Source organism: Rosa chinensis, chromosome 1, assembly GCF_002994745.2.
Source record: "Rosa chinensis cultivar Old Blush chromosome 1, RchiOBHm-V2, whole genome shotgun sequence".
NCBI lineage: Eukaryota > Viridiplantae > Streptophyta > Magnoliopsida > Rosales > Rosaceae > Rosa > Rosa chinensis.
Window position 1 is genome coordinate 15,478,008 of NC_037088.1, and position 72,089 is coordinate 15,550,096.

Consider the following 72,089-nt stretch of genomic DNA (forward strand, 5'->3'; position numbering starts at 1 on the left):
CCTTGGTTGACTGAGACGTTCGACTGACCATGACTAAGTCATTAGTTTAGACATCTTGGCCCACTTGTCCCCTCTGAATGCTTCAGTCAAAAGTTTCAAATGTTGATTTTCTAAGCCAAGCTCACAAGTGGTGGACAGTTTGATAAACATGCATGGCTGAGTCTCGCACTATTAAATTCACGACGCCTCGGTCAAATTTCGAAGTACCATGGAACATGACCGATTAGTAAGTCTTGGCCGAGTAGTAAACATGAACCGAGTAATATGTCATGGCCAAGTGATTTTTGTTACCCTAAACAACCTGACCAAGCTTCAAACTTGGGGTATATAGGCCAAGTCATTCAAGTTTTGCATGTCAAGGCCGAGTTGTGAGAGTTTAAGTTGCACAACCAGATCGAAGTATCACGACCAGGTATGTTTTGAGATATTCCATTTTTATTTAAGTCTCATAACCACTTGGCTTGAGAACCAATGCTTATAAGATTGGGGAGAGAGGGGGAGGGCAATGTTTGGACCTAAATTTCGCCACTCTTGTATATGACCATGTTGAGAAGGAACGGGGCTGAGTTGGCACCCATTCAAGATAAATAGTTTGTGAACTCATACGACTGAGGAAAATGTGTCGTTCAGTCACCTAACTTGGTTTGAGGTTTTAGGAACAGACGACCCAAAAATCAGACAGTTGGACCATGCGGCCATATGTTCGGTTTAGTCCAAGTTCAAAAGGGTGGTTACTCATGTGGGCCGAAATGAAAATTAATGTTCAGCCAAGTTTAGGCAACAATATCAGATGAAGAGTCCTCACAAGGAAGGAGTTCAAGTCAATATGTGATTTTAATTGTGAAGATTTCGGATATCAGCCAAGTCAGAGTTTTACGAAACAAATAAATCCTAAAAGGAAGGGGAATCCTACTTAAATTCCACGTCTTGTAGAACAAGTTAGCTAGGGTTTCTGATTTGTATATATAGCACCTTGTAACTCATTGTAAGAGGTCCTACACCACACAAACAAATCAATATATATATATATATATACACACACATACAACTTTTACACAAACTTCTCTCTTACTATCTCATAGGTACTTTGCCTTCGATTCAACTTTTATAACTTGTTTTCATTTCTAGTTTCTTATTTCAATTCAGTACTTTACATTCAAGCACCTTACTTTCTTGTTCACTTATTTTATATGCATTTTACTTTTCGCACTTAGAAATAGTTCGTAACGTAGAATCATCGTCCATTGATCTTTTTTGACCAGTCCAGATTGGATCGATGCGATTCGCTGTTCACACACATATCATCTCACAACGCTTTAACAACCGAGTCCACTTCACCTTCGTTTTCACCGTGATTTGCAAGTCCCTTCACCCGATAGATATCTCGCTTGTCACCTGAACCTCTGAGTTTACCCAAGAGGTGAACGTGATACAAGATCCCGGTCAGGATTGACGCCCAACCGAAGTCCTTGCAACAGAGGCCTTAGAACCTAACAGTCAAGAGGGTTCTTTCTTCACCCTAGAATCACTTGAAAGTAGTCAGATACAAGCACAAATCAGATTTGAACCTCAGTCAGCCATTCGGCCGTGAGTTGGCACGCCCGAGCTATTTCAGAAGGACGATTCAACCATAGGTCCCTCGGCTCTCATTTAGGCTGAGACGATTTTGAGGCAAACACCTAATTTTGAGGTTGACCTAGCGGCGTGTCCGGCTACTCTTTGTGCTTCTGTTTCCTCCGTTATCATCTACTCGTCGATGCAAGCATTTTAATATATGATTTGTAGCATTTGGAGATCGTATGAGCATGTTAGGGTTTTTAGTGGTTTCAATTATCTCGGTTTTCTATCTGTGAGGATACGGCCGTTGGATCGTCCTTTTGTTCAGGCGATCTTACCCAAGGAGTGTTCTGGAGACTTTGGGCAGTCTTGGAGAATGATTCGTCTCGGTTGACATAGTATTCGGGCTTTAGTTGTCATGTTTCAAACTTATAAGCTTTTGTATCTTAAGTGGTATTAAAATGTGACCTTGATGTGACTAGGTATATGACGAAGTTGTTTTGAATGGATTGTTGTGATTGTGTTATCCCGACTGTGAGAGAAGATGTAGCGGATTTAGAGGTTAGTAAATCTAACGAGGTTCATTTATGAACTGAGTTACTTCATTATTCGAAATTATTTGTTAAATTGTGAAATCATTTTAGGAAATAAATATTTGTTTTAAATTATATGAACTTTGATTGTCTACGGTTGATGGGTAAGTTAAAAAAGAAGTTTTATTATAAAAATGATTTTTCATGGGTTTTGCTAATTATGAACTATAGTTGGTATTAGTAGCATTCCTGAGTGGATGACTACGTGTGTGTGTGTGTAGGATTAAATTCAGTTTACTCCCCAGAACTTTGGGCCTAAAATCATATTGGTCAATCTTTCTGAAAATCGATTACGATGGTCCCTATACTCTCAAATGACATCACCCGAGTCCAAAATTTGAATTTGGCTCAAAACATGACGTCAGCTACAGAGTTGGAGTCGACATGGGGCCCACTTTTCAGTTTTTTTCAACCCACAAGAAGGGCAAAACAGACATTTTCACAATAAAATGATTAAAAAAAAAAGGATGCCTTCGTCTTTTTCCGAACCTCCAATTCCATTTCCTCCTCCTCCTCCTCCTCCTTCTTCTTCTTCTGAACCCATCAAAAACCAACCATCCTCAAAGAAGTCTTATCAATTCCCATAACTGTATCACTCAATTTCCACATCTAAACACAACATGGATATCATATTACAAAGAAAAGCAAATGTCACAGAGTGATCACCTGCCTAGCAGCATTACAAACCCACCGACACCCAATTGCGTATGCCACAACAAAATTACCTGTAACAATCCATATAAGCTCAAATGCACATCTTTAAACACAAATTGAAGTTCAAAACACATAATCACAATTCGCAACATTTAGTCAGTACCTGATTTCTAGAAGCTCAATATATGCCTTTGAATTTCTTCCACTGTACCCCAACCACAATTCAAGCTCTCAATTTGAAGATACACACCAGCAATTCGAGGATCATATGTTGCTTTCACAAAATTCTCACAAATTTGAGGCAGCGATAATCCACAAGAGAATCGACTCTTTAACTGATTAGTTATCTGGAAAACCAAAAACCACAGCTCTTTCAAATTCAACATTGAACATTGTAAATACACAAAATCAAAAGCAAAATGTGAGAATGGATTAAAACCTTGCCGCGCAATGTCATGGTCAATACGCTTCCCTTCTTGACCCGTTCCCAAGGATAAGCAAAGAGCAAAGAGCATCTGAAGCTTAACGACGAAGCTCTTCTAGAGGCTCACCTCCTGAAACTGAAACTTGCCTCTCAGATAGTCCTTGTCCATCGTAGCTTTGCATTCTCGGCATCGATTTTAGCCTCGGGGGCCGAAACGCTGTCGTTTTCAATCTATTCATCTAGTTTGGTCGCAAACGACGAGTCGTCGAAGCAGTGGACGGAGAGGCGGCAGTGGAGAGAGAGAGGGAGGAGGAGAGTGAGAGAAGACAAAGGAATTTCTTGAAGGGTTCTTAGAAGATGGAGGTGTCGGTGAAGGGCATGGCGGACATGGAGGTGTCGGGGGAGACGACTTCGTTGCTGTTGGAAGAATTGATGGGTCTGGGTCTTTTCCGATCTGACTCGGAGCTAGTGAGGAAGTTGTTGATGACCCGACCCGAGTGGGTGCGGTGGAGCAGGATCTAGGATTGGCTACTAGTGCGGATGCCCAGAGGTCAATTGGAAGCTCTATTTCCTTCCATGGCAGCTTCACAGCGCGAGAGAGAGAGAGAGAGAGAGAGAGAGAGAGAGAGAGAGAGAGAGAGAGAGAGAGAGAGAGAGAGAGAGCTTATAGAGAAAAAAATTAGAAATGTCCATTTTGCCCTCCTTGTAGGCCTCCATATCGGCTCAAACTCAGCAACTGACGTCATGTTTGTTTTGAGCCAAATTCAAATTTTGGACTCCCGTGATGTCATTTGAGAGTATAGGGAGCATCGTAATTGATTTTCAAAAAGAGGGACCAATCTGATTTTAGTCCCAAAGTTCAGGGGAGTAAACTGAATTTAATCCATAAATATATATATATATATATATACATTTATTTATGTGAGATATATATCTTGATGCGGTTGTGTAGTGAGGTAAAAAATAGTTTGTTTTGTGATTATGATCATGCTATGGTTTGTGATTTGATTTTCTGAGGAAATAAATGAGTTGTGAATGAAATATTTGTTTTATTGACTTGTTATATATGAGTTATGTGTGTCAATTTGTGCTGGGTATTAAGGTATATATGAAAACAATATTATGAAATTTATTTCTATATTGTTTTTGAGATTCGATTTGAGTTATGAAAACAATATTTTATGGTAATCAATGTTATTGTTTTGATTTGGTTTTAATTGTAAAACCGATTATTGTAAAGAGTACAATTTTGTTATGGCTTCCATTGATGGTTTTGTGACCTGATTTTTTAGGGAAAACAATATACTTTGAGAATGTTGACTCATATTATTTTGAAAGGTACTTGGAGTTGTGGTGAAACATTTTGGGTAACAATATACTTTAAATGTTTTGGTCTTCGTACCAAGAGAATCTTTTATAGAGATTGGTGTAACTACAGATCAGGATCAGATCTGGAAGGGAGGTCCATGGGGTTATAATCACGCTCCAATTTCCCTAGCTTACTACAATGGTGTGGCTGACATTGAATCGATCTCCCTTCACCATGTCGTCGTACTAGATCACTTTGCAAGGCATCCCCCCTGCGTTATGTTCCGAGAGGGTGATGACCATGATCAACTTTACTCTTGGTGATTTTAAGGAAATTGACAAACAAGCCAAGAAGGTTGGAAAGCTTCGAATTAGGGTGGAGATTCCGTTTAACCGGCCACTGTCCTTCCAATGATGGTATTGGATGGAGGATGAAGTAGAGTTTCTCTGCAAGTTTAAGTTTGACAAACTCTTTGGTCGATGCTCGGTTTGTGGTTTGGTTACTCACGTAGGCCTCCCATGCTCGGGGCCTCCTTTGGAAGAGAATGATGAGTCAGAACGCACGGTCCTGGGTGCGTCACAGGCGAGTAACTTTGCTGCACCGGAGATGCTTCTTGCTGGGCACCTTATCTAGGCCTCGGGCTCGGCTTCGACTAGCACAGTGAATGCAGGAGTTCGGGCTAGGGTTTCTTTGGGAGACAAGGATGTTGTTTTCCGTATTGTGCTTCCCAACTCTATGCCTGAGCGACTGCTCCATAATCCTGCATTGCTGATGCACTGACCTCGGAGTCAAGCTCAGATACGAAAACTACCTAAGATGATGGCTGTACCTGACAACATCATAGGAAAGAGGAGACTGAGGGAGGATGATATAATCACTATCTCTCCTAAGAAGCTCAAACTGAGCCTTGCCGTTGGAAAAAGAAATTTGAATATGGAACCAGAACATCTAGGTTGGTATCGGTGCTGCAAACTGAGGAACAGCCCCTCCAGGTGAAGAGAAAGAGGGGGAGACCTACAGGTAGTAAGAACAAATTATCCTACGGGGAAAAGAAGAAAGCCAAGCAGGAGGACGAGACTAGGGTAAAGAAAAAGCTTCTCCCCAAGCTTGACAAGGCATGTGGCGGATCAGGCCCCAATTTGAAAGGGAAGGAGCTAGCTCTTTTCTAATTGCAACTTTATTTCCTTCAAGTCTATGTGAAGGTGGTGAAGCTTCTATATGTCTTCTATGACGTTTCTAATCAGAGTTTGTACCACAATTGCGTGCCAGGCAAGCAAGGGTTAGTTGAATATTTCTTCCGTAGAAGGCGAGATTTGATCACTTTTGTATAGGCTTGCAAATTTGTGAGCGCATCAGAGACTCTAGTAGTTTGCTATTGCTTGGATAGGGTAGTCATTTTATTTCTGTTCTGGCTTTCTTATGTAAGCTATGTGGACTATAGTCTTTTGGCTGTTGATCTATTGATATTCAACTTCTATTAAAAAAAAAAAAATACAACAATTTTGATTTTAACCTATTGCACAACAATGAGCTCAATTTCAGGCGCAGCACTTAAAATGCGGCGTGGATCAGTGAGTGTGCCTGATGCAGAAGTACAAGTGTCGTCATCTGTTCCACTATTTTGACTGAAATTTAGTTGCGGAGATTGCAAATGTTCAAAGGGCAAGGCGGTGGAGTAATTTCTCTATGCCCCTCCAACATTTGCACTACATTGCTCATGAGAGGTCTCGCTTCTGGTGAATGCTGAATGCACCACAAAGCTACCAGTAACATCCTCTCAGCTTTTCCCCTATCTCTCTCCTCGATCCCACAGCGCAATAATAGTGCTGCTAAGTTATTTTTCTCAAACATGTTCCATGTCCACTTAGGTAGCCAGTCCCGGGACTCGCTCACATTATTTTCGTAGTGTCTTCTTCTTCCAACAATCTCAAAGAGAAGAATACCAAAACTGTAAACATCACATTTGTGAGTCACAGGATAAGGCTTCCACATCTCTGGGGCTGCATATCCGACTGTTCCTCTGACATTGGTTAGGAGCATTTCACTATTCCCTCTATTGCAAAGCTTGGCGAGTCCAAAATCAGCAACCTTGGGATTAAGGTTCTCATCAAGAAGCACGTTTTCGGGTTTAATATCATAGTGAATGATTTTTTGTTCACACTCCTCATGCAAATAAGCCAAACCTTTTGCAGTTTGGACTGCAATTTCATGAAGCTTCTCTAAATCTGCTTCTCCATTGTCACCGAACAATAACTTGTCAAGAGAACCATTCTCCATGTACTCGTAGACAAGCGCTTTCATTTCAGAGGCGAAGCAGAAGCCGTAGAGTCTAACCAGATTGACATGGTAAGTTCTTCCCAAGGTTCCAACTTCTGCCATAAACTGCTCTTCAACTATTTTATCTCTATGGTTGTTGGTAAGAACCTTGACAGCCACTTGTACTCCATTTTCAAGAAGCCCTCTATATACTATTCCAAAAGCACCTGAACCTAAAATGTTGGAGTGGCTATAGTCATGTGTGAATTCTGCAATTTGCTTTGCTGAGTAAGTTATAGGCTTCTCTCTTGCCATGTTGCTAAGGAACTCTTTGATTGTCGGAAACTCAGCCTGGGAACCAAAAGCTACTGGAAATTGATCACTTCTTAAGTCCACTTCTACGCTGTTGGAATCGTTGTCGGTATCATTAGTACTTGTTACCCGGGCATATTTTGCAATAGGATTTCCATAATTTTTCAAGCAGTTAATAATGGCATATACAATGGCTGTAACAGCAATGATCATCACCACAGAAGAAACTGAAACAGGAAAATGGAAAAATAATTGATCAAATATGTTTGTCCAAAAAACATTATCAAATATGTCTCTACTTTTTTGTAACAAAGTCCAGTTTCGAAAAATAATTGAATGAAAAACAAATGCAGCAAAAACGGGCTTCTTCTGAAAAATGGACCATAATTTTATTGCAAATAAAATAAAAACTTACCAACAGAAGCAACAACAGCCGTTTTGAATACGGAATTGAAATCTTTGACACTGTTATTGAAGAAGTCATCTTCGGTGCTCATATTTTCTTGTTAAGGATATTAGATGAACGTTCAAGGAAACGGAAATGCTGAGAAATGAACACAGCGAGGAAATATGAAGAGTCCAAATGAGCTTTTGATTATTTGCGTGAATGAAGTGAATAGCACCCTTAATGCTTCTAACTACTCTTTGCCGGGAAATTTCGTGCCACTCGTTTGCGCGTCTCTGACCAATTCTTGGTGTGGAAATGTCTTCCCACAGATTTAAGCTTTTGAATGCTAAGAGTCCAACTGAGCGCTGCATGGAAACTTCCATCTATTCCCCCTGCTAGCTCTCTTAGATCTCTGTGTTACACTCGATTTTATACGGGCTCAAAACCGACATCGATCGACACCCAAAGTCATAAAGGTACATCATTTTAATTGTGCGAGTTCATCATTTGCAAGTGACAGCTACTGGCCGGCTACTAATGTCGTAGGGAGCTCATCGTTGGATGATTATATGAAGGGTGATGATGCAGTTGACGACATTTCAATCCATTTAGGCGTCCTTCTCCAGTCCCGGCTTTATTTGTGGTGAGACTTTTCCTCTCCAAACTTTAATGGCGGCACGTTTGTTCAAGAATATCTCGTTTTTCATCTATTGGACCATTTCCATGCGACCCTTTCATATGGAGGTGGAATATTACAATGCGTACAAGTTACAACCATGTAATCTTAAAGCTGCAAGACTATTAAGACTACTCTTCTTATCCTATTTTTCAAGGTCTACGATGACTTTCGGATCACCTATAAATATAATGTGAAAACACTTGTCTCCAATGTCATTGCTCAGTGGTAGCAGGCGGTGAGGAGAGGAGAGACCTAGTGCCTAACAGCTTAGGCGGATAATTAGGCAGAATGGCAGATGTTCATTTTAATTTTATTTTTGGGTCCTTGACCCAAAGCCCCAAAATGAGCCAAAGTTATCCCACTTACCCCAGCAACAAATTTTTATTCCCCACTACCCAATTTAAATTAAAAAGACAATTTTACCCTCAATCAAATTAATAAATTACACCATATGCCATCGAGCTCTCTCTCCTCTCTCCCCTTCGATCTGACTCTCTCCCTCTTCGATCTGATTCTCTCTCTCTCTCTCTCTCTCTCTCTCTCTCTCTCTCTCTCTCTCTCTCTCTCTCTCTCTCTCTCTCTCTCTCTCATCCGGCAATAGTCGTGCAGCCCAGAAGCCGGAGCTCGTGCAGTTGGTGAAGAGTTTATGCAGCCCAGAAGACGGCGGCGAGTTCGTGCAGCCGGCGCCATCGATCGTACAGCCGGCGGCGAGTTCGTGCAGCGAGCTCGGAGTTCCTTTACGTCACCTCCGTGCAGCTAGGTCGGAGTTCCGGTTCGTGCAGCGAGCTCGGAGTTCGCGCCATCCATTGCCGGCGGCGAGTTCGTGCTAAACACTGAAGTCACCGGTTGCTTGGCTTCGCCGATCACGAAATCAAAACCGCAACTCATCTCCGGCGGGAATTGGCGCTCGAGCTCGACCTCTGGTGCTCGACCCAGGCTCTCCGGCCTCGACACAGGCCAGTGGCAGAGGAGAACATGGATCTGGTATGCCGGTGGTGGAGGAGAACCACGATTTGGTGCCCAGAGCTTTTCTCTGGGTGCCCAAATCAAATTTTTTTTTTTTTTTTTTTGCTGTAAATTGGTTCAGAAGCCCAAAATGAAAAGAAAGAAAGAAAAGGAAAAAAAAAGGTTCTATTGGGGCAATAGAGGCCTCTTAAAGATCTATTGGGAGGCAATAGACGTCTATTGGAGGGCAGTAGACGTTTTGAATTGATGTAATCTCCCCAATAGAAGTCCTATTGGGGGGTAATAGACGTCTATTGGGGGGCAATACATGGCTGATGGTCGTCTATTGGGGGGCAATACATGGCTGATAGTCGTCTATTGGGGGGCAATACATGGTTGATAGTCATCTGCTGATAGTCGTCTATTGGGGGGCAATACATGGCTGATAGTCGTCTATTGGGGGGCAATACATGGCTGATAGTCGTCTATTGGGGGGCAATACATGGTTGATAGTCGTCTATTGGGGGCAATAGATGTCTATTGGGGGCATAAAAACTTTTCAGTGAGATTTTCAGCAAATTCCGGTGGGCGGCAGCCGGTGACCGGATTCCGGCAGCCGGTGACCGGATTCCGGCGAAAGTTGGCCGGATTCCGGCGAAAGTTGGCCGGATTCCGGCGAAAGTTGGCCGGATTCCGGCGACCGGTGACCGGATTCCGGCGGCCGGAACCGGGCTCCGGCGAAGTTTCCCATGGTTTCTCTCTCTTCTATTTTCTCTCTCTCTCTAAGTAACAAAGGGGTAAGGGTAAAATGGTATTAAAAAAAAATTAAAAACAAAAAAAATGGTATTAGGGAAGACTCCCTTAGAGTGTATTGGGTAAGAGAGAATTAAAAAAACTTAATGGGGTAAGTGGGAAAAAAATCCCTAAAAATGGGGTAAATGGACAAAATCCCTTTATTATTATATAACATATATATAGATAAGTGCAATTAAAATAAAAAATTATAATTGATTGAAAATGTAGTAAAAGAATTAAGGATATAATGAGTACTATTTAAGTAAATTCAAATTGTATCTGGCCCAAACTCTAGATTACTTGACCTAGTGGTAATAGGGTTTTTAATTAGAGATAATCTCGGAGAATATTTTAGAGATATTTATTCATTGTATGATTACCTTTTCTTGTACAATTCATATTCTATGCATTGTAATCCTCTATATAAAGAGGCCTCTATTATTAATGAGAACACAAAATTCTCTCTCAAATGTCGTTTCCCTAAAACACGTTATCAGCACGAAGCCCTAACCCTGAAACCCTAAATTCGTAGTCTTCTAACCCTAGCAACCACTGCCTAATATATCAAAGCCCTCAATCCCAGGATTCCAGAACCGACGGCGAAACCACCAGAACTGGCCAAAAAACCACTGAACCGGCCACCGGAAGTATCGAACCAGCCCCCCCCCCCCCCAAGAAGAAAAAAATGGATCCCTGCACCGGTTCAACATCTTCCGGACCTCCGATTGCTACCAAATTGTGCCACCAGCAGCGCCTCGATTCCAGGATCCAGGAACGAGAAATAGAACTCGAAAAAATGGTCTAAAAGTTGCTAAACTGGCCTGCGGAAAAACCGGTAGAAGAAAGAAAAAAACAGAAGGAAAAGAATGTAGCCCAGAGGCCCACTGCCACATCATCACCGGGACCATTGCCACGTCATCAGGGGACCCGCTGTCACGTCAGCAACCGAACCGCACCGCCACTTCAGCAATCAGACCCCACCGCCACGTCAGCACCTGTCAACGCCGGTTGACAGTTTCTGGTCAACTTTCCTACGACTTTTCCGGTCAAATTTTCTGACGACCTAATTCAAGGTATTTTTTTCTAAAAGTTCCCTTTTTTTTAGAGTTTTTTAATTCAATTTCTCTTCTTTTTCTCGGGGACTTGCAACATTCCTTCTTCTACCCCCCTTTCTTCATGATAGGGGAGACCTAATTAAGCCGAATTGTGGGGGTTCGTGCTCACTCTAGCTCACTCCAAGCTTGGAGCTTGTTGAGATCTCCAAACTTAGAGTTCGTAGAGAATTTATGATCGACCACTTACTTCATTGTTTCGATCTAATCCAATACCTCTTGGAATTGAATTTCTTGGAAGCGATTACGCTAAGAAAATCTTAATTTCTTGGAAGCGATTACGCTAAGAAATTTTATATGTTTTCGTGGTAGCTTTTTCCGCTCCGAAACTAACTTTTTTTCTTGTTCTCTTTCAGGATGAGTAACCTGAACAAATTGGATTTTGTTCCATTGGGAACAACTAGCTCTGGATATCATAGGTGGGTTAGTGATGATCGCTAGCATTTAAGGCCGATGGAATCCTGGATACGATTCTCAAGCCTAGCCAGGACGTGCTAACTGTTGAGCAAGCTCAAGCTTTGGAAGCAAACAGAGCAGCCTTAGAGGCAAATAAGGCAAAAGTCATCATCCTAATGACTCGTCATATGAATGATTCGCTCCAGTACGAGTGTATGAATGAAGAAGACCCCAGAAGACTGTGGGTCTCACTCGAAGAAAGATTTGGCAACGTCCATGACTCCCTGCTTCCTGACCTAGAAGTGAGATGGCATAACCTCCACTTCTGTGATTTCAAGTCAGTTCTTGACTACAACTCGAAAGCACTTCGCATTAAATCGTTAGTGGAATTCTATGGTAAAGAGATCACAAATGTGATGTTGATTGAGAAGACTCTCTCTACCTTCCCTATCTCTGCATTGATGGTTGCTAAGAATTATCGAATCGATGTTACTACAGGACGGATCACAAGGTTTCATGAGCTTATTGGAGCTATGAATGTTGCTGAAAAGCATGACAACATCCTTGTGAAGAACTATAATTTGAGATCCGTAGAAACAGAGCTTATTCCGGAATCCAATTATAGTCGCGCCCCTAAGAGAGGGCGCCAAGAGCGAAACCCTAATCTTAGGGATACTTCTGGACGTTCTGGTCCTTATAATCGCTCTACTTGGGAAGGTAACTGCCAAAATAGGCGAACAAGGAACCGAAGAGATCAACGTGAAAAGAGAGAAGAAGGCAATGCCTCTGGCCATGTTGCTGGCGCCACCAACACTAGGAGCCATCTAAATGACGCTTTCAAAGCGCCTCAATCAATGGAGTCTGAGCGAAGAGATGTATGTTCTCGATGTGGAGTATCCGGTCATTGGGCACACATTTGTAGAGCTCGTGAAGAAATTGTCACCGCCTACAAAGCATATTGTGAAGCAAGAGAAGCTCACTATGAGAAACAAGATGATCTAGAGTGAAGGGTTGAAGACTACAAATCTGGCTGGGATTGATAAATCGCCAATTCTGTTTAAGTCTTTATTTTTCCAAGAGATGTAATAGACAATTGCCATATACTTTGTAGTAAATGTCATTGGTTTAGTTTTTCTTCACATAGGCTCATCCAAAATAAGTATGATGTCTAGGAAGGTTTTGAGATAAGTGGTACTTAAGCGAGCTTTGCTCCACCAACATCTCTCTACTCACCTGGTCATATTTATTTTGGAGTTACCGAAATAAGTTAAACGACTACCTTTGTTTTGCATTAGCTAGCATTTGGATTAGATTCTCCTAATGGTTAACAGACAATGATGTACTATGTTGGCTTATAAATAAAATTTCGAGTTCTTTTCATTATGATTCCATTTTGATTCTGAGCATATTATTTTTGTGACTACAATGGCTGGGCCATCAGTATTAATTCAAGGACATGGAATCGCCCAAATTCCCCCTGCCAAATGGCACCTTGATTACTATCACAGAAACTCTGTACGCTTCTAGGGCAAATCGCACCTATGAATAGCCAACGGATTCCATGCGAAAACGCATGTACAGAACGGAAATGAGTTCCTTTGCAATACCTCTAGTGATTGAGAACAAATGCGCATCTTAAAGAAGTTTATGTGTCCCTCTAGTGGACTCTATGTCACTATTCAAGCTATTAAATCCAATAAAGTTATGAGAGAAGATCTCTTAGATTTAGACACATATTGACTTTGTAACGACATGATAGGTCATCCTAGTCATGATATGATGATCCGTCTACTAAAGACTTCACTTAGACATCCTTTCTCTCGAGCGAAACAAAGCATGAATCAAAAATTGATTCCTGGACTAAGTGTGACCGCCGCCTCTGCCTCCAGAGCCGCCGCCGTCCACCACCAGCCTAGGGCTGGCATAGTCCTTGTGTAGTCCTTATCCATGACGCCATGGATAGCGTACATCATGGTGATGATGCCCCAGGTGATGTTGCAATCACCAACTTTGCTTCAAATAGCGTTTCAGACACTTAGGCCCAACCAAAATCTTCATTGGTTGATTCTAAGGCCTCTCGCTCGTTTTACAAAGCCCAGTCCTATGCAAAGGATATGAAAATACTCATTTTGTTCTTACATAGAATCCGTAGGGATTCTGTGGACTAGTTCAACCAACTTGCGGACGTTTAAATATCTCATGATGTTGGTTGACAAGCAAACACGCTGGTCACGTGTTTTGCCACTATCCACTTGTAAATGCTGCTTATACTACACTCCTAGCACATACCATATAACAACGAGCTCACTCCCCGGATCATCCTATTCAGTCAATTGGACTTGAAATACTAGAGAGTTTACATCGAAGACTTTCGATGGTTATTACAATGGGACTTATGTTGGACAACATATTCCCATGTACAAACCCAAATGGTCTCGTGGAAACGACTACGATGGTCGTCAGGACATTGGTAATGCGCACCAATCTCCTTATATCCACTTGGGGTGATGCAATATCATATGCAGTTATGCTATTTCGTCTACGATCTACCGCCACTCAATGTATCTTTGCATTACAGCTAGTGACTAGGTACAAGTATTGTCATGCCCCGTACCGAAACTTACCTATTTACCAGTCATTTTGACGGTAAATGATTTAAGAATTGTACTTTTATCTTTATTTCGATCATTTAAGAGGACTAAAAGTTGACTTGTTAATTAATTCAGTTTTCGAGGAAACTCCCTTGACAAAGTCGTAGAGCACGTTACTCCGAGTTTGTGGACACGTGGCATGCCTAATTCGAATTTGGTATGAAAGAGTTACGATCTACGGAAGTTTAGTTATAGGCCGGAGCTTTTTGAGAATCAGTGAAGGGTAAAATCGACTTTTCACAAAGTCAACTATATATGAGGAAAAACCCTAGCCACTTGCTTTTTTTTTTTTTTCCCTCCTCCTTCTCTCTCTTTCTCCTCGGCAGCACGACCTTGTCATTTTCTCTCTCTTGTCGCTCTCTGCAACGCCGAAATTCATGGCGTCTGGCCACCTTTTAGCTACACCACCACCACCAATCGACTCTAGACCCAAGCCCGACCGAAACCCAAGAGAAATTATAGCCAAGTATCAACCCCAACCTTCACATCTGATTTCTAAAATTTTGAACCTCTGTTCATCATTTCCTCTTGAGTTCCGGCCATTTCTTCAGCTCGCTGCCGCCTCACACGAACTCAGAGCAAGCTGGTATCAACACTGCAAGCCCGTCACCCACCGATACCGGAATACCCCAGATGCACCCTCACCGGAGTCGTCGGCTCTGGGTTTATTCAATCTCCAAGTTCTAGTTTAAATTGGGCAAGACCACCTCCAAGGATGGAATTAGCTCGTTCTTGTCCACCAAAACCCCATGGTTTCAACCTTCGGTTCTGGCCAAAACCACCCTTTGCGCCTCATGCACCGCCGCTGGTGCCTGGATCACCGCAGCTCCGCCGCTGGATTTCTACGCTGCTCAAGTAGGTAATTTTGTACCAATTCCTTGGTGAAGTCTCCAACTCGTTTTGGACCAGGGACCCTAACCTATTGTTGTTTAAATTGGCTTTTGAGGTTTGTGGAATTTTGAGAGTTGGGAGTTTCGGACAAGGAGAGGATGATTGGGTCAGTTTTGACAGAAACTGACCATGGTAAGGAGTTGCTTAGATTCTGTTTTGACTTCAAATATTATTAAGAGTTGGATTATTGAACTTGTCATACTTCACAGGACATTGGGTGACCGATGGTGGAGGAATGCTGTTTTGGCTAATCGAGTCTTAGTTTGGAAAAGAAGAATGGTAAAAAATCTCGGGGTTGGATATGTTTTGCTTTGTGTTAGTGTACTAGTGAAGATATAATTTTGGGAATTATTGAATTGGAATTAGTTGTGTTGCTTGAATTATATTGGAACTTTGGCATGGTAGTGGAAAGGGGGATTGTTAATGGTTAAAAGAAGGGAAAAGAGTAGTGATGGTGATATGGTGCCATGGTTAACCAACTGGTGGTTTGGTTTAATAATGGTGATATAGTCCTAAGGAAATCGCCCGCTATTTATCTTTTGGTTTCTGTTAAGGGAAATGTAATCAAATTTAATTAATAAGGAATTTGTACGGAATTTGCATTTGGAACGATTTAAAGGACTCGGTAATGAAAGTGGTATATTTTATTAGTCAAACTTAAGTAAGATTTTCAATGAAGGTCAAAGGAGAAATTATAACTGGGTAGTTTTGTGCTACCATATTCCAGATTTACTGAGCGAGCGGAATTATCCAAAGATGGTAAAAGTGGATTAATTACTTAAAGAAGAAATGCTAAATAAAAGGTCGAGTTGGTTGACCCAAATTAGAATATGGGAAGTAGTGCGATCTTTGTTTTCTCGAAGATCTTATACTACGCTAGTCGAATTATTTGAGAATAGCTTTCATTAATTATCGACTTAAGATTAAATGAAGGACTTTTAAAGAATTTGAGCATTGGAATTATTAATCGATTTCTTATCGGTTTTAATGCTCATTAAAGGAACTAACTGGAGTACTCGGAGCTGTAAGATGATTAGATCCCAAAATACGAGGATTCCACTAGACGGCGGCTTAGCCAATTCACTGTGAGTGGACTTTTGATTTTAATTGATGCATGCAAATTAAATTCCGCAAGTTTTGAGTTTATTGATTTATCAACTTAATTATCGAGCATTTTATTTTGGTTTGGATTATTGATTGATTTATTGGTTTGAACTTTTGAATTAAGTTTCATTATGCTCGATTTGAGGATTTTGATTTATGCGGATTCAGAATTTATACTATTTATTTTATATTTATATTCGGCTAATTGAGCTTATTATGAGATTCACGAAATAAGAATTCGAGGAAGAAAAACCTTATACTTATTTATACCCTATTTATATTGGAACTTGAGATGATCTTGGCGTGCGGGGTCACGTCTTTATACACTTGGATTCTTATTTCGTGAGATATGTGGGGAAACTATACAGATTTATTGGATTTCGACGATCTTCTTCCTCACCATACGCGGGTCATGTGATTAGGTCTCCTCCTCACCGACTTTGTGTTGGTGAGTGGCAGTTGAGGTAGCTTATTCTCCTCCTCACCTACTTTGTGTTGGTGAGTGGCAGTAGAGGTGACGTATTCTCCTCCTCACGTGGGTGGTAGTCGAGGTCATATTCTCCTCCTCGCACAATCTATGTGTGAGTGGCAGTCGAGGGTAGGTAGAGCCTGAGGTGCTCCATTCCCGTATGGTGAACTCTCTTCCCCGTATCCTTTTTTGTTGTTGTTTTTGACTAGCGGGGCTAGTCCGTTTTACGTTAACCAGTGGGGCTGGTCCTATTTCTCGAGCATCGGAATTTAAATTCTTCTTTGTGGTTATTTGTGACTAGCCCATTTCTTGTGAGGGGCTTCTCGTGATTTGTTTTCTAAATCGTTGCATGCATCGAGAGTTTTAAGGAAATAAATGTGGGAAAGTATAAAATCCATTTGGTTTAAAATTGTTTATTTTTGTCCACTCACGCTAACGTTTTCATATACTTTTCCCCTGGGCCCTTCAGTTTAAAATGCCCAGTTTGCAGGCTAGATCAGTCGAGGTCGGGCGTACATGGAGTTGAGGCAAAGTTATCACCGCTTCCGCATTGTAGGATTTATCGATCCTTTATCCTCCTTACTCTTTATTCCATTACACCTTCTATTTTAGAATTGCTCTGATGACCGTGAAATTCATGTCTTAGGATGAGTTTGTGGATTGTGATTTTTGGTTGATGTTGATTTGGGGAGCGGGGTGGCTCCAGGAGAATAAGGATGGGTGAATTAGAAGTGTAAATGTTTTCCTACAGGTTTTGGGTAGCCTACTTTTAGGGGAAGTTCTGTCAAAATTTTTGGCTGAATTTCTTCTAAGTTGGGCCCCGCAGGGCCACTTCGGATTTTGGGGTAAAATCCGGGGCGGGTTTTGTCAAGTATTTTGTACTTACGCAAATTTGAGTGTGTCATTTATGTGCCAATTGTGCCACCACAACTCTCTATGATGGGTCCTTACAGACGAATGGGCAACTGTGTTGGATTTGAGATTCCAACAATCGTCCGCCACTTAATGCCCTTGCTAGACGATCTCTTTACAACTAGATTTGTGGATGTCATTTTGATGAAACAGTATTCCCGTCGTTAGGGGAGATAAGAACACGAATGTTCAACAGGAACGACAAAAATTGTCGTGGTCTGTCCCCACTATGTCTCATCTCGATCTCTATTAAAGTGACAAGATCACACAAATATGTTACAAACATGCCTGCAAAGATGGACGTCCCTACGAGAGGATGTAGCGCCACCCTACACGGAGGTAGGCATGGCGCCAACACCAAAGAAAGTGGCACTCTGGTGTTACAGGTCATGGCCCCAACTAGGATGCGTGGAAGGCCCGTGTGTTCGAATGATACTTTGGCACATTCCAATCCTTTGATCATCAAGACTCAAAATCCGTCTCATGAGAATCTTCTGGATTAAGGTTACCGTTAGGGGACGCCTCAACGTCAGAACCTATTCCTGAGAATATAGAGCTCTTTGAAAATTACACTAGTGTACATGAGACATGGGATAGAAACTCCATCATAATTGATGATGTAGTTGCGCATTTCATTACGCATGAGTTTATTGAGTCCGACCACGCTCCGTTGATGAATGAATGCCAACGTAGAGAAATTTGGTATAAATGGAAAGATGCGATCTAGGTTAAGTTGGATTCTCTAATGAAGAGGAAGGTTTTTGAGCTAGTGATGCCAACACCTCTTAACATAAAACCTATTAACTAATAGGTCTTCGTTAGAAAGCGTGATGAGAAAAAGATATGGCAATGTCACCTCATAGCTCAAGGCTTTTCACAAAACGCCCTGGAATCAACTACGTTGAGACATATTTTCTCGTAATGGATGTCATTGCACTCCACTACCCTGTCAGTTTGGTAGTTTCCGAATAATTGAACATGCAGCTTACAAAAGTGTCACTAATATCTATATGGGGATCTAGATATGGAATATACATTAAGATTCATGGTGAACTTCATTTATCCAAGTCAAGTGGCTCTAGACCATGGAGTTTACAACAAGGTTGAAACGCTCACTAAAATGACTACTTGATTGGGAAGGGATATGCCCGCGCGTTTCCATAACAAGTTTTGGATTCTATCGCGGTTCATGTTGGACATGATCTTCATTAGAAGCCCTTAAAGAGTTAAGGAAAACTGTTGAACACTTGAAATCTGAGTTTGAGATTAAGGATTTTGGGAGAACATGATTATGTCTCGGTTTGGAATTTGAGCATCGTGTTGATAGATGCTTAGGCATTTTGACAATGTCAAACCTTCAAGCAGCCCCATGATCATCCGTAGTCTTGATCCTGAAAATGATCCTCTTCATCTAAAGGATGATGACGAAGATGTGCTAGAAGCAGAAGTGCCTTACTTAAGTACAATAGGCGCATTATTGTAGTTAACTCAATGCACAAAACCGGATATCTCATTTGTAGTGAACTTGTTAGCTAGATATAGCTTTGTGCCAACGCGACTCCATTGGATTAGTGTAAAAGATATCTTTCGGTACTTAAGATGTACGATTGATATGGGCTTGTTCTATCCATACAGAGAGATGATGTATTCAGACCCATCACACACCAGGAACGCCGCCAACACTGGCCTACATCCTTATCTCCATCCCAAAACTACATGTGTTTTGGAAGGTTTTGCTGATGTTGGGTATCTCTTTAACCCACACAAAAGTCTTCCCAAACTGGTTAAGTGTTCACCATGGGTAAAGACTGTGATATTTTGGAGGTCTACAGAACATACCCTAATCACTATATCTTCGAACAATACAGAGATTATTGCACTTCACGAAGTAGTTCGTGAATGTTTATGGATTAGATCCATAATTACGCATGTTCAGACACTTGTGATTTGAAGTCTACCACAGATGAGCCTACAAGCATTTAGGATAATGCTGCTTGTTTTAAACAAATGAAGCAAGACTACATCAAAAGTGACAGCACCAAGGATAATCAGTAAACAACAGACTCTCCTTAAGATCAAAGTGAACCAGGTTCGATATGAGGGCAGTGTGGCAGACTTGCTCACTAAGTCATTGCCTAAATTCCACTTTCGAAAAACATGTTGGTAGCATCATTTGTGATAGTTATCGGAACTCCCATGACCGTAATCATTAAGGGGAGATGCAGACATCAAGGGGAGATGTCTACATGTATGGTCTCGAAACGTGAAGGGTGTGTTGTGCTCTTTTCCCCCTTCGACTGAGGTTATTTTTGTCCCACAACTGGCAAGGTTTTTAACAAGGCAACGAGAGAAGCACAGCATTTGGGCAATACAAGGGGGAGTGTTTAGGTAAATCCAAATTGTGTATGGCCCAAACTCTAGGTTACTTGTCCTAGTGGTAATAGAGTTTTTAATTAGAGATAATATCAGAGAATATCTTAGAGATATCCATTCATTGTATGATTACATTTTCTTGTACAATTCATATTCTATGCATTGTAATCCTCTATATAAAGAGGCCCCTATTATCAATGAGAACACAACAATTCCCTCTCAAATATTGTTTCCCTAAAACAAGTACTTAATTAATTTCAAATTTCTCTCTTTGATCGAGTTTCAAAGATGCGCAGTCCCAGATGACGAGCTCAATGGCCAAGTAGCATGCAACCCCTTCCTTCCCTCTCTTCCACGAAAACCATTCACCCCATCTTCTTCATCTTCAACCTCTATCCCTCTCTAGTTCATTTTTTCATACCCAAAAGCTCATATCCAGAACGGTAGGCGAAGATTTGTTTTATTTGTCATGGAGGGTCAAGAAGAAGCGGCGGCCAATAGGAAGAGAGGCGAGAACGACAAGCTGTACAAAAGGATATGGATGGCCGAGATTCGCGAGCGAAACAAGCACTCCCGGAGACTCAAGTGAGGGCTGCCCCAGAAGAAGAAGATATGTTTTAACTGTTAACGTTGACCATCAATACACATTTACAAACAATATTTTAGAATAATTTTTAAGTTCACTCTTATGGTGAATGAGCATATTCACCCTCTATTGTGATTAATGCATTTTAACTTTATAATTTTTAATCTAATCATTCATGTTGCATAACATCATACAAACATTAGCTCTGTAAAAAATCAATCAAATTGAAGATCTTTTAGTTATTTATTTCTATGAATTACATGGACAGTTCATCATAATAGTAGTAAATGTTGTTAGAACTATCTATTTGTTTGATTCAATTAGATAATTAAACGATTTTTTTATTCGATTAATTTTTTTACAAAGATGATCTTTAAATGCTAATTTAAGATGTAGACCGTTGGATGATGAATTTATTAAGTAAAAATATATTAATCGACAATAGAGGTGAGTTCACTGAAAGAATAAACCTGAGAATTGTCCATATTTTAATAGACGTGTCTCGTTCACGCGCGTCTGTATACCGACAGTGCATAGAATTCGTTTTCAAGAGTCGAATTATTGTTAAAGCGCAAAAGCTGAGCTAGCAGAACCACGTTTTTAAAAGATGGTGACTATTCTTAATTTTTTACAGATGGTGCCACCCACGTGAATAGAACCAAGTTTTTCAAAGATAACTCCCACATGAATATACTATTCTTATTTTTTTAGTGGCTCAGGAGTCGGGGCGCAGAGAAAGCAAATGAAAATTGAAAAACTCTTCCAACATTTCGGAACTCACCTCGAAACGGAAGTCAACTTGTATTGATCATGCAAAGCGAAGAGGGAAATGAAGCAGCAGACGGTTCTTCTTCAGCTCCAAAGCAAGGCTCAATGGACTCTCCCAACAAATTGCCAGCTGAAATTTCCAATGAGACTCAAACTACCAGAAAGTCATTCAATCGGTCACTTATCTCCAAACCCAAGTCCAGAAAGTCGTTCAACAGGTCAGTTCTCTCCAAGCCCAAGTCCAGATTTGGGGAACCGTCAGTGCCCATTGACTCTGATTTGTTTGAAGAGAGCATTAGCGTGGAAAATTCACCTTCTAATAGTAATATGGGTTCATTCAATAGGCCCACTAATAATTCCCCTGATTTTAGAACTGTCTCCATCAGCTCTGCATGGAACCCAGTAATGGCGTCTCCAGGCAGGGCCAAAGCTGAAGAGGAGGACGAAAAGTTTTACAAGGTGATCAGGGTATTGATTGAGTGGACTGTTTTCCTTTGCATTTTGGGTGTTTTAGTGGCTAGCTTGACTGTCGAGAAACTCGAGAAGCTTAAGGTTTGGGGGCTGGAGTTTTGGAAATGGTGTGTGCTTCTGATGGTAGTATTCGGTGGCACGCTGCTCACATATTGTTTCACGCATTTCGTAGTCCTTTTCACCAAGAGGAACATACTGCTCAGGAAAAAGCTGTTGTACTATGTTTATGGAGTGAAGAAGAGTGTTCAGGTTTTCATGTGGTTGGCTTTGGTTCTTCTAACGTGGTTACTATTGTTCAATCCTAGTCGTCATGAGATTAAGCGATCAAAGACTCGTACCAACATTTTGAAATATGTTACTTGGACTCTTGCTTAGGCTGTTATTGGGGCATTTCTGTGGTTGTTGAAAACTCTGTTGTTTAAGATCGTAGCACTTAAGTTCCATCTGCGCCACACCTACTTTGATAGAGTTCAAGAGTCGATCTTCCATCAGTACATTCTTCAGACACTTTCAGGGCATCCAGTTATAGAGGAAGCCAAGAGGATCGGGAGATCACCGAGCACTGGCCAACTGAGTATCATAAGCACCAGGAAGGTCATTGATGTGGGAAAGCTTCAAAAGATGAAGCAGGTTTCAGCTTCTACCATGGAGGTGTTGGTGGATGCACTTTCAAGTTCAGCAGGGCTATCCACTTTCTCTTATACGTTGGATCGAGACCGAGGACTTAAACAGAAAGAAATGCAGATTGTCAATGAGATTCAAGCAATTGCTGCTGCCTCCCATATTTTTACCAATGTTGCTCAGCGTGATTACGAGTGAGGAAAAAAACAAACTCAACTGAATTATTACTTTAATTGTGATATTCCTGGTGTCCTCTTATCATATATATTTACAATTTAGTCTTTTGTTGGATGTCTTGCATATGAGAGTAGGTACATTGAGGAGGACGACCTCAGGAGGTTCATGATTAATGAAGACGTGGAACTTGTGTTTCGATTGATTGATGTCGGAGAGACGGGAAAAATTGACAAAAGAGCTCTAACAGATTGGGTGGTAAGACCTTTTATCTTGTGTATTTCATCCATTGATTCTATAATATTCATGGAGTTGTGCACTTGTGCTTAATGGTCATGCAAAATAGAGAACTAATATCATCGTGCATGTCTTTCAATTGGAAAACATTATTATGGCTAGGATAGCCTGCTTCTGTTCGGTTACATTCTTTTCCTTCATCATTTAGGCAAGCATAAACAGAGCAAAAGGAAATCTGCAAGATGAAAAACTAAAGAAAGAACTAGTCATGTATTGCTTTCAGTTGGTACTGCATTTGAGTTGTATGATGAGTTATATGACTTAGATGATTCTGTATTACCTTAATCTGATCTTGTCCAGGTCAAGGTCTACAATGGTCGCAAAGCATTAGATCATGCTCTAACCGACACCAAAGCAGCTGTAAAGCAATTGAACGAAATTGTGACCGGCATCCTGATTGTTATTATCATTGTTGTGTGGCTTATATTAATGGAAGTTGCAACCACGAAAGTACTTGTTTTCATCTCATCACAGCTCGTATTAGCAGCCTTTATCTTTGGAAACACTTGCAAGAACATATTTGAAGCTATCGTATTTGTCTTTGTAATACATCCGTTTGATGTTGGTGACCGCTGTCTTGTTGATGGCGTTCCGGTAACTTACACAACTCTTATACACTTATTTTGTTATGTTGATATTTCCTGTACCCGTGTTTTAATACGTGGTTCGTAACCTGACAGCTGAGGGTTGAGGAGATGAACATCCTTACTACAGTTTTCTTGAAACTAAATAATGAGAGGGTATATTATCCAAACTCAGTTTTATCAACAAAGACCATTAGCAATTATTATAGAAGTTCAGACATGGGAGATACCGTGGATTTCTCAATCGATTTAATTCCAGTTGACAGGATTAACCTGCTGAAAGCGAAAATAAAGAGGTCAGTTCTTTGAAATTTTTACTTGTGTGTGTATCTGTCACACTGTCACTCACTCACTCCTCTGTTGTTTACTGTTTAATTTCTCTGTAAATTTGTAATTTGTTCAGTTATTTGGAGAGTAACCCGCAGTATTGGCACCCAGATCACAATGTGGTGGTGATTGAGATTGAAAATGTGAATAAGTTAAAGATGGCACTCTATTTTAATCACACTATGAACTTTCAAGAATTTAGGGAAATAAATAAGCGGAGATCTGAGCTGGTGATTGAATTGATGAGAATATTTGAAGAGCTAAACATCGTATACAATCTGCTTCCTCACGATGTCAGCGTGGCCTAAGGAGCTCAAGGGTCCAAAGTAAACTTGTCTGGGATTGATGAGGTCTTACTATACTCATTGGTATTTTAGATTATATTTGATGCGAGTTAATATCGACTTATCTAGCCTTCTCTGTATGTAAATTTGTTGTGACCAGTTGTAGTAAGTTCTATCCACAATTCTACAGTTTTTGATATGATATATTACCTTCAAGAGAGGACTTCCCAAGGGATTACTTATAGAACCCACTTTTCAATGAGTAATGTTAGGTGAACTACCTTTTTGAATATTACTTGCATTTCATCTTACATGACAACTGTTGTAGTAGAAAGACCAACTTATTACATAATTTCATTAAATAACATGGCTCTGCCACATCAATTGTCACGTAAGGTGAGATACAAGTGGTACTTAAAAAAGTAGTTCACATAACATTATTCATTTTCCATTGCATTTCGATAAATCAATCATTTATGTTTTAGGTCTCTTCAAATATATCACTTACGTAAATTTTCAGCGCCAAATTGAAAATCATGAAACACAAGCATACACGCAATGGTGACAGCAGAGCAATAATAAGTTTCAATGCAGGTTTTGTGTATTATGAGTTTCAACGCTTGTGGTTGGATGGTTTGCAAGCCTACGGCTATGGCCTGGTTGTTGGGTGTAGATTCAATTGAGTTGGGCCTTTATAGATTCTTAGCATTTGGGTTTGGGTCTTATTAACTGGATTGTGGCCATGTTTGGGCTTGCATGCTTTTGGATTAGCATATGGGATTGCGGTGGCTTTTGTATTAAAATATGGGATCCAGATTGGTTTTATTTTTGTGGGCTCTAATATGGAATTTCAAGTTTCATTTTTTAGATTAAATTCAGTTTAATTCTCTGAATTCTAAGGATAAAATTTGGTCCTTAATTTTTTTTATCACGTTTGTTCTTGTACACTCAAAGAACATCACTCAAGTCTAAATTTTGAATTTGCCTCCAAATGTGACATCACTATAGCCATTGGCGCTGTGGGTCAACTTTTAACGGTTGTCTCCTCATTTTTGACGAAATGTCTAAAATCTCCTCCATTACATTTTTTTTTTTTTTTCAATTACAGCCTGATTACAGAACCCTTAATCGAACTCGATCTCTAAACACTCACTCACTCTCTCTCGCTCTCTTGCTCGCATCATCTTCAACCTCTCAAAACCCAGGTTAAAAAAAACACCCAAATCAAGCTATTTCTAGGTTAGAAGATCAGCACGAAGGTACACGACATGGCTAGGGCAGATGATTGGATACAATAATTGCATTAAGAGCGATATTGGACCTTACAGACCTCATGATTTTGGTGTGTATAAAGTCATAAGTCAAAATATTTCAAAGCCTTACACCACACATGCGATGACTCTATTGAAGATGATAAAGCAGCCTCCAATCTGGGTTAAGCTCTAATAAGATTTGCCTTTTGTACCGACGTACTGTTATTGGTTCTTATATGTTGCTTCAAGTTTTTTTTAATCTAACTTTAATATTTGGTTTTTAACTATACCTTTTGGTATTTGGTACCATCTGCAGGTTCTTTTGGCTTGGCTAAGTTCAGGGGCTGATGAAATTTAAGTTTCTAAACTAAAGTATGGTTGGTGTATGGTTGTTGTTGTGAAATAAAGTATGGTAGGTATGCTATTCATCTGAAATAGAGTTTCTACAGATGCTTTGTTCAATTATCAATTACAAATTTGATAGCATATCGTTGTTGTTCTTTTGCCCCCAGGGAAAGGTGTAAAGAGATGGCATATCGTGCCATGGGGCCAAATGGCCAATATAAAACCAAGATTGCCCTTTGTTCAATTATATCAATTACAAATTTTTTGTGTCATTTGTGGCTCGTCTGATGTTCTTCCGGCCACTCCTGGCATTTCGTGTTGGTTTACAATGACCTTTCCGGCTAACACAGTTCTATAGTTTTTTAAAGTGATAGATCTTTTCTAAAGGAGTACTCATAACGTACAATCTTGATTATATAATGCATAGAGTAATTGAAACTTTAACTACTCGTTACCATGTGAATGCGCAGAGTGTCTCTAGTTCTACATACCTAATTGCTGAGACCTCTTACAATGAAACAATGTCGGATGCAATGGCAACTAGTGGATTCTTTACCAGTTTCAGTGTCATAATTATTGTTGCTGTCTGTAACCGATACATGAGGGAATAGATTCAAATATATAAAATCAGACACCTCATGACCTCAATTCCACTAAAAGTTGTGCAAGCATTAGCTAAACAAGCAAATTAGAAACTTAATTAAGACTAAATTATAACAAGAAAAACAAAATATAAATAAAAGACACATACACCTTATTGCCTCAAGGCTCAAGCTCATATCAATTAATTATGGAGAATCCAAATTTTGAAAAAAAAAAAAAAAAAAAAAAAAAAAAAAAAACAGCTTAAATGAACATAAAAATTCACAAACTCCGTTGCTCTCTTAGTGCTTATCTAGTTATCTCTGAATCTTGAATTTCATAAAGGTAAGGAAAGCAGACTCTCTTCATATTTGATCATGTAAAACTCGTACTCCTCCGCAAGGGCTCGTATCTGCTGCAAACCACAACGCCTGCATCTATATCACGCATCTCATATCTGCTGCAAACCGCATCTTTGACATTGTCATTTGTGTCGAGCATCTCCTCCTGTTAAGGCTTTGATCCGTTGGGGATCTAATTAACGATAAGTAGAGAGAGAGAGAGAGAGAGGATGACACGAGCGAAGTATAGTGGTTTGTTTCCCGCCTTAGCGGGAAACTACGTCCACTTGAATGTTACACTAGTGTGTTGATCCTTGCGGCCTAACAAGATTACAAGAGATGTAATGGGATTGGATCGTCTTTAAGTGGGAGGAGGCATTCCTTTTATAGGTGAAGGAAGCCATCTCCTTTACATGGTTTTCGATGTGGGACAAGCAACCACCACTTCTAGTCTAGAAAGTCTATTTGTGAGGGCATGTTGGCAAGGCCGGAAAGGTGGCTTCCCGGTGACGGATTTGCAACTTCCGGATACCGTAGCGTAGCTTGAACATAGGGCTACAAGATGCAAGTAGCGGTTGGGCCTCACCATGGCTTGTGTGTGTCCCAAAGAGCGTGTTACTTATGCTTGGTGAGATAGCAAACTAGTCTTGCTAGTAGAGGTATCTACACCTCCTTTTTGCAATCGAACCTCATCAAGCACTGATTCATCTTATTGTCCCAATGGTCCACCACAAATGTACCACTCTCCGTATAGAAGATGGGTGCCATGATAGAAAAGCTAGAATTTCCTTTGTCTGCTCCATCCTCTGCAATGCTCGTCTGTTTGGCCACTTGTCTGATAGGATTGCAGGAGTGTTTCGATCTTGAGTTCAGACTGATATCAGTTTCCAGTCTTGTCGATCAATTTTCAATCCTAAATTAGGATCGATATCACATTCCAATCCTAGTGTCTTAATATGCCAAATCCCGTACCTCCTTCAACTGATTGAAATCGGCACTAAACTCAAATACCTTGGTCCAATTAAGCTTCTCCCGTCTCCCAAAACTCAATATTCTCCAAACCAGGGAACCACGTTCTTGAGAAAGAAATCAGCAAGATTCCCAATAGTGCGTGTAAATTTGTATGAATTTTGTGAACTGAATTCTGGGTATTTAGCTAACCTGGTATTCTACACTCGGGAGTTCACGAGTTGGGGGATTTGGGAGCTCATGAGTTGAATATAAGGGACTCTTGTGGCACAAACAATGCAAAAATTCTAATATGGACCAAGGTGTAGGTGGACCATAGGCAAAATGGAGGGTAAAATGGGGCATTTGGGTGGTAAAATAGCTGATTTTTTGCCTTGGTGCAGGTGGACCTTGGTCCATAGAAGACTCTTTCCAAACAATGATGCATTGTTAGAGAGCAATTATGCACAGTAGAGGAAACTAGATCTGTGGCGGATGCTATGGCTTTGATTGGGCATATTGCTGGGCAATATGTTTTCAGCTGTGCATATTGTTCAGATTTGGCAGCAAGTTTTTTCCCTTCAGTGCTATGCAGGGGCTTGTCTACTTAATCTTGAAGCTTCTGGTTGTGAGGGTTTTCAGCTGTATTCAACTTTTCTTTATGAAAAGGAAAATGTTTTGGATCCCAAAATTCTATACAAAAAAACCATCTCAAATGACATGGCATTGACCACATCAGCCTTAATGAACCTCAAAATATTCAAGCTGTTATTTTTTTTTATATATTTAGAATATGTATTTAAATTAGTTTATTTATCTCTAAGATATTAAAAACAGAAGAAGAAAAATGCGGTGAAGTTAATCAATCCAATAAGAGCGCAAACTCATGTCTTGAAACCCTAAAAAATATAAAACTCATCCTCCATATATCGCAGCCAACTATCCACAACCAGTAAATTCTTTGTTCTATTGTTAAAAAAATAAAAATAAATAAAAGAAGAAGAAGGAGAAGTAAATTTATTGTTCTCTCTTTCAATTTCTTGAACCGATCCCGTGGATTCAAAACAAGTTGGCTAAATTAACATTTGTATTGATTTGTATCTGCTAACGAAGATATGTACTTTCTTAATCTTTTATTAAGAGCTAACTCACAATTTTTCATCATAATCTCTTGTGATTATGATTTACAAAACCAATTTATGCCTTGTGGTAGCTATATTCATAATCATCTTCTTTATTTTGGATTTTCATACACAAGACCTTTTATTTATTCAAATCCTAGATAATTTTTTGTCTCCTGGGTTCCAAATTTTGGTGCAGCATGAGATGAGGATGATGATGATAGGTGGTATATGAGAATATCCCTGGTATTTGAAGATCAATTTTTGGGATTGCAGGGAAACATTATTTTTCTCATTTAATATAATATTAAGTAATTGCATATATAATGGAAACTATATAAATGAAAATTAATTGACATAATTACATGTTGGAAATAACTATGAATGAGGTGGCAATGCCACATCATTTGGGATTGAAATTTGATATAATATTTTGGTGTCTCTAGCACTACTCTTGTGAAAAACGATTGGATTTAATTATTATTATTCTTTTTTTTTTAATTTTTTTTTTGGCGGGAGGGATGCAACAAAGAAACAAGATACAGAGGAAAAGAAATCTGTTCTACAACAAAGAAACAAGAAACAGAGGAAAAGAAATCAGCTGAACAAAGCTAACCCCTGCTAAACAGACTAGGAGATTGAGGAGGGCAAGGGAGCCCATCATACAACAGAACACTTGTCAGAGAGGAAAGAGGGTTAACTACCCAATCTAGGGGGCATTTTCCTCTATGAGCAAGAGCAGCAGCAGGAAAAAAAAAAACGATTGGATTTGACACAAGAAACAAATCAAGAACTCTATGAATGCGTCATCTCTCATTTGCCCCTCAATCTTGGATCTGTAGCAACTACCAAAATTGCTTTGCCATAAAATAAATAAATCAACTTGTGGTGCAAGGGGATTGAAATTCATATCAAATTTATACTTGTTTCAGATGTCATCGGAGCTTTGAACTTGTAACGGATCACAGACTTCTCAGATAAACAGGGGGTCAAACCAAACAAAACAGAATCAATAACCAGTCTATTTGAAGGTTATGCCCTCAACTCCATTCAGTTTATTTTAGTTCAAGAACAAAACTTTAAAGAATCAGAAATTTCAACAACTGTAAATTTCAAACCTTTGCACTTGTATATTCGCATTCCAAAGAGTGTATATATGCACACTTGTCATGATGAGGATACAAACGAAGATGTGAGCAGACATATATAACTCACGTCAAAATCACCATGCAACACAAAACCACCCGACCTAGTGGATAAACCAAGGATCAAACTCCTGTTGAGTTGAGAACTCATAGGTCACAAAAATGGATGCGAAAACAAACTCTTCTCCATAACTTACCAGTTCACTCTGTAACTGCCGCACTTTGCAAAATCAAATGCATAGATCATGCTTTCTAACTAAAAAGTTTATTGGCGGCTTTGTGTCTCCAAACACCATGGACAGGCAACCCTCCGGCCGAGTTACTGCTCTCATCTAATTGTTCACCCCCGTCATCTGGCTGAGGATCAGAATTTCTAAGATCCAAGAGAGATGCAGCAGAGCCATCACCCAAGCGAACTCTATGGAATTTTGAGGTTTTCTTCCGCTGCTTGTTTCCTCCACCACCATCTCCTAGATGTGGATTAGATCCACTAACAGCTGGCACCGAATCCTTTTGGCTCCTCGGCTCCGTTAAGGCTTGATTGCGAGAATTCAATTCCTCCTGGCGTTCATTAACTATCAGCTTTGATTTGCCTTTGGCAGCACGGTAGCCATCCTTCGACAACACCTCAACCGCTTCTTCTGAAGGCCTGTTGTTTGATTGAAGTTCCCTTACAGAATTAATTATGCTATCTGCTAGTGTGTCCTTTGAACTACTGTTTTCCACTTCATGACTCTTCCCTTTAGCCTTACTGTTTTCCGTTTCTGAACTCTTCCCTTTACCTTTCTTAGAATCTTTCAATCGGACACTTCCCTGAGACCATCCATTCTCTTGTGCACCATTGTTTCGTACACTCTTATTGTAGGCATCAATCAGCTCTCTCTGCTTCTGAGCATCAGGGCAGAGTCTAGCCAAGTCAAGGACAAGATGCAACAAGCCATACTGCCGAACAAAATCTAAATATACTTCTGTGTCAACTAAACCCTGACGATACTGCCCAGATATCTCCTTAAAAAGACTGTATTTTTCTTCGTCAAACTCAACGGCAGCACGAATCTTTTCCACCAAGGACTTGTTAGCAGTTTGAACATCCACTTTCAATACAGGCTGACTAGTTGGCTGGCTAATTGAGGGCACCTTACGTACTTGTGCTGCAGAAACTGGAGGGAAATCGGAGATGGTAGGTTTAACAGATCCATTCTCGACCAAATTAGGGGCAGATGCAGAATGGCTAATCCTAGCAGAGTTGGTGTTGAATGAATCCCGCGAAGAACCAGATGATGAGAATCCAGGAACTGTTGTCTGTCGAGTCTCAACTTGGGCCTGAGCAGAATTTGCATAACTGGAAGGTCCTGGTCTATTCCCAAAGGCCATCTTGTTCTGACCAGAACCACGTGATATTAAAGGTGAAACCTGTGCTGTAGGCCACGCCTGAGCTGAACTAGTAGGCGGTACTACAGGTACATGCCCTGCTGCTGGCCAGGCCTGACCAGAACTAATAACAGGCCTAACAGCCACCTTGCGATTGTTTTGACGGCGGAGATGTGCTGCCATGGTGTTATTAGGCAAACCATCCGAGATAGGTGTTGATTGACTGCTTCCAGGTGCGAGGGGAGGAAAGGAAGAGTCCTGCAAAGGCGCCTTCCCAGAACTTTGCCCCAAGGCTTGAAGGTACCTTGAGGATGCTTCAGCATCTGTTGTACTTAAGGATTCAAATGAATTAATGATTGGATCAATATCACTTGTATCTCCAAGATCTGAAGCAGCATGCCCAGTGGACGAGGAAGGACCATGGAATGTGCTATCATCTGCAGTAGATGCCTCCAAACTTGCTTGAATCGCCATAGAAAGTTGATTATCAGAAGAATCACGAGATTCACGACGAAATGACCGACCTCTTCCACGCCTATTATCTTGTTCACTACTTCGTCGATATCGAAAGCTAGTTGGTATCTGCAACAGACATAAGCAAAAATATTACAATCAGTACAGAAATTCACCAAAACAAAATGTGAGTTGAGAGATGGACTAGCCAGCCTAGCTGAACAATGCAAAATATAGCCGAGGAAAATAATATACTTACCTGGAGAGCAGCATTACGCTTGGAACGAGACATACGCCCCCCATGTTCAATAGTATTGTGCCTCTGTAGAATAAACAAGGCAAGTGAATCATATATAGAAGAGAGTAAGAGACAGGAACACAACGACAAGTTTGTCGGGCTCTAAGAGGTCACCTTCATTTCTGCCTCAGATTGGAAGACAATAAACTTTTTCGCAAGACATGATTCATCTTCACATAGGAAATGGCCTTGGCGGAAGTGCATCTATTAAATAAAAAATGAAAGCATTCACAACAATTATAAGGCAGCCCAACAATATAGAGCAAGTATACAAATAACAGTAGATCTGATAACTTGCCTCGAGATCATCATAGTTCCTATAATATTCATATTGTCCAGGACTGCATTTATCAAAAACAGATCTCATGTGAGCTTAACATTATCTTGAATTGTAATGGGAAAGTTAGAACTCTGTTCAGAAAAATATAGCTTGGTTACCTATGGCATAAATGACATTTGTAGTGCTCGGTACCCATGTGGGCGTATAGTTCATTATCGCCATAGAATGGAGTTCTGCAGAATTCACACATAGGATGCCCCATAAAGCCCCCTCTTTCACTCTCACTTCCATCAACTTCAGAGTCACCTGTACCTATATGCTGCTTCAACTGTGCTTTACTATATAGCTTTTGTTCACAAATAAATACCTGAGATGAACAAAAGAAGATAATTAGATCACAAAGATAAAAACCAAAGTAGAAAAGAAGGAGACCATAGAGAAAAATCTTTGCTTGAAATGTAAATAATAGATAAAATCCCAAGACACCATCTCCAACACTCTCATATATACATGCATTCTACCTTCCTCGCTTCCAAACATAGAGGGCACATAGACAACCTATGTTGGTGGTATAAATGGCCCTTTAGCTGTTCAATGTTCCGAAACCTCGGGCGACGCCTTGAGTTATCAATTGATTGCTCTTCCAGCTTGTCACATTCACTGCAGGAAAGCTTGCACATTGCCTTGATCATCTTGTAGTGATCCACATCATCGAAAAATGCTTGTGTGTCTTCATGGTACCAGTATGGTCCCAAGCGACCCTCCCTCCCTTGGGATGGCAAGACCGAGAAGTCCTTAATCATCTTTGTATAGTCTCCTAAAGCCTGCAAAACATAAAAAAAGTCTCAATCTTTGTGTATAAAGAGCCGAAAAGCAGAGGAAAAACAAGCACCATATCAACCCCAATTTCAAAGGTCAGAGATTTGATGAATAAAATGCCACATGCATAAGAGGAGGCAGAACAAAATGGCACATCTTTCGAAGATCGAAGAAGCTCGAAAAGGCAACAGAATCAGATAGATAGTATCAAAAGTGCAGCGAAAACAGGAACACCCACAATTTGGGACTAGATTGAGAAACCAGAAATCCATAAAGATTCAATTTTGACATAAAAGATTGGAACTTTGGGGACAAAATGGGGAATTTTGGAAGGTGAAATTGGAATGGGAGAGTGACCGACCTTGGTGACGAAAACGACGTCGCAGTCGGTCTTGCAGATGCAGCAGCGGCGATCGTCGCAGATGAAACGGAGGCGAGCGACGCAGGTGGAGCAGACCTCCTTGTGGCCGCAAGCGCCGTAGGCAACCCATTCGAGGGAGTCGGCGCACACGGCACAGCTATCGTCCATGGCAATCGGGAGGAGGAGAAGATCTAGGGTTTTTGGGAACGGAGAGGAAGATAAAGTGTTTGTGGAATTGGGAAGAAGAAGAATAGGATACTGACTGCGCCGACGATTAGTTTTCTTGCGAGAAAAGGAGAACGCGATATTCCAAAGGTTTTTATGGAAGGCGACGCTTCTACTCTGTTTCCCGAGAGAGCCTGCCTCGCGAAGTTAACCAGGGGGGCAATTTCGTAATCCAGGATTATATTATATGAGAGGAATCCCAAAATTTGGGAATTTCTTTTTGGTATAATACTCAATTTATTTAATTTTTTTTTATTTTTTAAACCAACCATGTTGGTATTCTTTGAGAATGATATTAGTAATTAAAAAAAATTAATGTTAATAACTAAACCAATTGTAGTTTTTTTAAAACAATATGCCTTGAGACTCGTGAGAGAGAAATATCGCCTCTCTCCCTCTTTGGTGAGGGGTGACAAACCTCCTTGCCCCCCCCCCCCGGTTAGTAGCAGCGACAAATCTTCTATAAGGATGACATCTTCTTCCCTTGTGGCTACGGCGGCTAGGGCTAGACTCGGTACAAAACCAAGCTAATTGGGCCTGAGCCGAGTACCAACCAAAGTTTGGCCGATTAGCTAAATCTTGGACCGAAACCAACCATTAAAAGTTGGTTACCGAAAGTTCGGTATACCGCACTTGTCGGTTGGGCTTGGTCGGTTTGTGCCTGAAACCAAGATTTTATTTGGCCTGATTTCATCCAAATTTGATTATTGGCCAGACCATTTGAATTGTGTTTTTATCTCTTTTCTAAACCCATTTTAAACCTTAATCTATCAATCTCTTAATAAAAAAAGCCATTACAATATTAAGCTATAATCATACAAGTTGAAATATGAGTTCCTGCATAGAACTTAGGAGTTACAAAAACAGAAAGAAAGAAATTGTCCCAAATAAATTATACCAATACATAATGCATAGAAAAGCAAAGTTACTAGAAAAGTAGGAAGCAAAGCAATTTTCACTTTTCAGCACCATTACATGAACAAAATGGCTATTTTTGCAAAGCACAGCAGTCTTATTCAGTCTTCAGTTTTCAGTCCTTGAATTGGTTTGGGAACTTGCTTGGGCAGAAGTAGGGATGGGGAATCCTGACTCCAAGTCTTGATAAACAGCATTCACTACAATATATAATAAAAACACTAGATTAGCATAAAACATGATTGCAAAATTGAATTAAAAAATTATAATCAAAATTGGTTTTTACCACACTCAAATTCCTCCAAGGCTTGATACAGTTCAATCTCATCTTGGCTGGGATCCTTGTAGAACTTTGGTGGTTCACCTCTCATCCAATTATTGATCCCAAACTGAAGGCAAGATGCTACAATTGAGCAAGGGATTGCAAATATGATGCGAGAAGAGTGAACACGATAGTAAGAGACTCCGTCAAGCGTCGAAAGCCATATGAGATGAGCTAGAATCCACTAGCAATTACGGGCACAGCCGTAAGAAACATAGAGAAAATTCTCTAATATTTGGTTGTTTATTGATAACTTGAATCAAAATTACAATCTAAGAGATATAGGGCACATAGCATAAACCTAATACAACTAGAAAACAAAAAGAATAATTTATTATAGACTAAAACTAGAAAACCTAATTAAACCTCATTAAATAAAAATCAAAAATAAAATCCTAGATACTAAAAAATATTACGCAAATATATAATTGGAATCCCAACCAAGATTTTGTTCGAGAATCCCGATATATCCAAAATAGTAATTTATGATTAATTCCATCATTAAGAAGTCTATTTGAATACCAGTTTTCAATATTCAAATTATTCTTCTTGATGTGAAGACGCTTCTTTCTTTTCGAGATTCTTTGTTGAAATTGGCTAAAATCTCGTCCTACATCAGTCTCCTCCACTTGAAAAGAACTCGACCTCGAGTTCCTCTTGTATGCAGCTCGATCATTAGTAGGAATAAAACATGATAAGCCATCAACTTCAATATTCTCGAAATTAAAAGGAATCACCATGAATCCAATACCGTAGACAAGTTTAGAATAAGCATCTTGAAACTTGAACTCCTCCACTTGAAAAGGAATGGGTAATGACTTCTCCTTGGGTTGATCTTGAACACAATTAGGCATGCATGACATGGATATCGATGTGATGAATGAATTAGCTTCCTTATCCTTAATGAGTTTCTCTTCAATCTTCAAAGTTGCTTCTTGATGTTCCTTTTCACACACCTCAGGATGGTCATTCTTGACGTTCTTCCTTCTAGGCTTGATTTTAATTTTGTGCGATTCCCACCCAAATAAATATGTGTTGTCTTTGCAATAACCACCTTTGATGCTTTCATGCCATGGTCTTCCAAAAAGCACATTAGTGTCGTCCATGTCAATCACATGACAAGTAATCTCTTCTTTATAAAATTTTCCCATAGAGACAGGAACTTTACAAACCTCTGTTACTTGTGCATATTCATCCTCTCCAAATGGAATCCAGTATGGATCACTCAGCTTTATTGTTAGTAATTCAAAATAATCCACAACTTTGTTTGCTACAAAGTTCTCTCGTAGACCACTGTCAGAGCATACCTTGTCGTTGATGATACATGTAGTTCGAAAGTCGTCGTAATCCGGCGTTGTGAATATCCAACGTTCCATGTTTCTTCTTCTCCTTTTTTTTTTTTTTTTGGATTGATGAGGTTGTCCTAGGGCGAATCCCTTGACATGTTCCTCTTCAACAAAACTTTCTTTGATAGATACTCTACGACCAGCGTCGTTGAGGTTGGTGGTAGTGAACTTCTCCCTTGGATTGTGGTCTGCTAAGGAGCGGGCGATACCCGCTCTGATACCAAATGATGCGGGAAGAGTGAACACGATAGTAAGAGGCTCCGTCAAGCGTCGAAAGCCATATGAGATGAGCTAGAATCCACTAGCAATTACGGGCACAGCCGTAAGAAACATAGAGAAAATTCTCTAATATTTGGTTGTTTATTGATAACTTGAATCAAAATTACAATCTAAGAGGTGCCTTATATATAGGGCACATAGCATAAACCTAATACAACTAGAAAACAAAAAGAATAATTTATTATAGACTAAAACTAGAAAACCTAATTAAACCTCATTAAATAAAAATCAGAAATAAAATCTTAGATACTAAAGAATATTACGCAAATATATAATTGGAATCCCAACCAAGATTTTGTTCGAGAATCCCGATATATCCAAAATAGTAATTTATAATTAATTCCATCATTAAGAAGTCTATTTGAATACCAGTTTTCAATATTCAAATTATTCTTCTTGATGTGAAAACGCTTCTTTCTTTTCGAGATTTTTTGTTGAAATTGGCTAAAATCTCGTCCTACATCAAAATATATCTTGAGCAAGTTTAGCTAAGATTGGATAGGTGGATTCATTCCCTTTCCACCAAACTACAATTTCAAAATCTTTAATAAAAAGGCTAACATATCTATCAGATAGATATTAATCAACCTCATTACAAATGCTATCATGGTGTTGTGCCATCCTCTCTTGCATGCAGTCCCTTGCAATCTCAACTTGACTTTCATCCATGTCTGTTAAATCCATCATATCATCTCCTTCAAAGTTAGTAGGTATGTCTGTAGCTTGGTTGCCGTCTTGACCTTTATACTCTTGATACATCTGCATTAGAACTCTCCTTAGTGTATTATTAATAGATTGTATTGCAACAGCGCTTGCTTTGACCTTTTCAAGGCTTTTCTTCGCCCATTGTAGCTTGTATCTAGGGTCTAGTACATTGGCAATCATTATTATTTGGTTTGTCGACTCAAAATTGCCATAGTACTTGTTAAACTTAGCCTTCATTGAAGTTGCCACCTAGACTAAAACAAGATCTTCGTGCATCATTTTTTTGTCCATCTCATATTTCAGTCCTATCATAATAGCAAACACTAAGATGTAACTGATTTCCATGCATTGAGCTTAATGGTGACATCGTAAAACGTCTTTAAGAACACCACAAAGGTTTCAACATTTTTCCAATCTGCTTCACGAGGAGGTACTACTACTCTTGATTGCCTACCTTTGTCCTTCTCTTTGAAGTAAGCCTGAAATTGCGGATCTTCATCAACCATTCTACCAAACACAGCCTCATACTTGAGTGCTGCTTAAACATCAAGTAAGTGTTGTGCCACCTTGTAATTACATGCAAAGGAACATTGGCATTTGCCCTCAAGTGTTCAAGCACCGAGAACTCCCTAAACTTGTCAAGTCTTTCGGAAGAACTCCTAATGTACTTGACACAGTGCCAAATGGCTGCAATACCTCCCTCTAGCTCATTAATATCATCCTTAACTATTGAATCAATGATGTGGCAGCAACATCTCAAGTGCAGATATTCCCCATCAAACATTAGGGTCTTGTAACTCTTCAACCTCTTCTTCATGTGGACAATAGCCAAATCATTAGCACTAGCATTGTTCACTGTAATGATGAACACTTTGGTTATCCCCTTATGACTAGTTATGACATAAAAGTTGATGATTCTTTTGTACAAAACCCATTCACAGTCCATAAAATGGGCAGTGAGTACCAGGTCAATATTCTGTATTGACATCCAAGTGTTCATCGTTATTGAAATTTTAGTCTCAGTAATGGCTAACTAACTCGTAAGTGTTCCCTTTTCTAGCTGGTATCTATCCCAAATTCATTTAGCTATTTGCTTTCTATTCAAAGGTGTCCATCTTGGTTGCAGCTCATGTGCAACTGCCTTAAACCCATCCTTCTCCACATGCCTAAAAGGAAGCTCATCCTAATTATGTACCCGATACATTTCTAATCACATCTTGCCGGGCTGAATGAGTGATACTGAATAGCTCTAGAAACATTGTCTCTATTAAGTTTACTCTGCCTAGGGTCAGAAGGTTCAAACAGAGGACAGCTAGCACACTTCCTAGAATGGGATATCGTGGAACTTGTACCATTTTTATTAGTACAACACTGGACCCTCTCTTGACAATAGTTGCAGGTACACCAATTGGGATCAATATCTTCAGTTCCAAGGATCTTACATTTAGTGAAATGATCCCACTGAGGACTAGCATAGGTAGCTTTTCTTTTTTGTCCTGATTTGGGTGGTACAGATGCAGCTATTTCAGGTTTAGTAGTTACACTTGAACCTGACCCTAAGTTTGGTGTTTGATTTTGTACAACAGTATAGGTGAGCTCTGCTTTACATTCAACTAATTCAAGGTAGAGGTTATGGAGGTACTTGAACTACTTGAGAGACTAGCAGAAAATGTCGGTTCCATATCTAAAGAATAAACACAGAAAAGATGCAAAACATCCATTATCATTATCAACCACATAAATAAGAAGTCAACATAGTATAAACTTATACAACTTTTTTTTCCACTCCACAAAAATCAGAGCTGTGTAGGGGAAACTTTTGAAACCTAGGGTTTAGCCACCTTAGGTTTAAGGTTTCTGCATCGCCATCTCCGGTCAGTAGGTCGAGGACGCATCTGTCATCTTCATCAAATATGAATATCTTGATATGGAATTTTCAAGGGATTGTGAATCGGAAAACTCGTCATGCGCTCAAGATTCTCATCCAGAAGCACCAAGTCCACGCTGTGTTTTTGAGTGAAACCCATTGCACCAAAGAACAGCCCCAGTCCCTTCCCCGATCAGTGGGACTCCCACATATTGTCCAATTTGATCGGGTCGGCAGAGCTGGAGGGCTGGCTTTTCTCTATGATGACTCGATCTCAGTGTCTGTGAGAGATGTTAACTATTTCTATATTGACGTGGATGTGAAGGATTCGTCTGAGGTGAAGTGGCTGTTTACTGGCTTTTATGGCCATCCAGAAACGGGATAGCGGCAAATTTCGTGGGATCTACTGCGCTCTCTAGCAGGGAATACATTGGAGAAATGGGTTGTTGCCGGAGATTTCAATGAGATACTCGAACTGGGGGAGAAATCTAGTGGTAAAATTGCGTAGTTCAAACCTGATGAATGCCTTTCGTCAGGCTCTGCTGGACTGCAACCTTGTAGATATGGGAGCGGCAGGAGGAAGGTTTACTTGGAGCGATTCTAGTCCCAATGAGAGATTAGGTTGTGGTGTTTGTTCTCCTGCTTGGTTATCGGAGTTCGGTTGCTCGGTCCTCAATCTGCCTCCTAGTAGGTCAGATCATACCCCTTTACTACTAGAAGTCTGCAAAGAACAGGCTGTGAATTGTCAGGGTCATCGTCTATTTAAGTTTGAAGAAATGTGGTGTTCGCATGAATCCTTCTCTCAAGCTGCGGAAGAAGTGTGGGTTGTCCCACAAATTGGAAGGCCAATGGTACGGCTATGTAGGAAAGTTAAAGATACAGGGAATTACCTATTGGCATGGGATCGTACCACCTTCAAGGACCGAAGGGAGGAACTGGAATCAGTTCGAATGCAGTTGGATGTCGTGCTGCAGAAACCTTTTGTCCCGGAAGACCAAGCTGTGAAACTCCAGTTATTTAAACGTCTGAATGAATTGATGTCTATTGATGAGACTTATTGGCGTCAGCGGTCGAGGGCTATATGGCTTAAGGAGAGGGATAGGAATTCCAAGTTTTTCCATAGCGGTGCCTCTAACTGAAAGCAGAAGAATAGGATTAAAGGCTTGTTTAATAGCAACAGTATTTGGCAGGAGTCCCCGAAATCTATTGAGGAGGTGGTAGTTACCTATTTCCAGCAATGTTTCACTAGCCAAGAACCAAATCTTGAGGCTCAAGATGTGGTTCTGCAGTCCATTAGTGCTAGAGTTACAGAAGGAATGAATGAGGCGCTATTGGCTCCATATAATGCATAGGAGATCAAGTAGTCCCTTTTCCATATGCATCCATCTAAAACTCCGGGACCAGATGGAATGTCACCTTTCTTTTTCCAGAAATACTGGGATTTAGTGGGATCAGAGGTATGTAAAGTAATTATTTCTTTGTTAACAACTAAAGAAATGCCGTAGGACTTAAATTTTACATATGTGGCACTAATTCCAAAGGTGAAGGAGGTTCAGAATATGTCGCAAAAGCAACCTATTGCATTATGCAATGTACTCTACAAGATTGCTTTCTAAAGTCTTGGCTAATAGACTTAAGATTTTTTTGCGAAACCAAAGTGCTTTTGTATCGGAATGTTTGATTTTGGACAACACTCTAGTGGCTTCAAAACTTGCACACTACATGCACAGGTTACGTATAGGTCAAGAAGGCTTCTTAGCTCTCAAGTTGGACATAAGTAAAGCTTACGACAGGTTGGAATGAGATTTTTTGAAGAAGGTTATGTTGAAAATGGGTTTTGCCCATCAATGGATGGACTTAATTATGTTTTGCCTATCTACTGTACGGAATTCTTTCCTTATCAATGGGATACCAAAATGTTTTGTCACTCCACTCAGAGGACTTCGTCAAGGTGATCCCATCAGTCCCTATTTATTTTTATTATGTGCTGAAGGGTTATCGACCCTTATTTCTCAATCCGTGGGAATTGGTCAATGGCAAGGTTTGCGTATTTGTGATGGAGCTCTAGTCATTAGTCATTTTCTTTTTGCAGATGACAGCATGTTATACTCTTATGCCTCTCCTCATGACTGCTCTCGTATTCGGGATATTTTAAATGTGTACGAGAGAGCCTCTGGGCAACAAATTAACCTACAAAAGAGTAATGTAGTTTTTAGTGGTAATGTACCTGCTCATATGAGACAACAAATGGCTGCAATCTTAGGTGTTCAGGTGGTGGATAAGCATGAAAAGTATTTGGGTATTTCTACCACTACACCAAAAACTGCATCACACAACGGTGATCACACAACGGAGAACAAATCATCTATTGTCTGTTAACGACAATTGAATCATACAACACATTTAATGAATCTTCGTTGTATAAAGATGCTCAAATTATAAAACTTCTAGTTAGGAGGTAATGGCACAACAGAAAGAGAGATTATCTGTTGTCTGAATGAAAGAAAAAGATCGGCATATTTCCCTCCAAATTGTACCCTAGATGCTATTAAATTGGACAACAGTTTAGTTACTTCCGTTGTAGGAGTATACCTGGAAATCATCATACAATGGTTTTTAATGTCCTGTTGTGCAAGTGAGTACCAAAATTTGGAGATGGCTCCAAAATGACATTCATTCCCCCCAAAACAAGAAAATTTGGCTTCAATTGTTTGTTATGCTTACAAGTTCCAACAACAGAATGAACTATTTCTGTTGTGTGAATGAGCAATGACTAGCCTAAGCGCGAAACCTAACATTTTGATTGCAGAGGCGGGAAATTTCCATCTTTTATTCCCTCAGCAATGTAACAAATCAGACAACGTAAACATATCTATACGTTGTCTGTCTAAGTTAAAAAAAAGAAAAAAAAAAGAAAAAAAAAAGGGTAATGCCTATTGCCTTAGCCAACTCGATCGAGGGCACACTTAAACAAAGCTAATGCCTTGGCCATTTTTCATGTCTGAGAGAGAAACCCTGAGTTTTTCTTCACTTCGAGCAAAATCTGGAGCTTTTCTTCACCATCTTCTCAAAACACTTAGCCATCACAAATCACCATCCTTCAAAGTCTGGATTTAGGTTCTATTCGATTGGGGTTCGATTTGGGTTCTACTCGATTGGGGTTCGATTTAGGGGTTTTTCATTCTGCTAATGGGGGATTTGGGTTCTGACCAATCGAGTTGGGTTCTACTCGATTAGGGTATTTCTTCTGCCCTAGAGAGAAGATAAATCTCATTCTTTGCAAGCTCCACACTGGGTATTTCTTCTCTTCTCTCCCAGAAGCCTCAACTCTTCTTCAAGGCTTCAACATCATGCCTTGGCTCCGACACCTTCTTCCACCAAATCCAATCACAGCCACCAAACTCTAATCAAAACATAATCCCATCGTCTTCTCTAGTTCTTGAAAGTCTATCCGTCTCTGACCAAACCCCAACTCAACCCTAAAAAGAATCTCCATCGGAGCACCCGGTCAAAGTCTTCGCTCGAATCCGAGACAATCCATGAGCCAAAGACCCGCAACACCTGCGAAATCAGAGCTTTTGGTTCTGGGCCGATTTCAGGTACCGAGTTTTCACCCTAGATGGGGTCTCGAAGTCCAATGACGACAATCTTGGTGAGAAACAACTCGAGTTTCATCCTGTTCTCTCTCCGTCTCTCCCTCCCTTAACCCTTTTCTTCTCGATCTGGAGCAAGAAGCAGAAAAAACTCGAGTTTCATCCTCGGTCTCAATCCATCGTCTCTTGCTTCCTGAAGATGTTACAGCGAGGCCGATCCCCATGTCAAGTCCTTGTTCTCTTGCATCAAGCAGAAGAAGAAGAGGCTGACTAGCTCACTGTCAAAATTTCACAGGTTAAATCTAAAATATCTCTTGGGTTTTATTCCTATTGAGTATTTTCTGTGATTGGGTCTATTTGATTGAAGATTTCTCACATTTTCTTCACATTGAAAATCCCTATGTGATTGGGTCTATTTGATATCTCGTTTGGTATTTTCGAACTGTGATTCTATTAAGGATTTCGATGGGTTCCAGGTTCAGACAATTTTCAGATTGTAGAGGTTTTGATTTTGAGTATTTTTGGTTTTGGGTATACCATATTTTAAGGTAATTTTGTCCAGTGACTCCATTAGGATGATTAGGACTGGGAAGGATCAAGTTCTTTGTCTAGTTTGATAAAGCTCATTTTTACTTACTGAAGTATCATGTCAATCTTGTTTGATAAACCTCTTTGTCTAAAGATGTTATTTGTTATTCTTTAGATTAGCTCTTTGTATATGTGCTTGTTACGTGCGTGTTTCTCTGTTTTCATGTTTTTCAGCATGATTAATATGGATTTTTGGGTTTTTAAGCTGCTGGTAAATATCCTTACTTTCCTGGCCAAGAGCCCACTTTGCCTGGGGATATCGATTTGTTGCTTCATGTATGGCTTTCATGTACCTCCCTATGTGTTTCTTGCTTAATCTAATGTACTTGAAGTTGAAGTTCTATTCTTTTTGCAATATACAGAAATAAGGGTATAGAGATTAGTAATTGCCATCATTGTCATCCTGTCATGTATCTCCACTAGTATTCCAATTATGTCTGACCCTCTAGTATTTTTCTTTTCAATTTTGTTTGTTGCTCATTTAGAATGCAGTGGTTCTCATAAGTAAAATTTTTGTAGTAATTCGATTAATTGATGTCTTTCTGCAGGTATGTTGTGAATAATGTGTGTTTTCTTTGTTCGCTTTCTTGCCTTGACCATATATTTTGGATGCAGGGGGAAACAAGCTTGCTGGGTGAGAACATTTCTTTGTCTGCATCAAGGAAAAAATGGTGCATACAGTATGCTATAAATGCCAAGAGCAGTTGCTATTCTCCATCACTTCCACTTACTTGTGTAGTAGTGAGTCATATGTTCTTTCACTCCATTTTTCTTTTCAATTTCCCCATAATGTTTAAGATTTCACTTCTAAAATGAGGTGCTACATTATGGCAGGGTGTAATAGAAAATGTGTTGGAGAGAAGCACTCGGGTTCAGTAGCTTGATGGAACTGTTGTACCACTGTGATCTTTCTCCATTGGAGGTAACTTTGAGTGATTCTCCCTTTTGTGTGTTTTTTTATGAAATTATTAGCTTTGGGAAACTTTCAACGCAGAGAATCTCATTTTTGATGCATACTTCGTGTAGGTTTTTCAGGTAATTTCTCTTGACTCCATAATTTTTTTAAACAAGCAATACCAAACTTTGAGGAGTATATGTCTTCTTTTAAGTGTGCTATGCAAGAATGAACATTACTATAGAGCTTGTTATGTAGTAAGGCATAATCCCTTTTGTTTTCATTGCATTTGTTTTTTCATTGCATTTGTAAATTGTGTCAGGAACTATATGGTGGACTGTTGCATAAAGAGTCATTGGAAGATCAAGCATGGAGTACCCGGCAATGCAGCAAGCTATATTTTCTTTCATCATGTAAAACTTAGCTAGAAAACTTAAAAGCTTCTTAGTCTATGAGATGTATGAATGCTTTAACAATGTTCCTTAAATTCAATATTTGATGAATTGATGTACCACAATGCTTTTGGTACAAATATTGATCATTTGATGGTTTGCATTCAATTTGTATTCCAATTGTTCACTGTTAATTTATATCTATTCAAAATTTTTGTATTCACACAACACAGTTCTAGATATCACACAATGAATTTCAATAAGTAACGTTGTCTAGTTTTAAGCTCATACAACAGAAAATACTAGAACACAGTTGTCTTACTCTAAAGCACACAACAGACAAACTACAAAACTGTTGTGTGAAAATCTTAACCCACAATGGCATAAAAGTAAATTTTGTTGTGTGAACTGCTGCACACAAGTGCTATGGATGGATGCGTCCGACATCTGTCGAGTTCTGGGACAACGGTGTTAAGGAATATCCGTTGACTAACTTTATATCATACAACGGTAAATTCACCGTCGTCTGATTTTTCATCAGACAACATCGAGATAGACGACGGTGAGTCTCCAAATCACACAATGTTTTGTGCCGTCGTGTGATGCAGTTTTTGGTGTAGTGTACGGTGGTTGGAAGATCAAAATCTGAAACTTTTGCCTATCTCAAAGACAACTTGTCAAAGAAGCTTACAGGGTGGCGTACAAAATTGCTTAGTGCAGCAGGAAGAGAGATTCTCATTAAAGTGGTTGCACAGGCTATGTCGTTGTATACCATGAATTGCTACCTTCTTCCACAAAATCTAATTCAAGAGCTCCATCAACTTTGTGCTAAGTTTTGGTGGGGAAGCACAAAGGAAAAAAGAGGAATGCATTGGTGAGCATGGGATGATCTATGTAAACCTAAGAACTTGGGGGGTGTGAGTTTTCAACACTTGTTTGCGTTCAATCTTGCCATGTTAGCTAAACAAGGATGGCGTTTGATACAACAACTAGATTCTTTGTTTTGTTGGCTTCTGAAGGCGATCTATTTTCCTCATTGTAGCTTTTGGGAGGCTGATATAGGATCTTCTCCATCTTATGCTTGGAGAAGTATCATGCATGGTAGGGATGTGCTCAAGGCAGTCATTTAGCGTCTTGTAGGTACAGGGACTTCCACTAATATTTGACATGATCCTTGGTTGTTGGGAGAGGATTTGCATCGATTCTATTCTCCACGTGTTCATCTGGTTTCGGACCTCATCTCATCTCCAGGTATTTGGAATTACTCTGTACTTGCTAAGTTATTCCCTATGCACATTGTTCAAAAAATATTAGCTATACAACTTAGCCCTAGAGCTCATGGAGATAGGTGGATTTGGAGTGGTGATAAAAAAGGGAGGTTTACTGTTAAATCCACCTACCATATTGTGAGAGGTAGAATATTGGGGAAGATTACTACTGACCACAATCCTACTTCCAAGCTCTGGAATCAAATTTGGAAAGCTCCTGTACCTGGGAAGGTAAAAATTTGTGTGTGGAAGGCTGCTTCAAATATCCTACCTACATGGAGTCGGCTTAGCGAGCGTGGTATTGATCTTGATACCCAATGCCCATTCTGTGATGAGGAAGTTGAATCTCCTCTACATGCATTACGGGATTGCACTCATGCCAATTCTTTTTTGCAACTGGCGAATCTCCCTAGCTTAGCATCCACATAAACCGTTGTTGACTGGTTAGAGACTTCTTACTCTTAGTCTCCTACTACCTTTGCTTCTTTATTGATGTTGATTTGGGCTACTTGGCGCAACCGCAATGACAAAGTATGGGCTCCTAGATTGGCTTCGGAGGTTGTTCCCATGACCTTAGGTTGGTACGAAGAATACAAAGCTGCAAATTTTTCACCCCAGGCTTCAACAACAGTGTTGAATGTGAGATGGAGTAAACCCCCAGTGGGGATGGTTAAATTAAATGTGGATGCTGCCTTTTGTAATGCAAATGGGAAGGCAGGGCTTGGAGGTATTTTTCGGGACTTTGAGGTAACTTGTCTAGGGGGCTTTCGTCATACAATTCCGATCACAAGTTCAGCAAGGCATGCTGAACTACTAGCTTTGCTTTTGGGATTATAGTTTGCCATTTCTAATGGCTTTGTACCTCTAATAGTGGAGACGGACTGTTAAGTCCTAATACAGGCAGTGACAAACCAGGCCCTTGATCAATCTGATCTAGGTTTTCTTATCCATGATCTTAGGGAGCTTCTACATGCAGCGTCTTCTACTCAGGTTTGCTATGTGAGGCGCCAGGCAAACTTGGTGGCACATAGGTTAGCTCAAGAAGTGAAGCAGTCTTCATTTTCTCTGAATTTGTTTCATTTCCCTCCTCCAAGTGTGGATGAGATTATAAACCTTGATTGTAACGACCATTAAGTCAATGAATTTAGTTTCATTCCCCTAAAAAAAAAAAATCAACATAGTATAATTAAATCAACTTGTCATTTTTCAAGAAGTCAACATAGTATAATTAAATCAACTACTGCAACTAATATTGATCAAATAACAACATAAGTAATCCATAAAGAAAACTACCATATATTTTTCTAGTTCTGTCTGTTTTTGGTGCTGGTGTGGTCTGGAATTGTTGTGAGGGAGGGGGAAGGTGTTTAGTCAATTTATTTTTCTTATGAATTAAGAAAAGAAGTTGTTGTCTGATGAGATGATTTCAATAATGTAAATAAAGAAAAACTAAAGTGAAATAAAGAAGCTTTATGTTCCACTTCTTTTGCCATATCTTACATACAACTCTCCACTTTAGACTACTGTCTTTTATAAAGGATTAAAGGGGGTGCATAAATTTATAATTAGGAAGAGAACTTCCAGTTCTTATTGGAAGCTGTAATAATGGCAGTGGTATGTGTCAATTGCAGACCAAAAACATTTATGTTTTTGTGATTTGTGTCAAAATTTAGTAAGCTCCAACCATATACCAGGAAAGTCATAACAAATAACCAAATCCCATTCACAATATCTATCAGAAAAATAGTCTACTCAATGGCATCTTATAACCTCCAGGTCATAATGCTCTTACATACTCTCAGTAAAAGAGTAAACAAAGCACATACAAAGAGAAACTCAATCAACAAAACTAAAGCTTACTGACCTCTGAACTATTATTTTGCACAATTTGTGTTTGTAACTTTGTACTCTGTGTTCTTCAATATTCACTATTCGCGCAATTCACTGAATTTAATCATCTTACTTATGTAGAAGCTTAGCAAATCAATAGGTATTATGGGTGAAGATATTATGCTAGAAATCGGGTTCTGGTTTATCAAAATCAAGTAATCGACAAGAAAAAATGAAAAACAACATAAGAATAGGGATAAAGATGACCTCACATTAAAATATATATAGCTTTCGATGAAGGGATCAAGGAAACAAGAGTTTTTGAAAATTAGGGGTGCTAAGATTTGTGGGTTTCTAAAGCTTTGGGTGAATCTGTTGAAATTGTGGAGAAATGAGGCTGGGGATTTGGGATATGAGTTCCTGCAAGTGATTTATCGGTATAATTTTGCTTAGATTGCCTAGATTTGCTTTGTTTCAGTTAGGAGAGTCGAGATCGAGATCGAGATCGAGAGAGAGAGAGAGAGAGAGAGAGAAGGTTTGGGGACAAAATGAGGGAATTCCAGAAGATCTGAGAGCGTCGTTAGTGATCCAATGTGTGAAGGCACACGATAATCTTAATCTAAGGGCTATTAGTGCACCATGTATTAAAAATAACATAAAAATATAATTTATATATAATATTGGTACGGTTCGGCATGACATATACTGTCAAACCGATGTTGTACCAAGGTATATAGTGCGGTTCAGTATTTCTGAAACGAAAAATTAGTTATCGAAGCTCGGTGGGTTGGGTCACATGGTTCGGTTCGAAAAGTTTGGCTCGGGGCTTGGCTCAGTTCGGCCCAAAATTCCAGGCCTAGGCGGCAGCGGTCTTATCTGATGTAGTTCTTTATCTGTTCCCCTCCCTACATTTTTCACTTAGAGCAAGTTCACCCGTAGTCAAGAAAAGGCAAAGTCGAGAAGTCAAGAATTCGACCGGTCAAGTTACTATTCACTGCCACTGGACATGGGTTTGCACCCGTTGTTTTTCTTGCCCGGTCAACACTGTTCACCTTTTTCACTGTTCACGTCTGTTCACCCAAAATTCACTGTTCACAAGTGGGTTTCACTGTTTAAATTCACTGTTCATATGTTTTTTTTAAAAAAAATTTGGTGTTAATAATGAATATTTATGGATAATTAATGTTATAATTATGCAATTTACTTTTTTCAAAAATATTTTAAGGTGGACAAATTATGAGCCACCAACACTGACATTTTATCTTGAAATGAGTGAAAGAACAACCGACAAATTATGAGCCACCGACAATTTATCTTGAAATGAGTGAAGGCACAACGGACAAATTTCCTTGAAATGAGTGAAGGCACAACCGACACTTTTTGAACGGACCAGATCATTTGCATACTATTCAATCTAACGGTTATTGTTGATGTAATCTTATCTAAAATTTCAGATCAGATTACGTCGAACCAGGAGTGGACACGTGTCCTCGAAGTCTGATCACTTTTTATGTGAAAATTGTAAATAAATTGAGCAAGAGGCAGCACACCATTCCTCACAAGCTGATATTCACAAATGTCATTCGTTTTCATATTCTCCAGATCCAACACATTTCCTCTCCTTCCCTCCTTTCAATGAAGAGATTGTGGGCTAAGTATCGACAATCTCGAGATGAAGATCTTGAAGAGCTGTGTACAACTAATGCTCTTGTGGTAGCAGCAGTCGCTGAAGCTAAAGCTTCCTCCGGATCACGACAACGGGGTTCTCAACCGGGGTGTGCACTGAATGAGGAGCAGTTTAGGGAATCAAGAGAGAAAAACATGATGGAGGATTACTTTGTGGAGCATCCAGTTTTCAGTGAAGAGATATTCCGGACAAGGTACAGGATGAGTCACAATGTGTTCAACCGCATCTCCAGTGATCTTTGCGGTACCGACCCGTACTGGGTCCAGAAATCAGATGCTGCAGGCAAAGTCGGACTACTTCCCCAGCAGAAGCTGACATGTTCCTTAAGAATGCTTGCTTATGGTGCAGGGGCAGATCAATGTGCTGAGTATTGTCGGATGGCGAAATCTACCTCCATTCAGGCTCTGAAATGATTTACAAGAGGAATCGTTAATCTGTACTCGGCAGAATACCTCCGGGCTCCTAATCCGGCCGACCTTAGAAGACTTCTCACCAAAGCTGAGAGAAGGGGCTTTCCGGGGATGATTGGAAGCATCGACTGCATGCACTGGCAATGGAAGAATTGCCCAACAGGTTGGGCTGGAGAATACAGCGGTCGAAAACGTGTGCCCACTATCATCCTCGAAGCAGTCGCTTCTTATGACACATGGATATGGCATGCCTTCTTTGGAATGCCTGGATCATGCAACGACCTCAATGTCCTTGCTAAGTCCCCGTTGTTTGACGAGATCACTACTGGTCGAGCCCCTCGGGTCCAATTTCAAGCAAATAACAGGATTCACAATTTAGGGTACTATCTCGCTGATGGTATCTATCCGCAATGGGCGACTTTCGTAAAATCAATTTCAAGGCCTACACGACCGAAGGATCTGAAGTTTTCCCAGGCTCAAGAGGGGTATAGGAAGGATGTCGAAAGATGTTTCGGCATTTTACAGTCGCGCTTTAGTATTGTTTGAGGAGCTGCTCGTGGCTGGGAAAGAGATGACCTTCGTTTCATCATGCTGACATGTATTATATTACACAACATGATAATCGAGGATGAAAGACCAGATGACAGCGATGAGGATTTGGAGTCCGATGAAGAAGAGGATAACAATATGAGGCCCAGGTTGGCCCAGGTTTGGGAAGGACCGACTGGTGATGACTTCAATCCTGTTGGTAGAGATGGTTATTACTTCAACGGATTCATGGATCGATACGATGCCATTAGAAGTGCAAACAGTCACTCAAACCTTCAAGGGGATCTGATAGAGCAGTTCTGGAACGTTCAAGGCAACATGGAGATCTAGATCATAAATGAGCATTTTTTGGAATAATTGGCTAATATCTATGTTTTGTTATGTTTGTGTGCTTTGAATTTGGCTTGTATTATGTTTTGGAAAGTTGGTGTGCTTTTAAATTGGCCAATGTCTATGTTTTTTATGTCAATGTGATTTGAATTATGTTTATTATGTGCTATGATTTTTAATATAAGGTGTGTGCTTTAATAAGGGGAATTTCCAAATACAACTTTTATTTCCTTAAATTGTCGCTTACATAAATGAAAAACTAGGAATAAGTACAATACAATTACAAACATGCAGATTGTGGGCTAATTATTTAAATCATAATCCTCATCCTCTCTAGAAATCCAATTTGTGTTTGAAGGCTCATCATTAGGGTTAGGGTTGGTGGAATCACCCGTAGGGAAAGGTGAAAATTGTGGTTGTGTAGGATATCCCCGGGGTAAGGTGGTTGCGGATAGTATTCACCGGGGTAAGGGGGTTGTGGGAAACCACCGGTGAAGGGAGGTGGCGGAAATCCACCGGTTAAGGGAGGTTGTGGGAATGCATCGGGGTAAGGTGGTTGCGGGTGTGCACCGGGGTAAGGAGGTTGTGGGTATGCACTACCAAAATTTGGTTGTGGGAATGCACCACCAAAATTGGGTTGCGGATAGTATCCACCCATAGAAGGTGGCGACTGCTCTTCAAGATCTTCTTTCTCCGCTATCTTCTTTTGTTTTCTTGACCAATAATGCTTTTTATTTGGCGTCATTTTACTTGTATCAATCTCCATAATACGCTCTTCCCCCTCTTTATTTCACTCTTCCCTGTCTTTAATTCGATCTTGCCTTTCTTGAAATAGGAGTTGCTCTTTACGTATTTCGATTTGCAAGAGGATACATGCTCTTTTCTCTTCCTCTTGGAGACTTCGAGCGAATTCGTCATCGAGTTTTTTCTTGCCCTTGGTTGCCTCTATTTGGTTGTTCGCTATACTCTCGAGACTGCTTGACAATGGACTTTGATCTTTCGCTGCCTTCTTTCCTTTCCGTATTGCTTCTTTCGCAGCCTTCCTGTCCAAGTTGATGGGGGAATTTTTAGCAATTGGTTGTGTGCGCATATGTTGATTTCCTTCATTTGATGTTCCTCCGGATGTATGGCTAGGGATGTCTTTAAATTGTGCAAAGCCCTCCACAGCAACGTAACTACCAAAGCTCTGAAAATTGTGTTTTTTGTCCTTCCCAGTTTTTCTCTTCATCCCGGCATGCCACAATTTATGTGCTTCATCTTGCTACGTAATTAAAAAAAAAATTGCAATTAGTACAAATAGAACGATATGATGAAGGGTCATCTATTATAAAAGTCATAATTTTAATAAGAAATTATCTCACCGTTTTGCGTTAAAAATCAATAAGTACAAATATAAACATCCTTGTAATTACATTATAATTTATCAATTAATTATTTTAATTGTAACGAAAAGCAAGTTACTACAATTAAAATGATATTATAATTAATAATTATTTATCAAGCCATATTTTACTATAATGTATCAATAAGATTTATCAACAAATATAAAGGTCATAATTTTAATAAACCACCATCTCACCGTTTTACAATAAAAATCAATAAGTACAAATAAAAACATCCTTGTAATTACATTATAATTTATCAATTAATTATTTTAATTGTAACGAAAAGCAAGTTACTACAATTAAAATGATATTATAATTAATAATTATTTATCAAGCCATATTTTACTATAATGTATCAATAAGATTTATCAACAAATATAAAGGTCATAATTTTAATAAACCACTATCTCACCGTTTTACAATAAAAATCAATAAGTACAAATATAAACATCCTTGTAATTACATTATTATTTATCAATTAATTATCTTAATTGTAACGAAAAGCAATTACTACAATTAAAACGATATTATAATTACTATATTATTTATCATGTAATATTTTACTATAATTTATCAACAAATTAAATGATTTATCAACAAATACATACCTCATCAACCGCATTCGAACCGCTCTTGTACCAATGTTTCGCTTGCCTTAATGCACAATGCCACTCAAAGAGTTCTATCTTCAAAATTTTCCACCTTCCCTGCAAAGATTGGGCTGATCAGCTCTTGGGCCAATTTGCGTCAAAGTGTCGCTTCACGCGCAACCATAAGTCATTTTTTTTCTGATTTGTGCCCACAGCCGGACATTGGCCTATAACTTTCCAAGACTTGCACAATTGAACATCTTCCTCATCCGTCCATCTCCTTTTGTCTTGGGTAACCTCATCTTCATTTTGATCTCCCTCTTGTCCGGCCACTGGACGTGTATTTCCCCTTTGTTCGGCCATAGTGGATAATGAAAAATATGGATGATGAGAGTTATATGAAGAGGAGGAAGGTGTAACTATGAACTCTAATTTTTTTGGTGTGAGATGTAAAGAAAATCCTAGGTATTTATAGAGAAATTTTTAGAATTTTTTTTCTTACCGTTTTGTTACCGTTTATTAACGTTACATACATATATAGTGGTTATTAATTAGTTACCGTTGGATCCTCTTCTTAATTGAAATGGACGGATCAGATTTCTTGACCGTTAGGCAACCATTTCAAAATGACCCAACGGCTCTGCAGCACGTGGCACATGCTGGCCTAAAACAGATCCACTACACGACAAGAGTGTGGAGTCACTCGCCCAGGATTTGCAGTGCCACGCGTCGTCCGTTCGTGACCCAGTCGCTGCCTTCAGTGCGTTGCAGTGGACGGCCTGCTGGTGATGTCGCTTCACGTCAATCCTTGGGCCGAGCTGGCAGCCCTTCTTCCCCCTTCTTCCCCAGTCATGAAAAAAGTCACTGTGTTGCCTTTTTTTCTTCCCCTTAGTCAAGAAAAGCCAATAAATGGTTGGGCAAACTTTCACCGGTGGAGGACCAACTTTGCTCTTGCCCGGTCACCACGTCGATTTTCCTTGCTTTTGCCCGGGTAAAGTGCAACCGCTGCACTTGCTCTTATGGTATGGGAAGATTTTGGGATCTGACAGTCTTTGTGAAAGTGCGGTAGCGATAGCAAATGATGGAGGCAAGATGGCTTCGGTGGGAGGTTTTTGTCTGAAATTAGAGGATCTGGGATTAGAGGCCTGGTCTTGTAATTAGCCATCTTTGCAGGTGCTGTTTTGGGCTATTGGCTTTGTGGTAGATCCAGACATCCAGTGGCTATCAACAACACTTTTGGCGGCAGTAGGGTAGCACAGTGATCGGCTACAGTGACGGGGGCTGTGAGGTAGCAATGGTGATGCCTACTCAAGTTTCTGATGGAGGCGACAGCAGGGTCTACCTGCTATAGGGTCTGGTCTCAATTGGACTTGGGTCGGATCTGCTAGGGTTTCCATGTTTTGGGCCTTGGCAATTTGGCTTGGGCTTCTTGTGGCTGTGATGTTTTGTGCTAGTGGGCTTGGTTGCTCTCGACTCATCAGCAAATTAGTAGTTTATTTTTGGTGATACTTCCTTCTTTTCTGAAGGGTGGTATGACTATTTTTATCTCTTTTTGAGAGAATATGTCGCAAAAAATCTAATAGCTCTATTGACATTTTTCTTCTACTTTTTTGTTAGAATAAAAGTGCGTGGACTTTCTAAAAAGTGGGTGTTCTGGTTTCTAGAATAGGTTTTTGTACTCTGTAAAATGACTATTTTTGATGACCTCAAAGGGATGGGTCATTTTTGTACTGCTTACTGAATTTCAATACAAGGTTTGACCACTTTCCCTTAAAAAAAAAAATTATCAAGTGATTTTGTAGCTCAATAAAAATAAGGATTAATTTCAGTCTACCCCCCTGAGATTTGGGGGTGTCTTCATTTCACCCCCTCTACTTTCAATTTTGATTTTTTACCCCCCAAACTTTTCAATTTCAATCAACCGTGTCTAATTTCTCATATTCCGTCCAAATTGGACGTTAACTCTGACCTTTGAGGGCTAAAATGGTCATTTCAAGACCAAAAAAAAAAAAAAAAATTTGTCTTCAACCTATACACCACATGTTATAAACTTATAACAGGTTTATAAAAACAAAAAAAAAATACTCTAGGTGGTTGAAAGCCGCTAGTCTACGATATTTGTGATATATCTCCGATAAAGTGAAGAATTTTAGGATATATGCCCAATAAAGTGAAGAAATATCTGTAAAAAATAATTTTACACTTTATCTGTAAATAAATATCTGTATATCCCCAATAAAGTGAAGAAATATCTATGTAAAATCATTTTTGGTCTACGATATTTGTGATATATCTCCAATAAAGTGAAGAATTTTAGGATATATCCTTAATAAAGTGAAGAAATATCTGTGTAAAATCATTTTTTATAGATATTTATTTACAGATAAAGTGTAAAATTATTTTTTACAGATATTTCTTCACTTTATTGGGGATAGATCCTAAAATTCTTCACTTTATCAGAGATATTTCACAAATATTGTAGACTAGCGTGTGTAAAATCATTTTTTACAGATATTTATTTACAGATAAAGTGTAAAATTATGTTTTATAGATATTTCTTCACTTTATTGGGGATATATCCTAAAATTCTTCACTTTATTGGAGATATATCACAAATATCGTAGACCAGCGAGCGTATTTCAACCACCTAGAGTATTTTTTTTTTATAAACCTATTATAACTTGTGGTGTCACTACACCAAAAACGTTAACACACAACACTTTTTGCACAACGAAAAAAAAAGAAGTGTTGTGTGATGAAGAAAAGTGAATCACACAACATGTTTACTAAACTTCCGTTGTATAAGGTGGTTAAAATTTTGAAGTTTTTGTTTAGAATGTCATTGCACAACGGTTACAAGAATAATCTGTTGTGTGAATCATAAAAAAAATAGCGGCAGATTTCCCTCCTAGATAGACTCAAATTTGGCTCAAAATTAGTACTACATAATACAACAGTATAGTTATATCTGTTGTGTGAGAGTAGCATGCAAAATATCATACAACGGTTTTTTACTCTGTGTTGTATGAGCAAGAGGGAAAGGTTTGGATGTGCGTATATTTGCCCCAAAATAGCACTCATTCCCCCCAAAACTTTCAAATTTTGATTGAAATATTTCTGGTGATTGATGATCCCACAACCAAATGACTTATTTGTGTTGTATGAACGAGTAATGCCTAACGCAGCGCCAAAACTAATACATTGATGGCACGTTTACTTACTTGGAATGGAAAATAATCATGAATCGGAGACAAGTGGAATGGGAGAAGAAAGGAATCGGTATTGATTTCGGAGGAATGATTCCTAAACCCATCTCCCCCCTTCGTAATCGAATTCCTGAGTATTCAGGAATCGATTCCTAATAAGGAGGTGGGACCTACATCCATTCCGATTCCTTCATGTGTTAGTAAACGCAGGAATTCTTTTACCCGGAATCATTCCGATTCCTTTATGTGTTAGTAAACGCAGGAATGTTTTTACCCCGTAATCATTCCCTCCCATTCCAAGTAAGTAAACATGCCCTGATTTCACATAAGCAGGAATATTTAGAAGGCTGGGCCTTCATTCCTTCACTTGTAAAAAAAAAAAAAAAAAGGCAGGGGTCGTTGAACTCTCACGTTCTACTCTCTCTCTCTCCCCAGATCGCTCCTCTCCCTGTCTCACTCTCAGTCTTCTCTCGTTCTCTTATTCGTCCAACTCTCTTCTTTACCCAGAAATCTTAGTCTTCCTCTCTCTTTCATTCTGAAATCCCAAATAGGGAAACCCCAATCTCAGATTCCCTGAAATCAACCCAATCCCTATTGGTCAAACCCTCAATCTGAAACCTAAATTTCATTGACCTAACTCTCGTCTCCACAATTAGCTTGATTTACACCGCATAGCCATGGGCCAGGAACTTGAAGAACAAGCAGCGCCGTCGGTCATCCTCCAATGGCAAGAGTTGGGCGAGTTGCCGGAAAACGAGTTGATTATTAAGGCTCTTGAAGACAATACCCCTCCCTTCAAAGCTCTTCTTTTCTCTCAACCCACCCAATCCCAATGCCGAATCCGAAACCACAACGTCCCCAGTCGACCCACCAATTCCTGGGAATGTCAAATTGCCTGCTGCTGTTAAGACTGCAATGGAGAGAGCTAGAGAGTATAAGCAGAAGAAGACAGGGACTAGCAAAACTTCAGGTAATGCTCGGTGAAACTTCATGTGCTATTGTAGGGTGTTTTTGAAGAATGAAATATGTAAATGTGAAAATGTAAGGGCTAAAATTAGGACTTGAATGGTTTCATACGTGTTGAAGCAAATGAGAAAAACAAGGGAAAATTGTCAGTGTCGAGCATGGATTTTGTGGGACTTGGGTTTGCTGATAAGAAGGAGGGTAGAGCACTGCCAGCTGGGTTGGTTCCAATCGCAGACGATTTTGCTCAGGGCAACTTGCCTGAGGTTGAGATTATTATTGGGGACTCCAGTAATTTCGGTGCAGCCACACCCAAGCCTTAAGGAGATGACCCCCTGGATCTTTACAAGCCAAAGGTTTCTTCATGGGGAGTCTTTCCCAGACCCAATGACATTTCAAAAACGGTAATGATATATAGTTCAATGTTTACATTACATATTACTGACGTGTATTTATGGAGTGAAGATGTTGAAACTGTGATACAGCTGATTTTGATACTGTGTTTAGGGAAATGGCTTTAAAATCTACTTGATTTTACAGAGGTTTCTTTTTTTAATCAGTTTGGTGGTGGGCAAGTTATACACCCCGGGGAAGTGCTTGAAACGTAGGAAGAAAAAGCTGCTAAGGAGGAACGAACAAGACAATTAGTTGCTGCTTACAACATTAAAATGGGCTTGAACATTGATCCCAAGCTCAGATTGGACTGTGAGAAGGTTTGCTTCGCTTCTTTTTTCTTTTTGAATTTAAAAGCTTTTCTTCCCTGGCCTCCCTTGATTTTTATTGTCTTCTTATTGATTTGGAATCTTCATATGTTTCGTTGAAGCTCAACTTCAAATAATTTTATTGCGTTATATGTTTCTAGCTCTATTCTACAGGGTTCTGATTTATCTTCATATTTGTCAGGAATATCAGATGCATTTTATGGTTGCTATGTACAATTTTTTGTTGTGGTTGACAACTTGACATACAATCTGTTATTTAGTCATACTGGAATGTTTGGTTGAGATATTTTAGGTTCTTACAAGAGTTACCATATGTCTTCACTTATCTCAACTGTTTAAAATTGTTGATCACAAATATGTAAAGATATAAACCTGAGTCTTTGAAAAATGCTCCCTAAAGTAACCATATTAGACATTTTTGGAACCCAAATTTCTTGTATACTTTTAAGTGTTATAAACAATATCTTGATGTTATATTTGTGTTGACATTTTTCTCATTATCATCTCCTCCTAAAGAATTCAGTAGAACAATATCGTTTCCTAAAATTGATTACTTCTATGCAGACATTAAAGGATGGTGACTCATTGATGAGCGTCGGAAAGCTGAAGGAAGCATTACCCTACTATGAGAAAGTTATGGATAAGTTACCATTCAAGGTAATGCTTCTTGCACGTGTTTAAAAGAATATTACAAATGATATTTTGACTATGGTATAAGACTATCATACTCTCCAGTTCAATGCAAATAGAATAATGTACATGCCAAATAGATTTCTTTGCATAACTATTAGGAAAGCCTGTGGCACATTAAAATATCAGTACATGAATGGTAGACCAGCTCCATGCAACAGGCCAACCTAGTCTACACTGCATGAAGTTAGTACATTAACATATCGGTACCACTGTATGGAGTCAGTGTCTAGCACAGTATCAAGCTGGTGTACTTCATTTGCTGATGCATTGTACTGTAGGCAAACCCAACTGTTGGTGTAAAAATGTGAAGACTTGATAAGATTTTAAGTGGCATGATATCTTTTATGTTATCAGTGTTACAATGGCAGAAATAACTTATAGGAGTTTGTTGTGTATGGGTGCTTAATAAATCTGAATTAAATGGTCTACCACGTCTTTATATTATAGAGCAGGTACAATTTTGGGTTGAAAAATTCTGAATCCAAAATCTGCCACTCGCTGATATTAAACACTAGTGACAGTGAAATAGCAATTACTGTACAGCATACACATTTGGAATTTTTTTTCCAGAAAAATTCAATAGGATCATATTGAGCTTTTTCCAATGCAAGTGATGAATGTTAGAAATTTTCTGCAAATTGAGCCTTTTGCAGTTCAGTTACTTTCATTGGCAATTCATCACTAGCCTACTAAGTAGCTACGTTGGTTCTAATTTTCCATGGTATTCATGGTACAGATATCTATCTTGAACATCAATTTTAATGTCATAAATGATATAGTTTGGTTCAAAACAATTCAGCCATGTTTTGAGTCCTAATAAGTAAGTCCTGACAATTCAGCCGAACATGAGTTTTTTTTTTTTTTTTGAATGGGAGTTTAGTTGAACACTAGTCACTTTTTGAAAATATTTTTGTTTAGATAACCAACCTTTTTGTACTCGAAAGAACCTCGAGCATCTGCTTCCCTCCTTTTCCATCTTAACCTACATCTCAATCATGATATGATCTTCTAGGAAGTTCCTTAGACTGTCAATATGCATAATAATGTATATCGCAATTTGTATCTGATTCTCATTTGTGCAGATTATGACTCCGAAAGCTCGTGCAGACATACACATCAATCTTCCAGCACTTAAGAAGTTGGACTCGATGGTTATTGTAGGTGGCCTCTTATATGCCAGCAATGTTCATAGCACTTTTTCCTTTTCTTTTCCTGGCTTACATTAACTGATAATTTCTGTTCACCTCATTAATCTTTAATTTGGCAGGAAACACTTGATTCAATGGTGGATACTGAGTTTGGGTATGTAGAAGGTGGTAGTAGGGCAGAAGGATGAAACAGAACTCCAGGTCAGAGCAAGAGATGGTGGCTCCCATCACCTCAGGTACCAGCTACTGGACTTTCTGATATAGCAAAGAATAAGTTACTTAAACAGGGTAAGGTGGTATATCAAGTATTCAAGGCTGCCAGAACCATCAACAAAAGTGTTCTTCTTGAAATGCCTGTGCCAACCATTATCAGGGATGCACTTCCCAAGGTATTGAAATTTTTTCTGGTTTAGTATCTTGATCGATCTGTTTGGTTTGATTCTGGTATGCAATTATAATGTCTCAGATGTAGTCCCATTTCAGTTAGACGTTCTAGTATTAGTGCTCAGAATGGTGATCGTGGCTTTTTCCTTTTTTTTTTTTTTCAGTCTTCTTTAATCAATCCTTGCATTTTTCATTGTCCAATGTTGTGTTATTGTTTACTATAATTCTTTTGGTAGATTTTTTTTTTTTGGGTTTTCTGAAGAAATAGTTTTCATTTCTGGGTTCTTAATTTTTTCAGTTTTTATTTTAGGTGAGTGGCTATTATTGCTTGTGAAATACAATGGTAGTTCTTCATTTTATCTGGGTGTATATTGTGCTGGGATTTTTTTTATATTATTGGATTGACTTTTCTGGAACTCAAGCAGGTCTATTTCCCACCTTTTTTTGTTTCTCTATGTTTGGTTCAACTATTAAAGTAAATTCTGGATTGCAGATGATGGTCGCATTCTCCTCGCTTTTCTCTAGTTTTATAGTGGAGAGGGTGGGAGAGAGAATTGGCTTAAGTTGCCTATTTGCACTCCTCTTCATTGCACTTCTTAGGACTGCCTATGAAAGTCAGTTTTGCACTTTAAGTCTGTATCTTCTCCTCTGTGTTCTTTTCTGGACTCGTATTTTGTAGGTAGCATGAAATCTCTTTGCTAACTATGGTTCTTACTAGTTGGTTGCAGAGCATGCAATGATATCAGATTGTACATGATTTTCCAATTGATTCCATGTATAGCAATTACAGGAATGACATTTGTGTTCCCATCTAAATATACTCACTCAAGTATTGGCTTTGGGCAGCAGGTAGGTCATTCTCATCATTTTTTTCCTAAAAAAAAAAAATAGAGTTGTTTACTAGCTGGTGTGCAATAGAAAATGAATGGGGCTAATCAAACAAATCATATTAAGAGTGTAGCATAACACTCAGAGATTTATATACAGCTCAGAGATTTATACAGCTCAGAGATTTATATGACTTCTATTTGGACAACTTGACTTGCAACTTTCAATATTTAAATCATAAGCATAACAATTGCATATATGCACTTTTGGATGGCATGCAGAAGGTTGTGTTCTGATGGATAGAAAGGAATTTCAACTTTCTGAAGCTTATTTGTTTGTATATAGGTTCTGGATTGGCTTTTTTGGCTGAGGTATCTTCGGTTGGACATTTGGACAGAAATTGCAAACCACTCGCTTCAACTTTAAAGGTTTGACACCATGGCTGCACAGACTAAGTTCCTGGAATAGTGGGAAGACAAGAATTTGTTTCAATTTATTGGCTATTGAAACCAAGTTTCTGCACAATCTCTATATGTGGCATGTTTTACGTAGTTGTATCAGCTTTTGGGAAATACTTTTAACATTAAGAGATATATGGAATAGGTTTGATTACTCATTTGAGCATTTGCAATGTGTTTTCTTTCCAATTGATCAACGATCTAGACGTACCATTATTTAGGTTATAATGGAGCATTAATTTTGCCTAATTCTAATCACACAATGATCAGGTAACAAAAATGGGACAAAAATACATTGTAATCAATCATATCACACATCGGTTTTTAACGAATCAGTGTCTTCTGATTTACACTCAGACAACAGAATTAATTGAACTCTGTTGTCCTACAAGTTAATCACACAACAGAACCAATTGAACTTTGTTGTCCTAAAGTTAATCACACAATAGATATAGTCTAAGAACTGAAGTTTGAAGAGCAATCAGACAACAGACAAAATAAAAAAATGTTGTCTGACATGCTTAACATATAACGGTTGCAAACTGGCACTGTTGTCTGAAGACGCCCCTCAACTGCTGCGTAGCTGCGCTGGGCATCTACCGAGCCATCTGCCGAGCTATCACACAACAGTTATAACACATACCTGTTGTCTGTGTGTTTATCACACAACTGTGTTCCACCGTTGTCTGATTTTTCATCAGACAACGGCTCACTCTACAACGGTGGGTCTTCAAATCACACAACGGTTTTTTGCCATTGTCTGATAACAAAATTGGTGTAGTGATGTATAGGTTGAAGACAAAATAAAAATAAATAAAACAGAAAAAAAAAAAAAAAAAAAGGTGTTTTAGGGAATCAGAAATTGAGAGAAAATTTATGTGTTCTCATTGATATAATATGTGCCTCTTTATATAGAGGATTACAATGCATATAATCTGAATTGTATAAGGAAAGATAATCATACAATGAATAGATATCTCTAAGATATTCTCCGAGATTCTCTCTAATTAAAACTCTATTACCACTAGGTCAAGTAACCTAGAGTTTGGGCCAGACACAATTTGTAAGCTGTCAAAATGCCTAGAGTTTGGGTCATCATGCTTTCGATGAAGATGATCATTTTCAGGATCAAGACTACGGACGAACACGGGGGTGCTTGAAGGCTTGACCTTGTCAAAATGCCTAAGCATCTATCGACACGATGCTCAAGTTCCAAACCGAGACATAATCGTATTCTCTCAAAATCCTTCATCTCAAACTCGGATTTGAAGTGTTCAGTGGTTTCCCTTAACTCTTTAAGGGCTTCTAATGAAGATTATGTCCAACATGAACCGCGATGGAATCCGAAACTTGTTATAGAAACGCGTGGGCAGATCCCTTCCCAATCAAGTAGTCACTTTAATGAGCGTTTCAATCTTATTGTAAACGCGCTCCGTGGTCTAGAGCCACTTTACTTGGGTAGATGAAGTTCACTATGAACCTTTATGTATATTCCGTATCTAGATCCCTATAGAGATATATAGTGACCACATTTGTAAGCTGCATGTTCAATTATTCGGAAACTACCAAACTGACAGGGTAGTGGAGTGCAATGACATCCATTACGAGAGAATATGTCTCATCATAGTCGATTCCAGGACATTTTGTGAGAAGCCTTACTCCATAAGGCGAGATTGCCATATCTTTTTCTCATCAATCATTCTAACGAAGACCCATTAGTCAATAGGTTTTATGTTAGGAGGTGTTGGCATCACTGGCTCAAAAACCTTCCTCTTTGTTAGAGAATCTATCTAAACCTGGATCGCATCTTTCCATTTAGGCCAAATCTCTCTACGTTGACATTCATTCATCAACGAAGCGTGGTTCGATATCATCTGACTCAACAAACTCATGCGCAACTACATCAACAATTATGATGGAGTTTCTATCCCACATCTCATGTACACTAGTGTAATTTTCATAGAGCTCTATATTCTCAGGAATAGGTTCTAACGTTGAGGCGTCCCCCAACAATAACCCTAACCCGGAAGATTTTCATAAAACGGATTTTCAGTCTTGATGATCAAAGGATTGGAATGTGTCAAAGTGTCATTCGAACCCACGAGCCTCCCACGCATCTTAGCTGGGGCCATGGCCTGTAACGCCAGAGTGTCACTCTCTTTGGCATTGGCGCCATGCCTATCTCCTTGTAGGGTGGTGCTACGTCCTCTCATAGGGACGTCCTTCCGTGCAGGCTTGTTTGCAGTATATTTGTGTGATCTCGTCACTTTAACAGGGATCGAGATGAGACATAGTGGGGACAGGCCACGACAATTCCTGTCATTACTGTTGAACATTCATGTTCTTATCTCCTCCTAACGACGGGAAGACTGTCTCATCAAAGTGACAACGCTCAAATCTAGCGGTAATGAGACCGCCTAGCAAGGGCATTAAGTGGCGGACGATTGTTGGAGTCTTAAATCCAACGTAGTTGCCCATTCGTCTGTAAGGACCCATTATAGAGTGATGTGGCTGTGCAATGGGCACATAAAGGGCTCACTCAAATGTGCGTAAGTGCAAAATACTTGTACCCAGTCACTAGCTGTAACGCAGATATACATTGAGTGGCTGTAGGTCGTAGATGAATTAGCATAGTTACATGCGATATTGCATCACCCTAAGAGGATATAAGGAGATTGGTGCACATTACCAATGTCTGAGCTACCATCATAGTCGTTTCCGTGAGACCATTTGGGTGTGTTCATGGGAATATGATGTCCAACATCAGTCCCAATGCAATAACCATCGAAAGTCTTTGATGTAAACTCTCAAGCAATGTCAAATCCAATTGACTGAATAGGATGATCCGGGGAGTGAGCCCGTTGTCCTATGGTATATGCTAGGAGTGTAGCATAAGCAGCATTACAAGTGGACAATGGCACAACAAGTGACCAGCATGTTTGCGTGTCAACCAACATCATGAGATATTTAAACGTCCACAAGTTGGTTGAATCAGTCCACAGAATCCTCACAGATTCTATGTAAGAACAAAATTAGTATTTTCATATCCTTTTCATAGGACAGTCTCAGTCCTAATTTTCCTAAGGAACGGCTTTTGTAAAATGAGCGAGAGGCTTTAGAAGCAACCAATGAGAATTTTGGTTAGGCTTGAGCGTCTGAAATGCTATTTGAAGCAAGTTGGTGATTGCAGCATCACCTGGGGTGCCATCACCATGATGGACGCTATCCATGGTGTCATGAATAGGGAATGTGCCAGCCCTAGGCTGGTGGTGGACGGAGCCGGTGCCCTAGGCAGCAACGTCGGTCACACTTAGTCCGGAGATCAACTTTTGATTCATGCTTCATTTCACTCGATAGAAAAGATGTCCATGTGAAGTCTTTAGTTGACGGATCATCATAGCATGACCAGATGACCTATCATGTTGCAACAAAGCCAATATGTGTCTAAATCCAAGAGATCTTCTCTCATAACTTTATTAGATTTAATAGCTCGAATAGAGACATAAAGTCCACTAGAGAGACACATAAACTTCTCTAAGATGCACCTTTGTTAGCAATCATTAGAGGTATTGCACAGGAACTCATTTCTGTTCTCTACATGCATTTTCACATGGAATTCGTTGGCAATTCATAGGTGCGATTTGCCCTAGGAGCGTAGAGAGTTTTTGTGATAGTAATCAAGGTGCCATTTGGCAGGGGGAACTTGGGCTTTTCCATGTCCTTGAATTAATATTGATTGACCCAGCTATCGTAGTCACAAAAGTAATATGCTCAGAATCAAAATTGAGTCATCATGAGAAGAACTTGAAATTTTATTCATAAGCCAATGAAGTTACATCATTGTCTCTTTGACAAAAAAGAAATCTAATCCAAAATGCTAGCTAATGCAAAATAATGGTAGTCGTCTAACTTCTTTCGGTAATTCCAAAATAAATGTGACCAGGTGAGTAGAGAGATGTCGGTGGAGCAAGGGTCGCTTAAGTACCACTAATCTCATAACCTTCCTAGACATCACACTTACTTTGGGTGAGCCTACTTTGAAGAAAAGCTAAACCATTGGCATTTACTATAAAAATATATGGCAATTGCCTATTACATCTCTTGGAAAAATAAAGACTTAAACAGAATTGGCGATCTATTGATCCCAACCAGATTTGTAGTCTTCAACCCTTCACTCTAGATCATCTTCTTGATCTTCTTGTTCCACATAGTGAGCTTCTCTTGCTTCACAGTATGCTTTGTAGGCAGTGACAATTTCTTCACGAGCTCTACAAATATGTGCCCAATGATTAGACACTCCACATCGAGAACATATATCTCTTTGCTCAAAATCCATTGATTGAGGCGCTTTAAAAGCGTCATTTAGATGGCTCTTAGTGTTGGTGGCGCCACCAACATGGCCAGAGGTGTTGCCTCCCTCTCTCTTTCCACGTTAACCTCTTCGGTTCCTTGTTCGCCTATTTTGGCGGTTACCTTCCCAAGTAAAGCGATTATATGGGCCAGAACGTCCAGAAGTATCCCTAAAGTTAGGGTTTCGCTCTTGGCGCCTTCTCTTAGGGGCGCGACTATAATTTAATACCAGAATATGCTCTATTTCCACGGATCTCGAATTATAGTTCTTCACAAGGATGTTGTCATGCTTTTCAATGACATTCATAGCTCCAATGAGCTCATAAAACCTTATGATCCGTCCTGCAGCAATATCGATTCAATAGTTCTTAGCAACTATCAATGCAGAGACGAGGAAGGTAGAGAGAGTCTTTTCAATCAACATCGCATGTGTGATCTCTTTACCACAAAATTCCATTAAGGATTTAATGCAAAGTGCTTCCGAGTTGTAGTTAAGAACTGACTTGAAATCACAGAAGCGGAGGCTATGCCATCTCACTTCTAGGTCGGGAAGCAGGGAGTCACGGACGTTGCCAAATCTATCTTCGAGTGAGACCCACAGCCTTCTGGGGTCTTCTTCATTCATAAACTCTTACTGGAGCGAATCATCCATATGACGAGTCATTAGGATGATGACTTTTGCCTTATTTGCCTCTAAGGCTGCTCTATTTGCTTCCAAAACTTGAGCTTGCTCAATAGTTAGCACGTCCTAGCTAGGCTCCAGAATCATATCCAGGATTCCATCGGCCTTGAGATGCTGGCGGACATCACGAACCCACCTGTGATATCCAGAGCCAGTTGTTCCCAATGGAGCAAAATCCAATTTTTTCATGTTACTCATCCTGAAAGAGAACAAGAAATTAGGGTTAGTTTCGGAGCAAAGTAGGCTACTACGAAAACATATAAAAAATTTTAGTGTAATCGCTTCCAAGAAAATAGGAATTTCCTAGCGTAGTTGCTTCCAAGAAATTCGATTCCAAGAGATATTGGATTAGATCGAAATAATGGCGTAAGTGGTCGTTCATAAATTCTCTACAAACTCTAAGTTTGGAGATCTCAACAAGCTCTAAGCTTGGAGTGAGCACGAACCCCCACAGTTCAGCTTAATTTGGTCTCCCCTATGATGAAGAAAGGGGGGTAGAAGAAGGGAGGTTGCAAGTCCCCGAAGAAGAAGAAAAATTAAATGTAAAAACTCTGAAAAACGGGAACTTTTAGAAAAAAAATACCTCAAAATAAGTCACCGGAAAAGTTGGTTGGAAAAAATCGCCTGAAAATGGTCGGAAAAGTTCCTGGAATTGGCCGGAAAAGTCGCCGGAAAAGTGGATGGCCGGCGTTGACCGGATGCTGACGTGGCAGTGGGGTCCGGTTGCTGATGTGGCGATGGGGTTATGCTGATGACGTGGCAGTGGGTCCAGCTGCTAACTTGGCAGGCAGATGTCAGTGGGCTGGGCTGCTTCTTTCTTTTTCTTTTCTTTTCTGCCGGTTTTTCTGCTGGATGATCAGGCGGCCGGTTCAGCAAATTTTAGTCCAGTTTTTGGACTTTTTATTCCGGTTCCTGAATCTTCAGTTCAAGAGGCTTCTGCTACCAAAATTTTGTGGAAATTGGAGGTCCGGAAGATGGTGAACCGGTGGAATATTTTCTGCAAGTTGTATGGAGCTTCCGGTGGCCGGTTCGGTAGGTTTCCAGCCGGTTCTTCGGATGGCGCCGCGGGTTCTGGAATCCTGGGATCTAGTGCTTTAACGTGTGAGGTGGATGCAGAAAAGGCTTCAAGGTTTTGTATTCTGATTCAAGGTTTTTAGCTTCTTGAATCAGGGTTTGGTTATTTGTTTCATGGTTAGGGCTTCGTGCTGATAACGTGTTTTAGGGAATCAAAAATTGAGAGAAAATTTATGTGTGTTCTCATTGATAACAGGAGCTTCTTTATATAGCGGATTACAATGCATAGAATCTGAATTGTACAAAGAAAGGTAATCATATAATGAATGGATATCTCTAAGATATTCTCCGAGATTCTCTCTAATTAAAACTCTATTACCACTAGGTTAAGTAATCTAGAGTTTGGGCCAGACACAATTTGGATTTACTTAAACAAAAAGTAAATTTTTTTTAAAATATTATTATTATTTTTTTAATCTTGAAATGACCATTTTATCCCTCAAATGTCAGAGTTAAGTCAGTTAACGTCCAATTTGGAAGGAATAGGAGAAATTGAACACGGCTGATTGAAATTGGAAAGTTTGGGGGGTAAAAAATCAAAATTGAAATTAGAGGGGGTAAAATGATGACACCCCAAACCTCAGGGGGGTAAACTGAAATTAATCCTAAAAATAATCAATGTGATATTGTAACTCAAAATTTTGCATAAACCAAATATTTTTAATTAATTTTACATTAATTGTCGGTAAAATATGAAAATATATTTTTTAATTTTAGAATTTTGTGGTTACCTTTCAAAAGCTTTGAAATTCGCCTATTATCATTTGGTATAGCGACATAAGTCTCTCTTTCATAAGTAAGAGATCGAACTCACGAAGACTAATTGTTGTAATTATGAGCTGTTGATGTGATAAAAAAAAAACTTTGAAATTTTCTTCTTCTTCTTTGTTCTCGTCTATATTTGTTTGAGAGCTTCTACTCATTCATCCAAAATTGACATTTGGATCTCCCCACTTAATAAACCTCCAGCTTACTTTAATAAATAACCAATATGTTTTTTACACCTCCATAATTAATTTTCCCATAATGTCTCAACCGTCCAAAAAAATCAATAGAAGATTTATCATTTACTACAATCAAAGCATAAACAAATAATGATGATCAAGGGGGAACTACCCAGTAAAGCCAATTACAAGCTCATAATTTGCAAAATAAAAAATCAACATGCAAGAGAATGCATGCTAGAGAAATAACAGCAAATAGTGCTTTTATTCATAGCTCTTAAATTGTCATTTAAACCTCATTATATTATATTATACTAGACACCAAACACACCCTATGGGTGTGGATAATTATGTGGGAAGTTATTCCACAGAATGTGGAGAAAATTGCTGCACATATTTTATTTTTTATTTTTTATTTTTTTTAAATTTCTTTTGTTTTTCTTTTATTTGTGAATTGGCCATTTTGTCTTTCTCAAATATTTCAGTTCAAATGTTTTTTAATATTTGAGGGATATTTTGATAAAAAAATTCTGTTTTGGCTGACAAACTCTCTTCTCGTATAGATTATACATACATCTAAAGCATAAAGCCCTGTTCAATTGAGTGAATAGTAAAACGACGCTTTTGCCTTTTGTTTTGTTCTCAATTACAGTTTGCCATTGCTTTTTGCATTCTGGTTGGTTTCCACGTGGCTCTGTTTGCTTGCTCCACGAAGAGAGCGATCAAGAAGGATCGAAAGAGCCAGACAGGTCAAGAAGGATCGAAACCTTAGTGTTTTCTTAGCTTTCCGCAAAGAGAGAGAGAGCGAAAGAGAGAGAGAAAGCACAGTCGAAACATAGAGAGAGGGAGATAGCGAAAGTGAGCTAGAGAGAGTGGTGATTCCGTTTTGCTGTGAGGAGGAAGAAGATCTGCTTCTTGGATAGCTCTACCGTCTACCTTTTGGGTTGGTTTTTGGTTTGTGTCTTTGGTTTATAGTTTTGATTGGGGTTTTTTTTTTGCTGTGGTTGGTTTTAAATTGAATTGGGTTTCGATTTTGTAGGGGTATTGTTCGGTTTTGCTGTGAGGAGATGAGGGATTTGGGTATAGGGTTGTGATCGATACTTAGTTTTTGGGGTAAGTTCAGGTAATTTCGGTTTTGATTGAAACAGTATATGTTATTAATTATATGATTGTTATTATAACAAAGTATTTATTTATTTACAGGTACACTACATGATATTCTGCGAATGTTATATAAGTTGAAATCAGTTTTGTAGATGAAAATTTGGATTGTGAATGCTCTGTTTTTTTGTTCAGATTCATGGCTACTAATTATTCGCTGTTAGAGATGAATTTTAGCCCTGGATAAAGGCTTGATAGAGGTTGGCTTTATGTTTGATGAGAGCTCATCAAACCTTTTTCTGTTTGGGATTTTGTTGAAACAAAGAAAAGAAAAGAAGAAGAACAAGAAGAGGAAGAAGAAAAGGGAAATCGAGTAAATTGATCATCCCAGGTATTTTTTTTTCTATGAATTGTTGCCCAGTATGTGTCAGTTAAAACAAGTTGCCAGCTTTTGCTTATTTGAAATACTATTTACCATATCTGATTACTCATGTTTATTTACCGGTGTTTATTGGGTTGCTGAATTTGGAATTTGATGTGATTCAGTTTATAAGAGATGTAAGGTAAAAGCAAAGATTTTCTTATCAGCTTATTGGGTTTTGATATGGGGAGGAAGGGGGTGAATTTGGGTGGTAGGTAAGAATGATTTTCTGGGTTCCTTTCTTTCTTTCTGCTGGGTTTTGGATCTTGGCTATTTGGCTATATATGTAATAGAGGTTGGTAGCTGAAAATATGTGCAGCTACTATTAGAACTAATCAGTGTTTGCTCAATTTGACTTTCAAACATTTGTTTTTTTTTTTTTTTTGCTTTCACTTCTGTTTACAGCAAATTTGTGTTCAAGTTAGATTTGACATGGATTTAACCTCTAGATATGATATACTGCAGGGATTTCCATAAGCATACCAAAAGAAGCAGCTAATACAGTTCGAGAAGAATCTTAGAACTTAGAAAAGAGCACATCAGTTGATAGCAGAAAAGGTAACAGTAGCTAAACCAGTAGGAATGTATAAAACAGTGCTTACAGACTTAATGATATTACTATTTGCTGATACCTTTTTGCCATGTGCATACTATTTGGATCAATCTTTTATTTTTGGATCAATCCGAGCACAAACTATTTGGTTTTGTATTCGCTTAATTTCTGTTTTCGATGTAAATGTAGGTCATGCTTCTTATCAGAATTGGTCTAATCTATGGGATTTGGTCAATTTCAGTGGGTGGTTCTTTTATTTTTTTTGGGTTTTGTCTTATTGCATGTGATTATGTGAAATTTGTTCATAGTTTCTTTTAGTGTTGTTCGTGTTTTTAGTTGGTAGCCTAGCATCTACCTATTAATAGTTTTATACTGTGCTAACAATTGAAAGTTGGAACCTTTTTAATTATTAAATCAAATGAAAGTCATTCTGGTGTCTGTTATCTAATGTACTTGATTGGCATCAAATTTTTGGACAATTAGATTAGTTTGTTCCAAACAATTTCAGTTTTATTTTGATTTTTTTTTTTAAACCACAAAAATCTTGGATCGGAAGTTGTAAATAGTTCAAAGTTGGAAGGTTTTCAATCATTAAACAAAATAAAAGCTATTCTGATTATCATATTGTCTGCTATGTAAGCTTTTTGATCGCTATGCAATCCGAATTAAGCTATTAGAATGCATAGCTGGAAGCAAAAATGTATTAGAATTAATTCTATAAATGACAAAGTTTCATAGTATTTAAATTAGGCTAATTAGACTAATAGCAGACAAAACTGCTTAGTTTCTTCACCATTATATTCTTTATTATTGCCGTTTAATCACTTTTTTTCTTGAGAAAAAAAGGGACGGATTTAGGTGGTAACTGTAAATGATTTTCTGAGGTTTCAAATTGTTATTATAGGGGTTACATATTTGCACGCTTTCGGTGTTCGGAGCATGGCAAGTAGGAATGCAAGAGTAAGGACAGTTTATCTTTTGGAATGGAGTTCGGTCATAGAACCAGTCTCTAACTGCCCCTGCAATTGTTTGCACACGAGTTTTTACAGAACCAATTAAAATTAGTGTATTTGCAAGCACGAAGTAAAACCTAGATATTTTTCTTTTGAAAGAGGGTGTTTGTGGTCTTTGTTACCATTTTGTTAAGGAGTGGAGAATTAGGCATTAACGAAGTCGCCTGTAATTCAGTTTGACTGTATAGATAGCAAGAGTCTGAACATTCGTCTCCTGCAATCTCGCTTTTCTGTCTTAATCACAACAATGAACAATACTATGATTAAGAATCTTAGAGGAAATTTAAACCATCTAAAAGTGTATCAGACAATGATCCTCATCACCTACCAAATAAAGAAATCATTTGATTACGGTTACACAAGTATTTAAATTGAGTCCTATCTTTATTCCATTTAGGGTCCTATCTGGGTTTCATTCTCATTTTCCTTTCTCTTTCTAGGAATCAAATAATGCAGTATGAAGCTACAAATTTCCTTTTAGGGCCTTCGGCTTTGATAGTGTGTATTAACTCCAAAAATTAACTATGTAGCTGTTTATGTACCATAAGATAATTCTATCCTACAAGTAGTTTTTTTTTTTTTTTTTTGAAGGGGTTTGGAACCCAGCCTTACTGGGAGGCTCAGCCCCACGCCCGAATATTATTGATAACAGAAGGATGATTGTACACCGAGGGGGACATATAACCTTCACCTCGAGCACTAGTACAAGAATCCTCATAGAGTACATCCTGAATAATAACAGGTGCCTCATCTAACCAATACTCATCTAGAACAGATAAACTAGCAAGGTGCGCCAATCTATGGGCTACACCATTTGCTTCACGGTAAATGGACTGTAAATGAAAAGGCGATAAAGCCTGTAAATAAGCCTTACAGTCCTCTACAATACTGCCAATCTCTGAAAGATCCTCCATCTCACCATTAAGTGCGGTAACAACAGTAGCACAATCAGTTTCAATGTCAACATTAGTTAGTCCCTGTTGTATAGCCAATAGAAGTCCTACAAGTAGTTTTTATTTTTGGGTAAATTGTGAGGATTTTTTTATTCTGAAGTCTATCCTACAGTTTGGACTAGAGAACATTGCAACTCAGCCTGTATTCCTTTTTTATTTTGGTTTCATTTC

The 72,089-nt window shown here is 39.2% G+C and overlaps 3 protein-coding genes, 1 long non-coding RNA gene and 2 pseudogenes across 5 annotated transcripts; 4 read left to right on the plus strand and 2 right to left on the minus strand.

Annotated features, from left to right (window-relative positions):
* Positions 1-5,995: 5,995 nt before the first annotated feature.
* On the minus strand, positions 5,996-8,086 carry LOC112196113 (annotated as a pseudogene).
* A 13,000-nt stretch (positions 8,087-21,086) lies between these two features.
* Positions 21,087-24,117, plus strand: LOC112193426 (annotated as a pseudogene).
* Positions 24,118-29,528: 5,411 nt separating this feature from the next.
* Positions 29,529-33,613, minus strand: LOC112192225 (E3 ubiquitin-protein ligase ZNF598). Of its 2 annotated transcripts, XR_005807992.1 has the most exons (8): positions 33,250-33,613; positions 32,591-32,893; positions 32,228-32,436; positions 32,088-32,130; positions 31,904-31,993; positions 31,751-31,813; positions 29,865-31,620; positions 29,529-29,771 (listed from the first exon to the last, which is right to left on the minus strand). XR_005807992.1 is itself a non-coding variant. In XM_024331878.2 (7 exons), exons 1-7 carry the CDS (start codon positions 33,415-33,417, stop codon positions 29,920-29,922), a joined length of 2,577 nt encoding a protein of 858 aa, XP_024187646.1. In that variant the 5' UTR covers positions 33,418-33,612; the 3' UTR covers positions 29,529-29,919. The 2 variants fall into 2 exon arrangements, 1 of the variants encoding a protein (XP_024187646.1); XM_024331878.2 differs by having other exon boundaries at positions 29,529-31,620; positions 33,250-33,612.
* Positions 33,614-39,471: 5,858 nt separating this feature from the next.
* Positions 39,472-40,047, plus strand: LOC112202112. The gene has a single exon (XM_024343035.1). It carries the CDS (start codon positions 39,472-39,474, stop codon positions 40,045-40,047), a length of 576 nt encoding a protein of 191 aa, XP_024198803.1.
* A 9,635-nt stretch (positions 40,048-49,682) lies between these two features.
* LOC112202121 lies at positions 49,683-50,117 on the plus strand. The gene has a single exon (XM_024343042.1). It carries the CDS (start codon positions 49,683-49,685, stop codon positions 50,115-50,117), a length of 435 nt encoding a protein of 144 aa, XP_024198810.1.
* Positions 50,118-68,676: 18,559 nt separating this feature from the next.
* On the plus strand, positions 68,677-70,454 carry LOC112171957. Its single transcript, XR_002925200.2, has 4 exons — positions 68,677-68,820; positions 68,917-68,990; positions 69,174-69,369; positions 69,865-70,454. It is a non-coding gene; the product is annotated as an uncharacterized LOC112171957 (long non-coding RNA).
* The last annotated feature ends 1,635 nt before the right edge of the window (positions 70,455-72,089 follow it).

Coding starts and splice junctions, on each gene's coding strand:
- LOC112202121 (XM_024343042.1), top strand. CDS start 49,683: ATGATTGGAAGCATCGACTGCATGCACTGGCAATGGAAGAATTGCCCA.
- LOC112192225 (XM_024331878.2), bottom strand. CDS start 33,417: ATGGACGATAGCTGTGCCGTGTGCGCCGACTCCCTCGAATGGGTTGCC. Junction 32,894..33,249: donor ACGTCGTTTTCGTCACCAAG/GTCGGTCACTCT, acceptor TATGTTTTGCAG/GCTTTAGGAGACTATACAAA. Junction 31,994..32,087: donor GGAACTATGATGATCTCGAG/GCAAGTTATCAG, acceptor TTTATTTAATAG/ATGCACTTCCGCCAAGGCCA.
- LOC112202112 (XM_024343035.1), top strand. CDS start 39,472: ATGGGAGCGGCAGGAGGAAGGTTTACTTGGAGCGATTCTAGTCCCAAT.